The sequence below is a fragment of the Plectrocnemia conspersa genome, unplaced genomic scaffold (assembly GCF_051122295.1).
Source record: "Plectrocnemia conspersa isolate PC_06_02 unplaced genomic scaffold, ASM5112229v1 ptg000005l, whole genome shotgun sequence".
Lineage (NCBI taxonomy): Eukaryota > Metazoa > Arthropoda > Insecta > Trichoptera > Polycentropodidae > Plectrocnemia > Plectrocnemia conspersa.
This window is the reverse complement of record NW_028277169.1, coordinates 10,188,156-10,260,244: the sequence shown is the minus strand read 5'-3', so window position 1 is coordinate 10,260,244 and position 72,089 is coordinate 10,188,156. Positions and strand designations below refer to the sequence as shown.

Below are 72,089 nucleotides of genomic sequence, written 5' to 3'. Positions count from 1 at the left end.
TTAACATACATACATCTGAGCTAAGTTGGAAAGTTCAACGGACAATTAAAAATATATTATATAATCGAAGAAACCAGACATTGATGTCATTAATTAAATATTTGCAAAATTCAAAATCTTTCACTAGTCAAAAAAATAATGAAGTCTTTAGCTATTCTTCAAAAGCAAAAAGATATAAAATGGAGAAAGAAATTATTCGCAGATTGTTTATTGGCTCGATGACTCTATTAAAACAACCAACAACGTACGGATTAATGGAAAAATAATAATAATATTTTTATTCACGGGTAAGAGAACGAATAACTTACAGTATATATTTGAAGCCTTGATTTCAATTAACCCAAGAAATTTTGTTCTCTTAAAATTTCATTTATAAATAAAAAACAGTGGCACGAGTTAAGTGACCTACCCATGGGACAGTGGACATATCTGGGTTAAACCAATATCAACACAAAATTATTTAAAATAAATCACTAGAGAAGATCGAACTTCTGTGCCACACTGCACTTTAATGACGAATACCAGCGTTGACGAATCAGCGACTGTCCTTAAAAGTAAAAGCGAGACAACGAAGTACACGCTACATCGCTTCTCCTTCTCATATACATGTACACGCACACAATAATAAACCGGCATCCTTATCCCGAGCGTACTCTAATAAGTTGTTAACAATAATAATAAGCTGGTATTTTTTTTATATATTTAATTGCTTTTGCAGTAAATGTTTTTTTTGTAGTGTAATGCAGTGGATATTAGACAAAACGTAATAAATGAAGTTGGGATACTGTTTATTTATGGAAGGGACTTTTATGTACAATACATTTTTATGAAAATATTCTCATTTTAAGACAAAATAAACATCAAAGTTTTCTTCAAATAAAATAAGCAAATTAATAATAAAAAAAATGTTTTACATACAATCTAAGTATACAATAACACGTCTGAATTTATTAAAGAACAATCACAGCTTATTAGCAAAACATCCAAAATAAGAAATATAGCTTTTCAGTAAATTTAAATTAATATGTTATATTGCTTTGATAAAATACTAACATCATTATTAATTAATGTATTTTACGATAAATATATATATACAATGGAACTTCTATTTACAAGCCTAACTCATTCCGGAAACGTGCTCGTATTTCAAAACACTCGTATATCAAAGCAAATGTTCCTATAATAAATAATGGAAGCTTGAGTTGATTCGTTCTAAAATATAAAAATAATTAATATAAACTACACATATATTTTTTATATTTTCTATTATAACATAATTCAATTTATTAATTATTCATATCGGAATCACTGCTGTCTGCTCAATGAAATATTTTTCTTTTCATGGAATTTTAAATAGGAACAGTAAGAACCTATCCAATGATACTTGAAAACGTGACATTGCATCGTCATTGAATAGATTCATGACTCGCATTGCTCGTGTGTTGCTTTTCCAATAAATTTTACAGATATCCCTAAACTCAATGAGGGGTTTCTCAGCCTTCTCAAACGAGATCTCTGTGTCGAATAGAAATAAATCTGATATTCTTTTTTTATCAAATATGAGTAAAATAGTTTATTCTATAATATTATAAGTATTTATATATTATGAAAAAAAAACGTTACGCTAGGTTAACTCAGAACAAAGATGCATTAAAAATTAACTAAATACGAATTAATATGTAATACAATGTAGCGCATTAAAAAAACTGTAAATAAACTACAAATTAATTTCAAAATATAAAAACGCTATATGTATATGTAATCATAAATTACATAGCTACGTAAGATTTTATTATAGGCTTAGGGATACATGATACATTGTAAGCGAACTATGTTCTCCAACATAAATAAGATGAAATATGAAACACAATACGGCCAGACGGTGAGTTCCATAAATAATTTCATCGAATGCACGCGGATACGAGTAAGTGAATATTTATTGGTGACAAAATTGCGAGAACTTGAAGCTCGTAAAGAGAGCCATTGCGGTGTTATAACGGAAAACCTTTAAGCACGCAAAGGCAGTGGTCCGTGTCCGAATGGCTAAATGGAGCGAACAGGGAATTCGAGAACTTATGTCTTGACTGTTTATTGTACAATAAGAACATGCAAAGCAAGAAATAAACATAAATCATAATCAAATGTTAACAACATTGTCGTTTGTATTTTTTTAACAATTAAAATGGGTTAAGTTACGAGGTGATTAATTATAGTTCAAATAAAATTGATCTCTACACGTTCCACCATTTTATTAGTCGTTTTAATAAATTCGTTTTTATAACTATGCTTCAATGAGTCACTAGAATTGTATGTGTACAACTACTATCGATTTTTTCTCGTTTTTAATGTGATGTTTTATTGGACGAACGCAAAGGGTTTCGCTTGAGAACATTTTAATATTACACGCCGAGTTGTGCAGCTGGTTTACTGGTTTACTAAGCGCAAACATTCAATATTTACACAAAGAATCAAACACAAATACTATAAAACACTGTTTGTTAAATACGTAGTTACACTGTTAAATCAACTAAACTTGCTTGCTCAAGTTAATGAATGTGTATATTTATAATAAATCATGAATTGCATCATTGAATTGATTTTCGCATCGCTGCACTTTAGTAATTATCCAAACGCGTTCTTGTTATAATTAAATTTATTAAAATCGACAACGTTCTTAATTAGTTTTCTTGTAAAATTGGTCTTCTCTGACATCAGGTAACGAAGCGACCCATTTAATACAGTCCGGCGTCTATATACGTGTAAGTGTACGTGACGAGTTCGCAATAAGCCTCGGGTCAGAAATTGTGTTTGTTGTACGGCTATGTAATTTATTCATTCATAAATCATTTTCCTGTCCGTTTAATACAATGTTAAAGCCTTTTTAGAGACCGACATAGGCCGCAATGGCGGCCGTTAATTATGCTTTATTGCGCATTCAGTTTTTCTATGAAAACGTACGTATGTACCTGAAATTAGCGATCCCCTGTACATAACATGAAACAATTTATAAAAAATCATTTTATTTTTTATATGTATGTATATGTATAAAATCTGTATCGAAACAAAACGTAAAATAAAAGTCTTGCTTGGGTACAAATAAATGTTTACGTGATTTACGATATTCTTTCAAGTGATTTATCTAATATATGTAAATTATAAACGCACATCAGACCCGAATTCGTAAAAAATGTGTTTTTAAAGATATAAATTTATAGTCGTTTTAGCATAAATTCATCAAAGATGTTAAACATTGACAAGCGTTTATAATTGTCGCTGTCCCATTGTGATTTTAAAGATAAATTATTGTAAATGTTCGTGTCTTTGATATTTACCGATTTTTTAATAATTTACTTTAAATATAATATCGTGGGATATATCTCTAAAAATTATAATCAATATATATTATACTAAATAATTTAAATCAAGTACTAGTTTACATATTTTTTAAGTATGCATTGTATACTCTCGATTATCTGAACAGTTTAACACTTTAAACGCGGAAATCGACTAAAGTCGCCCAATTGATTTTTTTATCTCTTTGCGCAAAAATCCGTAAAAAAAATGCTTTTCAGGAAAAAACTTTTTTTTGTGAATAAACATAAAATATAATTTTAAATAAATAAAATTTTAAAAAATCAGAACATTTAAACACAGTATCAAGGTAAAATTTGCATTTTTCAAAAAAAAATAAAAATTTTTGATTAACACGTCCAAAGGGTTAATGTAAAGAAAAGTAATGATATTTTTGTAAGAATGGTGGTTTTATGATTTTTTTACATTAACGGAGATTATAAAGAATGGCAAGCACTATCCATTCTGACAATAAAACGAATTTCGAATTACATAAATTATTACTTTATCATATAAGGTCTTAATTTTATTTTGTAATCTCATCTTTACAAATTAATAAAAATAAAATTACTGATTATTTTCACCCTAAAAAAAGTGCAGAAACATCCACGAAGTTTCAGTCCAAATTTGAGACCACGTGCTTTCAATCATATGGATGAAAAAATTCCACTGCCTTCACAGTTTCATCGATTAAGTGGACACCTGGTAAAAATCAGATACGCATATTCGTAAAATCATTCGATATTCACCAGTTATTTATACCCTTAACCCAATTTATTGCACTCATTTGGACATTAAAATATATTTTGACATTATATTTTTTATGAATATTTTTACCACAAAAGCTAAGCGCTCAAAAACAATATAGACACTAAATTAATGATAAATCCAACGAAGTATTACGGATATATCTTAAATTGTTACGATTTTGAGTGGTACGTTTTATGTACGCTACTCTATAATACTGAAAAAATGTTAGGTATGTTCCATTGAAAATTTAACTGTAGCCATAACACTTTTCACGCAATTATTTCTCAATCGCGCCGAAACGATAATTTAATGGCTTCTATGGCCAAAACATCGTTCAACCATTGGTTCGACCATTAACAATGAGAAATGACCATTTTTTTAGTCGAGGGTTAAACATTCTCACAAGCGCCTCCCCAAGTATGCGCCGCCTAATATAACATGATATTAATCACCATAAATATGTCAACTGCACACATTTCCCCTTTGGGTATCCCATTTTTTTTAATTCAGGATCGCCGGGGGACCCCATACCAGTCCCATGGAAATCCAGCTTGAAAAAAGGCTTTCTATTTTTATGGAAAGCACACAACGACCATCGGTTACAATGGAAGCATAAATAGTGTTGCTAGACTTCTCCGCCCCGTCAGGTAACCTTTTTGTGATGCCGAACACTTTTCAAAGGTGCCTCTCTCTACAATAATATATCATCGGAACCAGTTTTCTGTTTTGTTCGCAAGCCAATGGAATAAATTAAGCGTTACAGATCGAAAATTATTTGTTTTTCCCAGAGTCGAGTGCCTAGCGGACACGGTCTGGTAGCCGACCGTGAAATTAAACTCTCCCGAAAATATATTATATACGTATCGGAAAAACTCCCCAGGACGACTTTTATTCTCCCTGTTGGGAATAATTTAATGGGAAAATATTGACTTCAATAAGCCAGCATCCCTTTTTTTGATCAACGAAACGCTAGGGCGTTTATTACGCACCCTAGTCGCGAAACAATTTCGAAAATTATAATTTATATTATATGCGCGCATACGTATGAGTATAAATAAATTTTCTGTTCTGGAAATTCGCTCTTGGAGGCGTTTTCGCCATGACCACCTTATCTGGAAAGGAAAAAACGGTTTGGGGGTGGAGAGATGACTACAATAGCCCAGTCGAAGGAGCGAACAGAAGGAAAAAAAAAGAAAGATAGGCCTCCTGGGGAGAAGGGAGAAGATTGGTAATTTAAGGGCAAACTAAAATTTATTAGACATTTCCTATAGTCTGCGGAGAATTAGAAAATGGCAGGTTCCCTCTGATATAATGCTAAAGAGGTCATAACTTAGCGTTTAGGTGCGCCTTTTTCAAGTCTCGGAAAAGCGGCGCACTTGATCGTATTGTTATATGGATATTAGGGAATGTTTTTTTTATATATATAATATAATTTAATATGTTCTTTAGATTAAGAATATAAACTAATATTTTTTCTAAGCTTTTCATTAAATGTAAATTAAAAAATTTACGTGTTTAGTTTAATGGACAAATCATAAAAAGTAAGTAATTTAATGTAACTTCTAAGCGGATATTTGTTAGCACGTAAATTGCATAATTGTACGTTATATTATTTTTAATATATGCTACGGTTTAAAATTGATTACATTGTTTTACCATCGATTTTATAATTGTTAACTATATATTTATTTATTTTTAATTTTTTTGAAAATAATTATTAAACTATTTTTGTGTTCCCGTTAGAGTCGTAGTTTTTGTAACAAGATAATTGCCGTAGTTTTCATCAGATTCAACTACAACTTTTTTGAAAAATTGCCCTTAAATATATCTAGGGTTAGTTTGTCTTATCTAGTCTGGTCCAACATTTTGTTTCAAAACGATAGCAAATAAAAAAAATACGGAAAAAAGTACTGAGGTTAAAAATGATCTATAAGAGAAATTGTACAAGATATAAAAATTTATATCAAAAATTATTTTTCGTTTCAAAACCCTACAGTAAAAAATTGAGAGAAAAATATTTTGTAATAAAAATAAACTTTTTATTTTTTTTAAATGTAGGATATACATAAATCAGAATTGTTTCAAAAATCATGCGTTTAAAAAATTCTACAAAAATTGTTCTATAATAGAAATTAAATTTAGTGGGTCTTGATAACTGAGGTAGTATTGTTTTTTTTATGAAAAATTAACCTTATAGCCAACTTGAACCTCTACCTCGTTTAAATATGGCGGTCATTCAATATACAAATAATAAAAACATAACCCACAGAAAAATAACTTTTCTTATTTTTTTTTAATATATAATATATTATCTGGAGATAATTTTATTATATTTTCAAAAAATATTTTTTAAAAATTTATCATTTTAATAAATCGTCTAAGTTTGTTAGCCAATTTTTTCCGCCACTTTGTTTCAAAATATCGGAAATTAAAAAAATTAAAATCACAACTAAAAAAATGTTTTATAATAGAAATTTAACAAAATAAAAATATTTACTTTTTTAAATGTAGGTCGGTGATAAATGCTGTAGTTTTAATAAGATGTCATTTATAAAATCTGAAAAATAAACTCATAAAAATATTGACTAAGTTCATTAACAAGCCTGATCCACCATATTTTATAAAAAAAAAATCGTAGCTTTGTTCAAAAAAAATCTTTGATGTGAAATTAAACTTTTGTGTGTATCTCGAATAAGCTCATTAGTTAACACAAAAAAAAATCTTAACTACGTTTAAAAAATTATACAAAATTCAAACAAAATATAAATACAAAACTTTTTTAAATTTACAATTTAATGATTTAATTTACTTAGTTTCAATAAAAAAAAATTGAATTTATAAATAATATGATGGATCAGGCCAATTATGTTTCTTAGTCAACCTTAGTCATCATTTTATTTAAAAATAATAGCTATTCATAAAATCAAATGACGAGGCATTAAATTTTTGTGAAAAATAAACCTTGTAAATATCACGATTAGGTTCATAAGTCAGCTTGATCCACCATTTTGTTTTAAAATATCGGTATTAAAAAATCAAAATAAAACTTTTTTTTATTGTTGAATCATTTAATTATATATTCATAAAAATCTGAAAAATTCAACTCAAATGTCTCGGTTAAATTCGTTAGCCTGCAGATTTACCATATTCTTTCAAAATGGCGGCCATTCAAAAATTTAAGAAATCATACAAAAAAACTAAAGCGGGCAAAAATATCCTACATTTTATTTATTAACAAAATACAAAAATCTGTCCGATTTTAGTGCCAGTTTTTGGGACATTTTTTATTAATTTAGATAACTAATATATTTATATTAGATAGCAAATATATCAAATAATAAGTAACTAATGCAGGAACCTTCGATTTATAAATCTTTTTTACTTTATGTTGATTTTTTCAATAGTACAAATTTTAAACAACTTTCGGAAACAGATCAGACAAGATTTCTACTCCTAAAATTTACAGATTTTTGCCTAAATCTTGCGGTCAATACCGGACCGATTTTTTTATAACCGTCATAGCTCTAAATTTAATTTTATTAATTTTATCGCTTGCCGCAAAACATATATGTTGCTGTTATCAGAATATATATTATTTATTGACGCATATTCGAGTCATCAGCTCTTAACCTTTAAATTGTTAATAAATACGCCAAATTACGCATCTTGACACTTTTCTTACCATTGTTTTATTTCATTAAAAAGTATGTACGTAAGGAGTGGGAAATAATAACAATAAGGAATGTTTTAAAAGTAGGTTTAACTTTTTAATGACTTTTTATTAAGACATTCTGTACATATTACATTTTCATAATATTGTTACATAAATTTTCATAGCTGTCATTTTACGTTTTTAATTCAATTATTAGGAAATCTATAATAATTAATGAAAACTCAATCGCTTTACCGACTTCTAATATAAAAATCGCGTACGTATATTTTTTACTTACATATAATAAAACAAAAACTAACGTACGCATACGATTGATCGCTTCAGGAAATAATTGCTCATTACAAATTATTTCTATTATAATATAATGTTGGAAAGGAAAATATTCGCTTTTATGTGTAAGATGAAATACTGTTTTTTATTACTTAAGATAAACAATAAAAAATCAATTAACTAGGCTTTGCTACTTCGAAAATACTAGAACAACATCGGCTTATTATTTACGTATGTAGTATTATATTGTATATAAATATTATTAGAATCCTAGCTATATAACTATATTTGTTGTAATTGTACGGAAACGAATAATAGACACGTTCACATGATGAAATAATATTTTTTGTATATATCATATAGAAGGATTTTAGGCAAGGATTATTTGTATTATATAAAAGCAGGCGTTAAAAGCTGATACTGATTTTATAAGAAATTAACAGAGCAATGAAAAACCAACAAAATAAAGCATCGATTTTCTTTATAATTTCAATATTACAAATAAGTACAGACAATTCTTCGATTACAACAACAGTAATGTAGTTATGATGTAACAGGCAAAATAATAATAATACGTACACATAATATAATACACAGAAAATGCTCAATATTTATTATATATTACAAGTAATTCGGATATGAGAAGTATTAGCGATTAAACGCATTATGTATTATGTATACGTGAGAGTCTATCTATGTATGGAAATAATACAAGTATTACGAACTAAAAAATATGATATACAACATTAAGTTTTTTTCTGCTTACACATGCACATATTTACATCAGTGAGAATTTAATTCCAATAAAAAAAAATAATATCAACTATAAAAAATTAAAATCTAACTTTTTGTCGTTTTAATAAATTGAAACGTAATAAAAATGTAACTATTCATAAGAAAATGCACCATCACTCATGTATACGTTCATTACTTTTTTGCTTAAAAAAACATATATACTAAATTTACACAACTTTATCTTAACATATTTTTACAACAATTAAAATGTTCGTTTAGAAAAAAATAAAACAGATAAAGTAAACTAAATAAAGAACTTGGAAGCTTTTCTTTTAATTTTGATTTATCACAGATCTGAAAAAAATAATCAATCACACACAACACAAGATGATTTAACAAGGAAAGAAGTGTTCTAATAATAATAATTAATAACATAACAAATAATTAAATAAGTGCGAAGCTTCCTGAAAGTATTTGTAAACGTAACAATACTTAGGAAATTTGTTCGTTTTGTTATATTATCTATTAAAATAATTAAAAAATACTAGATTAAATAAATCAATTTTCACATACTTATCACTGATGTATAGGAAATGTGTTAAATTGATAATATGGCAAGTAAAATCTTATAAAAAAAATATATGATAAACGTAAGTTACTAAAACATGAGATGTATGAAAGTTACTATTAAAAATGCAACAAAATAAAAATGTTTTTTTTTCGTTTCGTATTATTTTTCATTACTAGTTTTTGATAGCGAATATTTCAAACTTTCACTAGAAGCTATTATATCTAAAGAACCACACACTTCAACTAATACACCAAGCAAATTTATTACGAAGTAATAGTCGTAACGAATACTTTTTTAAGTAAATTTACACATTTTTTCTTGTTAACTATTTTACACATTAAACTTTTTCTCGTTTAAAAACTTACAATGCAGGCAATATTAGCATGGCATCATATTCTTTTTTGTGTACCGTATACGAATTTTTTTTAAAACAACAAAATCCTTCGGTGTTTTCCTCTTCACAACAATCATTACGGTTATAATTTTATACAGAAAATTTAAAGTAAAATCAGTCAATCGATCTTGGATTGCGGAACGGGCTCAGCAAAAACGTAAATGAAAATAACAATTTTATTTAGCAGCATTTATTATTCTAATATTATAAGTGATTTATTATTTTTAAAGCAATTGTGTATTTTTTAACTATTAGCCGACATTATTTAACAAATAATTTGTTTTTTTACTTTTTTTATTTTATGTTTCTTATTGGAAAGGATTGTGAAATGGATAAGTTATATAGCCTATTTAATTTCTACCCTGACATCAATTTACGTATAGATTGAATATTGTATTTTCACATCATAATAATTTCACTTTCATTTTTTTTTTGTACAAAATATGTCTTCAGCTGTAGTCAAGATTTTATTCAATTTTTGATCTAATTTTAACACTATTAAATAGAAAATAAATGTAAATAATCACACAGACTGGAATAACGATTTGTTTTGTTATTCCAAAGGATACAATGTTATTTAATTTTTATTATTTCACTGGCATTTTTAAATGATCTAAAAATATTTATTTTTACACGATGTTTTCAAACTGATTTATTATATAATATATTATATATATATTGCTTTAAGAATTTAATAAATGCTTTTTTTAATGTTTATAGAAAATGGAAACATCAATGATTAATAAATAAACTAAAATGTAATTGGTTTGAAAAATTGGTTAGCAGGAGACACACAGTTAACGATCACAACATGAAAACATGAACAGAACTAAATATAAATGCTTAACTACTTATTCCCTACGTATATAATAAGATCAATATTATATTTTAACTAATATATTTCAAATAACAGTCATCCACATTTTGTTTTTATTTATTCGGTATTTTTAAACCGGTAAAATAAAATTATAGAAAAATATAAAAAAAAAATAAAAATAATGAAACAACTTTTTTTTTCTTTCGCGAGAAAAGACATAACATTCACAACAAAATAACGCGTGAAAAAATGTGTAATAATTTTAAAAAATATATACGTTTATATAATTAAAAAAAAATAAGAAAAAATATAAAAAATAAACAAGAACGATAAATAATATAATTTTTAATATTTAAAAAAAAAATCTCACAACTATAAAAATCAAATTTGCACTTTTATATCTCCCCGTACCTAACATAATCGCAATATTTCGGATGTCATTTCGATTGGATATTTGATTTTCTCCTTTAATTTATCTCTAACAATACTTAGTTCCTACTTAATACTTATTATAACGTTTATAAACTTAGCAGCTAGTACGTATTTGAGACGATTCTTGTGTGTAATTTTAATTATTTTGTATTTATATTATACATATAATTAAGACTGTTATTCGTACCGCTAGTTAAAATGTAGAATTTATGTATATATTCTGAAGGTACATTCCATGACGGTTATCTAAAATTTATATAGAAATATATATATTATAATAAGAAAGATAATAAATAAATACCGGAATTCGTTATAAATAGCCGATACTAAATCGACACTCATATATCATTATAAAAAATTGTAAAAAATATACTCGTTTATAAACACAGTATGGCAACCCATTGTTTTACGTTCACGTTGCAAAGTTTTCGTAGAAAATATTAATTTTACATATATTTTTAAATCAAAAATGGCAACAAAACGATCTTATTCAGCTCTTTCGTGTTGTGAAGACATGTTCAAACTTTTTAAAACTAATTTTCTCTTTAATTTATATCAATTACATACTAATGGATACATAATTCTCTCATCTTGTTTTCACTCGTGAGACATTTTTGTTACTGTAAAAACACGGACGAATTAGGATTTTTTACAAACGTGTCGGTAATATCCGTCGCACAATTTTTTGCATTTTTAAATTATTATTATTAAATGTCCTTTGTCATTTTCACATAAGTCCTTTGAGGGATTATAACACGTTCGATTGCACATATTAATAATAAGACGATTCGACTCGAAGCCTTCTCGAAGAACGAGCTTACGTTGGAACTTTGTTGTTGACAGCTTTCAAGAGGTCGGCCGAATTCTTATCGAGACCCAGTTTGAGAGGGTCGTGGTGGTGTGAGGTATGATGGCCGTGATGCTGCTCCATCTTGGCCTGTTGCTTCTCCTGCTGCTGTTGCTTCATCCTGTCTTGTTCTTCCCTCTCCCTTCTGGCTTGCTCGTTGATCTCTTTGACGGCTCTGAGCTCCTTTTTGAGCTTCATCCGCCTATTTTGAAACCATATTTTAATCTGGCGCTCCGTCAGACACAGAGCATGAGCTATCTCTATTCTGCGTCTACGAGTCAGGTAATGGTTAAAATGGAACTCCTTTTCTAACTCCAACGTCTGAAATCGTGTGTAGGTCTGTCGACCTCGCCGTCTCGGACATCCGTTCGGTCCTGAAATATAATAAGATTTTTTAATATCAGAAGTAAAAGCCGGTCGACCAACTTACTTATAACTAATTACTTTATTCATACGAAAATGCGTTCGAATCGATGACTTTGCCATATATTTAATGAAAACCGCAACCTACACTTATATTTTTTTATCTCACAGAACAATGCTTCACTGCAAAGATTCAACCGCAACCTATTATAATAGAATGCATAAAATATGCATTTTAATCGTCTACACATTATCGAGTGTGACTAATATTTCCATTTGTGTTACATTACATAACGTAAAAAAAAAGAATCCGTCACCACACCAAATCAGACAAACGTCAAAAAATCATATCAAAAATATATATAAGCGCTCGTTAAAGATGTTTTATTAAGCATTTCCACCGAAGGTATACGACACAATAAAAACCCCATATATAGGGGTTGAGTATTGTATAAACGGTATCTATATACACATTTTAGAATCGTGCAAACATGCACGCCCTTTGCAGCTATATTTTCTTCAACATTACAAACATAATAATAATATATAATATATAAAATAAAGTTACGACTTAACCGCGTACCGAATAATACCAAAGTCTGAATAAAAGTTTGGCAGTAAAATCGCAAACTTCAAAATTGATTTTTCTTCCGAATTAACGAGCAAAAAACGAGAACCTCTTTTTTGTTTTGTAAAGGTAAAAGAAAACGATTCGATAACTTTTATTGCGCCGTATTAAAACGCTATAAAGAGGTCCTTTTGTAATGTAAACGAATCGTTTTATTGTGTAAATTATTGTATTGAGCGATTTGCATATATAAGAACGGCGACACGTTCGCAAACGGGACATATAAAAAATGTTATAGTACCGAATTTAATTATGAAAATATGGTATTTTATTGATTGAGTCTGGTTTGGAACAGCTGAACCCTGCTTTGGAAAATGAACACGTCGTCCGTAAGACGCGTATGATGATTGAACCAATTGTAATACAATAACATAATTTACAGAGACGCATTTGAAATATTTAATATCTTTAAACAATAACATATGTTTAACATTACTATATAAAAATACACAAATTGTGTAAATTTATTAAATCTACTTTTAGCCAGAAATGACTAAATAATGCTACTTTTTTCAACAACATTTCTGTAAATATTTGCAGATTGAATTGTGTACTGTATGCATATATAAAACACGTCATATATCTTGATTGCTAGAATCAAAACAAATTTTAATACTATTAAAAGCAATAGTATGATATTGTGCCATTGTGTGCACTGGTTACCGGCAAATTTGCTAATGAAAAAAATACAAAATCACACAGTCACACCCACGGTAGAATTTAATACCGAATGTGCCCGATTTAATAAATTAAAAAAAGTACATTTTTACATTTCATTTTAAAATGTAAAATTTCGCATTGAAAAGAAATGCGATTATAAAGAAAGTTTCAAAGCCATACAATGTATGGTACTCTGATTAAGTATATTCTGTAGTATTCTGATTTAAAATATTTTTACAATATGTATATTATTAAAATAAAACCTATTTACCTATACAAAAATCGAGTACGTTTTATAGTCATAAAATTATTTGCAACCAAAAAATGTTCTGCTTTTTATAACTGAATCAGGTTTGACATATTATTGTTGATTTATTGAATATTTATTTTACGCATTAGTTGATTTATCAATAGATTTGATTTCAGTAATATTAATAAATTGTCAATACTTATAATAAATTATGTATAGGTGTTTTAATTTAATGGTTCGTTATTTTTATTTAAAATAAAATGCATACAACAAAATTTATACTGAACTGAATCTCTAAATAAATATATTTATTTTGAAGTAATGTTTTAAAAAACAACGTTGAGTTTGTTGAGTTTTTTAGTTATGAGTTGATTGATGTATTTGTTAAAAAATGACTATTTATTTATTTATATTTAAAATAAGATACATCCAAATCAACGTAGAAGGTTTTAAAGATAAGTCTGTTTTTATAAAATACAACAATATTTAACAGTTTTTTTTAATTACAATTAGAACAACTAAATATAACTGTAAATTTATACTCCTTTTGTATATTCCATTGGTTTTTCAAATTATTTATGATAATAATAATGAACCAATTTAATTATTTATTTCAGATTTGATTCGTTGACAAGACACGCACAAACACCAATTCATTCAACTGCATCGACCGATGTAAAGTCACGTTCACACGATTCGTCGAGTGTGACTTCGCCCTAACCTCGGCACGCGTCCGCCGCTCCTGTCCACGTGAACAATGGCCGTGGCCCGCCATGCTGGGAGAGGAGAGACGGTTGCCATGGAGACGACGGGTCTCTCCCCTCCCGCCCGCTCCGCCTCCCCCAGCGCCCGTAGGGGTTCAAAGCCCAGCTGGACAATTTATCATTGGACCCTACACTTCACACCCTGCCCGGAGATAAACGGGAACCATTATTCGCCGGGCCCGCACAAGTAATCGCATACACACACGAGCAAAGATGTGTATCTATTGAAAAAAATATATAAACGTATAATAATTTTATGTGAAAATAAACGGTTATCGATTGTAAATGGTATATGTACATGATGGCGATGTCAATATATAGTTATTTATTACACTTTGTGTGACGTAGGCTTTCAGAGAATTTATATAAAAAGTAAATATAAAACTTGAATGACTCGGTATTAAATGAAGCAATGATCTTTAATTAGTATTTAGAGGTGTGTAAATATAAATGTGAAGAAATGTATTATTTAACAATTGTTACATTATAAAATAAACAAATTAAATAAATCAATAGCTTTTAAGTAAAACGGTCAGTAAATATATTTTTTTTAAACTACTGACCGTTTAAATAAAAAAGATTTTATATTATTGACCCAAAATCTAAATGTTTCAAATTTCATTTAATTTTACTTAAAGTGAAAGTTTAAAACTACAAAAAAAAGACAACTTTTACACAAATTATATTATACAAAATATGAACTGTTTTTTTGTGTTAAATACATACTATTTAAAGATTTGTGTAATTTTAAAAATACTTTATATTTATTTCTACCGATGCATTTTATCGTTCTCTATTAAAATAGCAACTTTCGTTTAAAATATAACTAATTATTTTAATTAAAAACAATCGATTATTTGTTATAAGTTACTGGCCGTTTAATTTAATTAATGACGCAATAAATACAGGTTATTTGCTTACTCAACAATATAAACCAAAAAGGCCTGTATTTTCAAAGTGAGCAATTTCATTAAACGGCCCGTAATTTTAATAAATGGGCAGTAACTTAAAAAAATCGTCAGTTTTTACTTATATTTTGAATGAATGTTAGTATTTTGGCAGAGAACGATAAAATTCGTTACTAGAAATAAAAGTTCCGTAAAAATACACTACATATGTATTATATATAATATTTTTACACCTATATCCCACGTAATTCTAAAGAAGTAACATTCAAAATATTTTAATAAAATTATCAAATGCATAAAATACACATTGTTTGTTCAAGTATATTAAAATTTAATAGTCAGTTACATTTTCACTGAATGTGAGTATTTTATTTGAATTAAGTAAGTAAATTAAATAAATTGTAAGGAACATAAAAAAATCGTCTGTTTTTATTTATATTTTAAACGAATGTTAGTATTTTGATAGAGAAGGATAATATTCATTGCTAGAAAGAAATGAAATAAAATGATTCCCTAAAAATATAATACATAATATTTTAATTAAATAATTAGATAAATTGTCAGTAACTTAATAAATTATCTAATTGGATACATTTTACACAAATGTTTGTATTTTGATAAAATAAATGTTTACACCGAAATCACGTGTAATAATAATATTAATTTTGTAATTTTAAAGAAGTTTTCCACAATTGAAAAAATAATCGTGATTATGATTATATTTATAAACCACTAAAAATATTTTAATAAAATTACGAAAAGCAGAAAATATACATTGTTTACTTAAGTAATTAAATAGTCGGTTAAATTTTGACAGAATATGGGTATTTTATGTGAATCTATTGGCAATTTAATTTAATGATTAGTTAAGAAAAAAATCAGTAACTATATTAAATTATCTGTTTTTGGATAATTTTGACCGAATGTGTTTTTAATATGGATCTATTAACGATTTAATTAAATGACTGGTAGTTGAAAAAAATGTCAGTATACTAAATATTTAATTGTCTGTTTTTGGATATATTTGGAATGAATGATAATGAAAGAAATAATAATGATTAAGATTACATTTTAAAACTATTTTAATAAAATCGCGGAATTTGAAAATATACACATGTATTTTATTTTAATTTAGTTTAGCAATTAAATACAAAAATAATAGTTAAATTAAATTGTCAGCAATTTATTAAAAATTCTGTTTTTTTATATCGAAAGTATTTAAATTAGAATAGTAAAATGTTTCTGTAAAAATAGAACATTTTTACATTTTTACACACAAATTGAATGTAATCTTCTGAATAGTATTGTATGTATGTAATATTATATTATTATAGACTAATTTAATTTAAACCTACTGATCATTTAATCTTTACTAAAAATTGTAAAGTTTTAATCTAAATATTTTTTTGAACATTTAATGTTATAAATATAAATCACAAATGTTTACACGTATTTAAAAAAAAAAAAATTATGCGTTTTAAAATTTGTAATCAATTTGTGAAAAATAGATGTATAAATAAATTAATTAAAAAATGTGTTTTATAGTTTTATTTGTCTCCGATTAAACCTAAAAATTAAATTCAGAATGCTGGACCAAACCACAAGTATCCGGTTATCCTGTCATGTCACTCTCTGTTGTGTTGTTAACGTATTATTTTTTCTTCTCGCACCGAGAAATAAAAGGAAAAAGAGTAAGTTACCCACACTGGTCACCGGAGTCGATCTCTCATAAATATACCGTCCCTTAACTCGAAATGCCATCAGGTTATTTATCACTGAATTCTGACCACGGCGCGGATGTGTGTAGATTCCTCCACCCTTTTTTATCCATTTTGGATTCGGGTGGATGTCCACCAATCAGGTACAAAGACGCACTTTGAATTTATAAGGGGATTTGAATAACAAAAAGGGTCGATTCCGACAGCGGTCCGCAACGAAATATGACTTTGGATGTATGCATGTATTCTATAATACAAAACTATAGGGCGCACAAAAAACTAATAACTATAAATTAAATAAATAATTAATATTAGAAGGAACAAGATGATTATCGCGTACTTTATAAGCACACAAAAAGTACGATTTAAACTCTTTTGTATGTAAATTTATTTATTAATTTAACCCGTGTTTACATATCTGACACTCTTATCGTTAACATGGTAAATTCCCTTTTCGGATTTATTAGACGGAGTAGCGGCAGGTATTTAAAAGTTCGTTGAAAATGAGTTCTCGTTATGTACGTGATATAGTATATAGGTGTGTGTATGTTTTTAGTTTGAAGGGAAACGAAAGTACCTCGTTTGTGTATTAGAATTATACGTAGAAGGAATTTTCGGTTTCCAATTTTGGCTCCTGGGAACCCTCTTCATACATTCCGCAAAACTAATTAGAGCATTACATATCTTTGAAGAACTTCCAGATAATATTTCCGACTCCAAATTATATTTGTGAGAAATAAAAAAAAAACAATGTACGCAATACAAACAATACGTTACGATGTAAATTTATAATTTACACGAAGTCAACTCATTTTGTAACAAAACAACACCGAGACATTCGTTTTACAACTGAATAATAATTGTTTAAAACAATTAGTCATTAGTAACAAAAATAGTAATACTATGACATATTTTTTATATGGAAAACTTTGCATGATTTTTCGATAGAATGGATATTTTATAGCAGTTTTAGTGGCATCATGCGATTTTAACCGCCTTTAAAAATCGATTTATTATTTCATAATGCCAAAAGTATCGAATATCCATTCAACGTGAAATGTTACTATAAATATAAAATATGCACATATAAAATAAACATCAATAACGTTACGCGTATCGATAAATAAGTAGATAATTTAATTTCACATCACATACCACACATATTTATGTTAAATTGGTTAGATTTTAAAGTAGCCCATAAGTTCAAATCTTACAATAAATCATCTATATTTTTATAGAGATTAAATTATAATTTCATAGAAGCGAGATAGATCAAGCACATTAATTAAACCGATACGCTTATTAAATAATAAATAATATATTTAAAATAAAAATCAGGTTTAGCGGCTTAGGAATGTTATGCATAATTTCGCTCATAGTGCTTCTCAGAAGCGTATGTCTAAATTTAGTTCATGTTCGAACTGTTCAAGACGAATTATACATCTGATTTTTATTTTACCCTCGTACTAAGAAACCATGAAATACAATAAGAGCAAAGCTTCATACAATTGTATGAGTCTGAAGTGTGACGCCATTTGTTTTATTTTGCCTCAACGAGTTCGTAACCGGTTCGCTTCGGCCTCCGCTAATAGAAACGTTTCCATAAATCAGGGCTTCTAAAACTTTTTCGATTTTATCGCTCAGATGGTCATAAACGTCGGATTAACCGGCGATCCGAGTCGGGGCGTTCACTTCATTGATTTCTTTTTTCGAGACACAAATATCGACAGGTGATGTTATTTCTAGACGGAAATTTTGTCGTCGATTGTTTCTATCTAGTCTTTGAAGAGCTTCCAAAGAGGCACCGGTAGTTTTATGACGTATATATTGAACGCAGCATCCGTGCTACAAAACGAAGATAAAGTCTTACGAGCGCCGATCTTCACAGACCTACCGCAGAGACCACTTTTATATATATTGTAAATAAGATTAAAGATTATTCTTACTGGGAAATCATGACCTAAGAACATCTGCAATAAAACACACCCCTTTGTGTCATAAAACTCAGCTGATTTCGGCGAAAGACCACCTGTCATTTTATGTAATCAGCTGCTCTCTATATGTATTACTATATAATACATTTTATGATTATTTTATGAAACTATAAAGAAACGATTGTATGAATGATTCGGCGATAAAACCGTTAATGCGATACTTTCAAAGTGTAATGAAATTTATATACACTGCGTTCGAATGAGCTATTTATAAATCAACGTAAATGGTAGACAAAATGCATTTGCAAGTCACGTACTTTTGCATCATTAGCCAAGTAAGAAAAAGCATGTACGTAGTACGCAATAATGAGTTAAAAAAATATACATTGAAATGCTATTTTAAGATCAGAAAAAAAGATTTGTGTTCCAATTTTTTTTATACTGTTCTCGATTTTCCGTATGCAATGAAAATTTTCGGGTGAAATCGCGAACAATGGTATAATTGCGGTCGAACTAATTTACGACGTCGTTAAACGTGAATTATGTATGGGAGTGGTTAATTTTTGAATAGACCGAAAAATAGTAACGTTATATGCGTGTAAAACGTACGCGTGGCTTTGTATAAAAACGATCAATATCACTATGTATTGTATTATATTATTTTATATAGAAAAATTATTACAGTCCTACATATAATGATATCTTTAAACATGATATTTTCTACGCACTTTGTAACATAGTTCGAACGCCATTTTAGAAACGCAGTAATGTAACAATGAATATTCATAAGAAGCGGTTTTACATACGCGCAATTAGTATGGAATTTATGTTAAAATTCAAACGCAAATGAAATAAAATTTCACTGATGTAGTAAAAAATATCTAGGCGCTTTTATGTTATTTTAGGAAACATAAATTTGTCACGAAAGAATTCAGAGCGATAACTTATGCATAGGTCGTGCAACAAACGGTTCGCGTTTCTTTGAAACAATTCAAACTTCCTGTCTGAAACTTTTGCTTTTAAGAAGGCGTAAACAGGATTTTAAAGGCTCAGTTTTGGGATCAGAATGAATATGGTAGCATATACCAAACATTTCTGGCTGCAGTAATCATATTATATGGACAACGAAACAGTAATATTTGCATAACGTAGCAATATGACGGTCACAGACATGGAAATTGCCATGGCAGAAGAGCCACCGAATGCAGGTAGATATACATAGACCATATAACCGTGGAAGTTGGCTGGGTTTACAGTTTTCGTGGAAAATTAATGCGAAACGGACCTGGCGAATGTTCCATGTTTTTGAGATTTGCTACTCTGATACAATTCGCTGGAGTAAAAATATATTTCATCTAGATAAGAATTGAACTTTCTGTATTTTTATGAAAATCTAGATTCAATAGACAATACAATTTTAATAAAATAAATACAAAGCGATAATAATGTGTTAAAAAAGACATATGGTTATGCTTCAAAACAAATCCATAAATTAAAACGTTAGACATTGACAATAAATTAAAAAATAACAATGTTGGATTGATTTAAAAAAATCTTTTTAAAACGTGTTACGTATGTCTATGTATGATATGATATATTGTTGCAAATGGATTGTTCGTCGCCACGATACCGTTTCGACTGCGATGTTACGGTTATGGTCACGACAGCGCCGCTGATATACGTGATCATAATAGATATTATATAACACGGTAGCATACGCTATAACGTAAGCAGTCAACTTACATCTCTTGTATGTTTATCTTATATTTAAAGGGACAAAAATTAAATCGTGAAATAAAAATATAAATATGTGACTAACAAGTTGTTAGTATATAACCCTAACACTAAAAATATAAAAAATCTCAATTTCCGCTCCGCGTTTCGCCACATCCGCAAATTTCGCACCGAGCGCCGCCATAGTATAAATTTTTAAAGGGGCGGTGTATTTCCATTCCGTTCCACAACATTTGTCCGCGTAGCATAGGTAGCCGTTTTACGGCCGTAGTGGACCGTTAACGTAGATAACGTTGCCGTAGATAGGAGTCCCATAATACCGGCATAATGTGCCGTGCACGGACAATGCACCCGAATGTATTCACCGAATGTATGGTAATGCCTCCGCCGGTGCAACATTAACCGAGACACACTCGGGATTATACACACACGTGCATAATACATACACGTGTATGTACCTGTGCATACATACGCAGAGAAACAAATTCATTCGGGATATGCGCGAGAGCGCGCATATGCACATGGGACACGGTGTACGTGGGCGTTTTTAATTATACGATTCCTATTTACATTCTGGATTCTGCGATGGTGGATTTGGATTTTATCATCGTGGAATAATCACAGAATTTCCACTAAGCGATTGTTAAAACTACGAATGAAAGTCAGTAATGTAAGGATGTTTTTGAATGAGACAATTGTGCGATTTTTCTGGGCAAAAATGTTAGGTAGTAGCAACAAGCCTGCCGAGAGAGGCGGGGGGAGAAGGGACAAATTCCCGAGTACTAACCCTGGAAAAAAATCATAGCAAGAATATATTTATAAAAAAAGTAAAAACCGACTAAACCACAGTTGTTTGAAATGTATTTAAGGTATAAGTTCCTTTAGCACTTTTGTACATTTTATAAAAGAAATAAAAGTAACGGAACATTGCCTTCAAAAGCACCCACTACAGATTTTTTGACGCGGGTCCATTTGTGTTAAAATTTGTTAGCAAATTATTGTTTTTAAAACTTTTAAAAAATATTAGAGAGAAAATATGCAACGAATGTAAATTAGTGGCAGTAAATTTATGTTTCCGATCTGAATATTCAGATCGAATACCTAAGAAAGAAGCAAAGAAATAACGAAAAATCAACCATAGCACCAACTGAATTATATAAACTTAATGTTTTTATATATTGCATTATCGGAAATTAGACAACTTGATGTAATGCGGCAATATAAATAAATAATACATTCAGTATCATGTGGTTATTCATAAAAGAAAATCTAGAAAAAAGTCTCAAATCTATTCAGAAAATATTTAAAAAAAATGTCATATCAGTAAAATCATATCGGAATACATTTTCACTAGTAGATATATATTTTTACCAGTGTAAATATAAATTATCTGGCAGGTGCTAGTAAAATGATATGAATTAAACTTTTCTATATGTAGGAATATACATATATTTACATGTATAAATGTTACAGTGAATGTGTATTTTTTGTTGAAGTTATATTTTTACTAGTAAAGTCCAAATAAATTTTCACCAGTAGATACATATTTCTATTAGCGAAAATATAATTTGACTGCGCTAATATGCTGCTCTAAAATGTATATGAAGCTAAATTTGACAGTTGCGAAACGCCCATTTGCTGTTCAAACCCAAACCTAACCTAATGAAAGTTTTAAAACTAAGTTTTAGAACTTTTATTAGGTCAAGTCCAAAATACAAACAAGGCCAACTCATCTCTCAGGGGAAAATAAGCGGAAGAATAAGTACAGACAGACATTGCATCTCACATATTGCTCATAGTTTGTCTACATTTCGATATTACACTATGTTTTAAAAATATGATAGCTCTCCTTACCGATATTACGATGAACTTATAATATAAGAGGGTTGATCAAAGTATTTTCAAACCGAATTTTGGTCAATAGGAGAGCGCAAAAACACTTCTCAGAAGGAAAAATTCACGTCAAAAGCAATAAAATCGTGTCAAAAATAATAAAAATTCACAATCATATCAATTTCATATATATTTAATAAGTAGTCAACCATAATTTCATCAACATAACGATTGAAAATTTAATCAGGTCAATCTATCTATTTTTTTAATTTTTGCTTAAAAAATAGGAATAAATTCGAATAAAAAAATACATTAAATCTAAGTGTATCTAAAAATGTGTGTCATAACTAGATGTGTATTATTCGACTTAAAAATCGGTCGACTATGTCCAAGTAAGTGGTCAAGTAGATTCCTGCTTTAAAAATGTACTGATCTCCCGCTTTTAACATTATTTTAATCTCTCGCATAAAAAGTGTTAAAATAATAAATTCATCTCTATCTCTATTATTATAATATTGTTATATCATATATATACACGACTACAATATTCAACCGTGAAATTAAAAATATTAGAAAACCTAATCTATGAGAATAGATCAAAATTATGATTAGATAGAAATTGAAAAAAAAACTAGGATTCAAATTACAAATATTTTAGGTATTATGATATTTTTCATAACGCCAGTTTCGCCGCCTTTTCGCACTGTATCAAGACAGCGATCGCAAACACGTGGCGTGTGAATTTGGCCAGGTAAAAATATATGTTTATATGTGGTAGAGGCTTACGTTAAAAAACTATATACATGTGAACAATCTCTACGGAGTATATTTATTTTTTAAGATATAATATACAATGCATGAGCATTTATGGATCTTTAATCTGTGAGATTAGAAAAATCTATAAAAATCTTATCTGTGATGATCGATGGGAATTATGAAATGGAAATTAAAAAACATTGATTCGAACGTAAATATGTGATTTACTGATTTTTCTAATATAAAATTGAAAATGTAAATATTATGTAAGAATACTAATATTATTCTTATTGTATCTAAAAATAATTATAAATATTACTTTCAAACGAAAATGTAAACTAAAAATAAGTTTATATTTTTTAACGAGTTTCTCAAAATAAAGTATTTAATTTTTTAAAATATCTATATAGTGATATTATGAAAAAATAGAATTATCTAAAAATAATTTAAAACATATTTTTTAAATTCTTGTTTTTAAAAATAAACTAATTATAATTACTTATTTTAATGATTTTTAATATGGGTATTGAATATAAAAAAATATTATATTTAAATATAAGCTTTTTCTCTAAAAATATTTAACTATTTAACCTAAAACATTTACATAAAATATATAGAATAGTTTAGTAATATAAATAAATTAAGAAAATAATTTTAAAAATATATAATTTTAAGTCGACGTTTCTGAATTTGTAAATCTGACTTTATTTATTAATAAGAGTGCAATAAGTATATATTGAGCAAACCGTTATTTCTAAATTTTTACATGCCGGTTCTATTATAATGTAAGTGCAACTTTAATAGTGATTAGAAAGATAAAGAAATTATATTTAAAAATTTCATAACAAAATAAAACCATAACAAATTACGCATTGTTGAATTTGAAACATTAACTAAAGATTAAGAGTGATTAATACGCAATTAGCGTTGTTATAATTAACAATAGCTCATTGTATTAGAATAATTGTATATTATACTCGCGTGCAATCATTATTTTTTTATAATATTGAAGATAAGAATCTATCAAAAGAGATTCATAAAATACATTGCAATCACGTCGTAAAATTATGCAGAACATGTTTTTTTATTATTCATAAAATTATCTATAATAATAAATCAAAAAAATAATACTAAATAAAAATGAAGACTTAATTGATGAAATTATATAATTATTATGTATGAATTATCATATATATTATAGTAAACATAAGTGAGTAATTTAAAATAAACTAATTGAGATTATCACCATTTTGCTCGATTGCATAAGACAGAGATGGCCAAACTGCGGCTCGTGAGCCGCATGCTGTTCTTTCATATCCTGAAATAGGACCCTCGACAAAATATCAATCAATAAATATTAATATAAATAATAAATATAAAAAACATACAACAAAATCTAAAATAATCGTCCTGGTGTAATTGGGACGACCGTATCGTTCGGATCGTATACGTTTGGTTAATCCATTGCTAAATTCCGAATACCCAATTTATCCAATCTAATTTACAGTTTATCCAATTTGCAGTTGTGCACGTCGAATTAGCTTTTACGGCACGAGTGGTGGCAAATCATGCGATTTTGTACAATAACATCAGCGGTTTTCAAACATTGTATGATAATTAAAAATTAATATAAAAATAGTGTATCTAATGAACGCTTATAAAGTAGCTTTGCGACATTTGCTTTAAATTATCGCACTGGGCTTATAATAAAATAACAATTATATCCACACAATGAAGACATAAAAGAGACAGATACGAGTCGCCTTCTTATTGTCAATTATTCGGTGTGTTCCAATGCAAAACGACGGATAATTCAAGCGTTTGTTGCAGCGGGCCGTAAACGTCACCTATTTGAATAAGGCTCAATTACTTTTATAGCGTTTTTATGTCTAGGTGTCCAAAAGTTTTACGATCGACACTTTTTTTCTCTCTACCGAAAGCTCCCTCGACGCGCGCGAGCTTTTGTCCTCATTCGCAATCGTTATACAACCGGGGATTGTAGTATTGGAAACATTAAAATCCTGATTGCACTCTTTCGACGGTTTGTTTGCCAAAATGCATTAAATTTCATTCATCCAATGCGATTTTATTGCTTTCGACTATTTTCGAGGCGGGAGTTGTGCAAGTTTTCTATACGTATAAACAGGATTATATAAATACAGAAACGTACAAAAATCGCATCATATATCAATATAACTAATTATATGATAAATTTTTAATATTTTTTTTTATAAAAAATAAAATAAAATCCATACTAAACAAATAAAATAAAATAAAAGTTAAAATCACATACGGTTAAATATTATTATTTCATTGCATTTCCTTGAACCTTCAATACAACTAAAGCCCGGAAAACCATAGAATTAATAAATGATTAATAATTCTTTTTGGCAAGTTTAACTGCTAAAAAACGGGTCCCGATTTTCAAAGATGGGATTATGAATCATTATTTCTATTGTGCAATTTTATTATTACCTACTATATTATAAAAAAAACGTGTATTTTTGAGCAAATGTTCTTGAAAAATATTGTTATTTTTTTTGTTGAATATTTATTACAGTATATACCAAATAAAAGAGAAAAAAAAAAGTTTTTTAACAACTTTTGAAAAATATTTCAGGAATGAAGTAGTTAAGTAATATTTTGTTTAAATTTTTTATTTTATCTTTACAGTATTGATCAAATTAATAAAAAAATACTGACTATTTTAACCCGATGCAATTTTATTTTAACTATATTATAAAAAACGTGTATTTTCGTGCAAATGTTCTTAAAAAATATTGTTATTATTTGTTCAATATTTATTATATTATTTACCTAAGAAAATAAAAAAAAAAAAAACATTTTTTTTGAAAAACTACTTTTGAAAAATATTTCAGTCATGAAGTGGTTAAGTTTTGTTTATTTCTTTTTATTTAATCTTTAGAGTATTGATCACATAAATAAAAAAAACTTTACTGGCCATTTTAACCCGATGCAATTTTATTGTAAGTATATTATAAAAAAACGTGTATTTTCAAGCAAATGTTCTAAAAAACTACTTTTATTTTAATATTTATTATAATATTTACCTAAGAAAGATTATTGATTTTTTTAGCACCTTTTCAAAAAGATTTCAGGCATGTAGTGGTTTAGAAATATTTTATTCTATTTTTCTATTTCATCTTTACAGTATTGAGAAAATTAATATAAAAAAACATTATTGACTATTTTAAGACGATGACAGTTTCTGTCCAAATTAGATGAAAAAATGAAAAAAAAAATCCACCACATTTTTATAATCCACTGCTTTCACTTTTCCGTCGATTAAGTGAATACCTTCCATTCCGGAATATAAGAAGCACCACCATATCATTTGGTTCTCTAGATTTTGCAGTTAATTGGAGACATTTTCGCCACATTGACGAAGAACGTAGTGCATGCTATCTGATCTGTATAAATTTATTTTACTATCAGCAAAGAGCGTCATTCTTACATAATCGAAAACAGTAGTAACTTTATATTGATTGATCTATTTCATGCGTGTTAGACGCATTTATTCTGTCAATAACGTTGCATACACTGCATTTTCTTAGCCACATCTGAGGGGTTTCCACCTTAGCATTTTAAAATGTTTTGGTAAAATTCACGGTAGATTTACGCTTATCATATAAGCACTGAAAGTAGTTATTTTTACACTTGAAACGATTTATTGCACAAAAATATTTGAACTAACGATTATAGCCTAAATGACTATTACACAATAAAATCGATTTTTTTACTCAAACTAAATTGGAGACGATTTGGTTTTATGATTTTTTAAATATTTTTAACACAAAAGTTTACGGTCAACTGGTTAGATAATCACTCAAAAATAATATAGACATACCCTTAAATGAGTGAAAAGTATTAAACTAAAGATTCCGAATATATCCTAAATTCTTTATGATTTCATGAAGTGGTGCGGTTTTTTTTTGGATGCTATTTTGATGCTAATTTAAATATGTAATATATACAATAATAAAGATATATTAAATATGTCTAAGCAATTTAGTTTATTTTATGTGATAGCAATCTATAACGGAAAATTTTTTTGTATAAAAAAAATCCATAAAATTGTTAATCATGTTGTCTAATGTTTCTCTATAATATTTATTAGATATTTGGTTAAAATGTAATATGATACAATTCATGTTTATTTATATGAAAATATATTATGGAGAATTTTCATTTATTTATTTAATAAAGGCCTCGGAAAACGCCTCGCCATAGTCGAATGCGTTATTATTTTTACAACGGCCGTAAAAGTGCGACGGGGCAATTCCCGAAAACGGGAAATTTTCCGCTGAAAAACTACGCCCGAGTTTTCTTCGTCTGCTAAGTACTCATCTATATTTATAAAACTTGATGCCCATAACGAGTATGTTAGAAGCGCACTTAACTTTCCATTCTTCTCTTCTACGCCCTGTGTTTTTCCTCCGAGCCGCACTTTGAAAACCTTGTTAAAAACTGGCGCCGTTTGCATGCAAATTTCACACGCAATTTTACACTCCATTTATAATTCAAGAGTCCAAGACAGAGTGCCTGCGTTTGTTGCTCGTAATAAATAAAATAAGCCAAGTTTGGAAAAATGTATTAATATTTTATCAACCACATAATTGAGCCAATTAGTTGATAATATTAGGTCTGCTATTCAGAATATTATCTACACAAGGAAGTAATATACAATAAAATATATACATATAATATAACGTCATGTAATAAACATTGCTATTTGACAATATTCGCTCTTTGAAGGACGAAAGCTTGTTGTTATATAATAAATTGATTCTATTCAGAAACACTGCTCAACTACATAAATAACAAACTGTTTACACACGATTGATCCGATAGGAAATCGTTATACAGATTTATTTTCTTACTAACCAATCGTAATGACGAGAAAATGTCGTAAAACTTTACGATCATTTGAATAACCACGAAACGCGTCTTTCTTCTTCTGATTAGACACGAACCTGATCGATTGGTTCCTCACACACAAAGGTATGCAAGACTCCGCCCAAATACAATTAATAAATTTATATGCTGCTATAAATTTTATTTTAATGATACAAACTAGTTTTATAAATTAGGTTTATTTCTTTCGGCTCGGCGGATAATACCCTGACGCAATCTCCCTCCATTAAACTTTAAAATGTGCAAAGCCATTCGAAATCCTTCTATAATCGCATAAAATTAGAGAGCACATCCCGTACAGGTTTTTCGTGCTCGCCCACAAATTTCCTCGGGAAAATTTACTGGGGAGCGAGCTCCGATATTAGAAACGGAGGGTTGAAGGTTCAAGGGTGTGGGGCTCGGTGTACATGTACACATTTACACGCACACTTGCAAGCTCCGCAGGAAGGAAACCTCCATAATTTATTTACCCCAGCGGCGGTCCCCGGATAAATGTAGCCAGGAAACTAATAATTTCCAACATACGTTGGCAGACCCCTGTCGGGGTTGTTCCATGTTAAGGGGTGGACACGGCTTCCGACTGGAAAATGCAAATTTCATCCCCCGACTGCAACCATGTGAGCCTCCCCGCCGAGGCGGAGTAATCTAAATTATGCCCGGGTATGTATACTATATAATAATTTATATCTTATGCATTCCTACGGCGCACATGGGGCGGGGGTGGAAATTTACAAAAGGGGCATTTTAATATTTTTCACGCGAAAGGGGCTAATGAAATTCGTATCTGGCGACTCGCCCCCTTCGGCAATCTTCGCGCGTAATAAAATATATCGAAATAATTCAATTTTTCAAAGCCTTTGCACCTTCAAATTGATAAATCAAAATATTCAACTTATTCTTCTTATTTAGGTATCATAAATAAGAACATTTTTTGTTTGAGTTAAAATCGGATGGATAAGTAGTATGGATACTAATAAGTAGTATGGATGATGAAATAGTGGTTCCAAAAAATTCGCTCTAAAGGGTTGAGAGCCTTTAAGATGAAGAAAGTCGTGAACGACTTTCTTCATTTGATATCGAGCAACTGAAGGCCGTTTAAAAATATTGCGTTAAATAATATAAAATCGCGGCATTTCTACCTGATTTCAAGTCGTTTTTTGTCTTCGTGAAATGCTGCAAACGTTGAAAATGGGACGGACCACTTCTACCTGAATTTTTGTAAGTGCTAGTAAACTAGGCAATGATTTTAGATAGGGTAGTTAAGTCAACGAAACTTAACAAATAGGTGCCACATGAACTGAACAAAAACCTAAACATGGTTACGAGCTTATTTTATACAAGATAAACGATCTATTTCTCGATCATATTATAACGAGCGACGAACCGCGATCATATTTTCAACAGATGTATCAATTTTTGTGACCGTTCACTGAATTATCGTTTTTTAAAACTTTTTTCTAGACATGGAAGCAAAGCTTTTCTATAACACATCAAGAAAATGTTCACTTTTTGTGAAAAAATTAAAAAGTTTACTCTTAAAAATTTTAATGCTCGCACAAAAGACATAAAATCTATTTTTTCCCTATAACTATTCAACCAAAAAATGCTACCAATAAAATGCTAGAGGGAAAATCGATTATAAATACTAAATTTAAATTCAATAAACAGATACATAATTATGAAATTAGATCTGACGATTAAGCATTTTCTGTAGCACAAAGTTTGGCACAAATTTATAACCTTGAATGATTTATTAAAATCAATTAGAAATAATTGCAAAAAAATTAAAAAATATCTTTTTAATGAATTCACGCAATTTAAATCAAATAAAATTAAGTCAATAAATAATACATATATCATATCCTTATATAATTGTTATTTTTGTTTTCTTTTTACTGTGCTTATTTTTTTTATTTGTTATTTTATCATTATTTTAACAATTAACTTTTCTTAGGAGAGTTTAAATCAAAACCTCTGGAGACCTCTGATGTTCCCTGAGAGTAAGGTGTAATGGGGATTCCAAAACGTGTAAAGAAGATAAAGGTCATATATGATATTCTATGGGCTGAAATAATTCACTATTACATAATTGTTTTTATGTATGTAATGTATGTAATACGACCTAACTCGTTTTGAATTAATCATCACAATATCCATCCGTGAGATTAGAAAAATCTAGGAAAACGTAATCTGTAATGATCGATCGAAATAATAATTAAATATTAATCATTAATTCCTTTTCGATGTTTTTTATTTCTCGAGAAATGATAATTCCTTATTTACACTTCTTGATTTTTTAGAGAATTTTAGAAACTTAAAAAAAAAAACAATAGTATGATGATTTGTTATAATGGTCTAAAACGGATTGATCTACGAAGGAATTTCGGGCTCTCGTATTTGTATCCGAATCGTAGAGAAATTTGTTAATAACAGCTACATTTTTCATATTTCGAACAAGATAAAGATAAAAAAACGAGATTTAAGTTCGCTGACAGGCAAATTTTTATGGCGTAAATCTTTGAGCCCGCCCCCTCATACATTTTTGCAATCTGCCGATTCCCACGCAAAGCGGCTTCTTCTTATTTGGTTATTAATGTTGTTCTTAGATTACCAAAGAAAAGATAAGGGCGATTAGAATAGTTAAAAAATATGAAAGAAGTTTTTGCCTTAAAATACTTCTGAACTGTATTAACCACTTCATGCCTGAAATATTTTTCAAAAGTGGTTACAAATATAGATATTATCTTCTCTTTTTTTTTAGGTAAATATAAATATAAAACAGAAAAAAAATTAAGACATTTACTCGAAAAAACACGTGAGCACATATACACATAAATGAGCAATATATAAAATAATTGTTCAATAAAACGAAATTTTTGTGCATTACAAAAAGCAACTCAAAACAGACTGTATGTGCAGTGGAAGAGGTTCCAGCTGTATGTCAAGTGCATTCCTTTTGGTTTATATTGTTTATTTTGTTGTAGGAATTTTCAGTATAAGACAAAAATTATATTTAACCCTTTGACCGCGGATGACACATATAGAAGTCATCAAGAAAATCGCCAGTATGCACTGGGCGCCTAAAAGTGTCATGAACCTTTGGGTCTTGTAATATGTTTTTTTTATGTATAATTTAAGGTAGAAAAATACTTCAATTCATTGAAATAATATTTAAATAACTTATGATATAAATAGGTGCTCCCCCACTTATTTGCGAATTTCGAAATAGCACGCTAAAATATCAGCCGCGGTGAAAGCGTTAAGAAACGATTTATTTCCTGATCCAATTGTAATGTAAAAAAAGTAAAAAAAAACAAATTGGTATCAACTAAAAAAATATGATTTTAAATGCACAAAGAACTGAGACGTCTTGTCTGCGAAAAGGTCAATTGAAATGGTCCAATTATTTCGCAGGACAATGCGTTATTTATCTTCAAAATATGAACGAGTTGGGATATTCACAATAATCACTAAATCAACCATACATGTCTATTAAATGCTTTACGAGCTCAGTTATGTTCTCATATATTAGAATTCTTCATTAAGTCTTTAAAAATTCGTTCTTCCATCATATTATAGCGTTCTAAAAGCACGTAATTCGTACATATCAAGATTGAAATTTCACATAAAACAAGCAGTATATAAGTTTATACTTTATGCCATCGTTTGTGTTTAACAACACTCCATTTTTTATTACAATAAATTACATAATCCGCAATAAATATAACGTGCGAAGGACGCATTTGAGAACCGCCGCCTTTGCTGTGTACATACGTATCGGATTTATGAATAATAACATCACACAATCACCGTACAACGTGCACGTTATTTACACGAGCAAACATTCACTAAAAAAAGTAACATTTTTTTAGTAAATAATTACGAGAGTCGGTGAAGCAGTTAGCGCCATTATCAGTGGACGTTGCACCTTTGCGGCAGAGTTAACTTTTTGACAGGCCCCTAAAGTGGGCCATAAACAGGTCAAATGTGTGTCAACATTATCTAAATAGCGTGTTTTACGTTCGAGTTGGCTTTTAAATTAACGTGGTGATTTTAAAAATATAATTCACTCTGTACAATGTTACGATATAATGCACTATTCGATGTAAAAAAGGCAATTATGGTAATTGGGTTTGATAAAAACATACACTCAGCGATTAATTAATTACTAAACAATGCATATCTTCAATGCACTAGGGACATGGATTATGTAAAATATGGCCATTGTCTTTTACATGTAAGTAATTACTTCATGTTCTTTCTGACTTTATTGAACTATGGTCTGATAAATCATCAAGTATCTTTAAAACCCACTCTAATGTTTAACAAAACCCACAGCCCGTAGTGTTCATTATTCGAAACGATAATGCATAATCGTGATTCTCAAATACCTAGACCTCAATACACAACAATAGTTACTACGAGCAAAAAAATGTTTTATTTATTAAATAAACGTAAATTGTTACGGCAATTAAGTGGAAAAAATATAGAATTTAATAGTTAAGAGGGGTTGGTTGGTTAGTTTTCTACGACAGGTTGAAGGGGCGCACGAGTGCCATTCCTTTACTAGGTACAAGGGCATATAATGTTTTAAAGCTACATAAACATGCGTAAAGTAGTAATTCAGTATAACTTTATCACCATTTCGTGTAGCTTTTAGTTGCAATTTCATACGACCGTCGCCCTCGCGCCAGCGCTGAGGCCTCGTACCTTCCTTCTCTTTCGCGCTAGTTAGTAGTGCGACTGGGGCGTGCGAGAGAGAAAGATGGCGTGTCGATAAAACGTCAATTATTTCGCTTAAGTAAACTCGGAGGAATTAGGTGAATGTGAAGGTACAAGATAATCGCGTTGATATCTTAGAGCCGTGTCTTGAACGCCGAAGCACCTTTATATATCCGAAGAGCCGATACGCATCAAACTGCTGAGCAACTTCATTATGCGGCAGTAAACCGATTACGAGTTGTATTTAAAAAAATATTTAACAGTATTATATATTTTTACTATACACCAGGGATCGCCAAACTACGGCCCACGATACATTTTCGAACTCTTTAAAATTTAAAAGTATGCGCTACAACGGAAGTTGAGGAATTACGAAATATTATCGTATGTGGTGCTCCTATTGCTTCGCATTCCACTGTGACGCTACGCTGGTATAATTCCCGTGTAACGCTTATTTCAATATTTTGTTCCCATTTTATCATTGTTGAAGCCAGAAAAAAGTGGATTTTGAATGTCGTGCTTTTACAGCAGAGTGACACATAAATAATTTTGTTATTGAATTAGACGGCAAAGTATTATGTTCATGTTTATGTGTCATAACGCATTTTTTCGCGAAAATAAAATAAGGTGAATGGGTTCATAGCTAACTAAAGTAAAGTAAATAAAATAATTATGATTTTTACAGCCTTATTTTAATCTGTCAGTCTTTTAGTGGGTTGCTAGAAGCGTTAAGCACATTGTGAGTAACATCAATAGGCAATTTCATAGCAAAGCAAATGATTTTAATATGTTTATATAATTCCTAAAATTTTCGTCTCTCAATGCCTATGCTAAATCCAGGTTTTCTCAAGGCGCGCTATGTTGAATTATATTTTTTTATTGTTTTTTTCTAAGTACATGTATTATTTTATTGTGTACTGAAATATGTATTATTTTTCGAACATCGCGACGCATTGGGGTAACCTATTAGGTCAAGATGGTCTTAATTTAATTTAAATAAATAAAATAAATAACAAGTGCACTTTGCGAAATAGCGAATATTTCGTGTAATTTAAAGGATTTGGTAAAAATAGTAACAATAAGTATCAATTATGCAAGCAATCTGAAGTGAAATCGATTTAAATGTGTCACATCTGATGGTGGTAAAAATATGGGCTTGGTTGAAAAAAATATAAGACTTGTGAAAATGCAAGGTGTTAAAAGTATTATATACAAGCAGGTAGAACGTTGTGGGAAATATTTTTATCTATCATGTGATATTGAACCAGTTCTGTCAGCGGTGAATTTAACTGTCTTAACTAATGAAGTATAATAGAAATATGGTTAAAAATAAAATAATAATAAAAATAATAAATTTATTAATTATAAATATATGTTACATAATAATATAAAACATTTATGAGTTATGTAAATAAAAAATGTAATTTGAACATTGTAATTACATAATTAAAAATTATGTATATTATCTAGGATGAGAAATATAAAAAATAGTATATTATATATGCTTAATAAATTAGATTTAAATAAAACTAGATTTACTAGTTATAGAAGTACTGGAATAGTTAAGTATTCAAAATATATTGAAGTTGAATGTTTTAATATTTATATATATTATAAATAAATAAAAAACATGTTACCAGAGTATTCTGATAAGAAATAAAAATGATAATTTAAGAAGAGATATGTATATGAAAATGAGTACTGCCAGGGGAATATTGTACGGAAGTGTGAATTTGTATATTAATATTCCTATGAAAATTCGCAAAAATAAGAGTGTAGCAAGTTTCCTTAAAGGAATAAAGAAACACATTTGTGCATTAAAAATAAATTATAATATTGAAGTATTTTTTATATATTCTCTTAGTGTTTATATTACATTTTATATATGCTTTGAATGTAATAGTTTGAAACAATTAGCTGTACTACTTATATTAATCAATAAAATAAATAATACAGCAGTTTGATGGCTCAGTCATGGTAATGTTTTATTGATATTTTTGAGCTATTGAAATTTGCTGTTCTCAACGAAAAACCTGTCCTTAGTTATCTTAGTTATATTATCGAATACTAAATCTTGAGATTTCTTAACGAATGGAACTTTTAAGACTACAAAGCAAAACGGTGCTCATAATGTACATACATATTCCTATGGGATCAAAAATTTTAAAATAAAATAAATCTCTATTCTCAAAAGAAATTGCCATAAGTTTTCGAATCTCGATGCAAGTACAGAATACATTTAGATTTATAAAAATCTATTTGACTTTACAATAGAGAAATGTTTACTTTACCCTTGATTAGAAATGATTAATCTACCAATTGATGACATGCTAAAAGGCAAATTTCTAGAAAAAAAAAACAGAATTCTTTAAATGTGTCTTTCATGTGACGAATATGGTTAATTAAGATCATATGCTTGGGGATTTATATTTGTATTTGGCAACAACTCCATGAAAATAAATATTCATTTCAAGATGAGGTACATAAAATAACAATTTCAAATCTGTATTAAGAGATGATTATTTGCAATAAAATTTGACGATAGAAAATGATGATCTTCAAACCCTATTTTTCTGGCCTGCTAATCCAAAAATATTTCCGAACCGGCTGCTTATAAAAAAGTTTGCCGACCGCTGTTATACACTAAACTTAAATTTTGCATAAAAGAGTTTAATTGATTTTTTGGAGCATATTTTTATGCTCATAAGGGTCGTAAAGCAGTACAAACAATTTAATTCTCTGCACATAATACGCGCAAGCGTAAAAGTCATTCCAACAGCGCGGCCCCTCCATAATCGGTTACTTCGGACCCCCGAAATCTTGGGGTACGATTGCAAATTTGCGGTAGAATTTATGATCATGCTAGTCTCATATTATTTTGGGTACACGAGATGGTCTTAAATGGCCCTATTGGCGTTTTGGCTAACTCGCCCCGGCGCCATCGGAAAACTCGTGAAAAAGGGCCAAAGTGCCGGGGATCTCGTGCGGGAAAATCTGAGCCCTAATCCTTTGTATCGAAGGATTACGTTCCGACTCCGTGCATGTCTGGTGGGGTTGGTTCTGGCGCAGGGGTGGATCGCTCTTGTAAAGGATGTTTTCACACCCACTGAGGTAATATACATACATTACCGATGAAATGGGGGTAGAGGTTGTATCTGGACAGTGCGACCTTAGGCGCTGCTGGAAGCGATTCGATTATTTGTAAAGGGGGTTTTTGTCCTTAAAGCCAATGGTTATCTGGACTTATTGAAAATTATGTTCATGGACTTCAATACAAAGAAATGGCGGAGAATAAAAAAACGAAGGCGCAGTGAGTGTATTTACATGGATATTGCTTCTGCGCAATCAGGGAAGTACGGTTTAAATTTAAAATTTATATATATGACGAACTAGATTAAATCCAACAACCGGGGAATGTATACCCACGATGGTTATTGTCTTAGGGACCGAACGGTCCAAACGGTCTAAAACTGCTCATCGGGGAGTCCTGTAGTAAATTGTGTACTGCAACTACCCACCGGGGGTGCAAGTAGGTATATATAGACGCGCTAATTCCGAATAACAGAAAAATATTACATCAAATGCAGACGGGGGTTTTATCATCAATATTTATTACAATAAGTATAAAAAAAAATCTTTGGAAAGGAAATTGTTGTATGTAGTATTTTAAAATAACATTTTGATACTTAAAGTGTCAGCTAAAATAACGATAGTAATAAAAAAATTGGCAATGGTTGTCTTCACGACTATTACGAACAAAATACAAAGTGTTATATACAAAATATATAAATTTATTTTATATACAATAAATTGTAATCTAAATATACGTTTTTTTGCGATTTCTGATACATTGGAATGACGTTTGCAACGATGTTCTATATAAACATTCGCAAAATGATACATGTTTCTATGTTTTATAACAGATATACATTTTTTATGGTGTGGATGTTTTTTAATGGTCGGTGAAGGCATTTAATCATTTTCTTACAGGTAGTCTTCAAGTATAAATTAATTATTTCATCAAAGGATGCCATTGATAATAGGTAATGCACACGGAAAGAATTTTATCATTGTCATCAGTGTTTTTAACAGGGCTGTGGAGTCGTTAAAAAAAACACGACTCCGACTCCGACTCCGATTCTGATATTTACCAACAACACGACTCCACTCCGACTCCGACTCCGACTTCGACTCAAAAAAGTTTAATTTTACAGGTATTTTTGGTGTTCTTTTACACGTTTAATATTCATAAGCTATACACATTCATTATTACGCAATTAAAATTTCATAAATTTCATAATTTAAAAAAATGGTCGGAGTCGCTCATTTTTCACGACTCCGACTCCGACTCCAACTCCGGCCAAAACACCACGACTCCACGACTCCAACTCCGACTCCGACTCCACAGCCCTGGTTTTTAAACTATTTTTTAATCAATTCAACCTATTTTAAATTTATAAACAGTGGTTATCTATTTGACTATCTATACTATTTTGAAGAATCAAGAGCGTATTTTTCATCTACAAAATTTCTAATCATCATCTATAAAATTTTAGGTTAGATTCACGAAATATTAGTGATTAGAAAAAAAAATATGACCATAAAAAGCGCATATTTTGGAAGACATAACCTAATTCGTGGTTCGTTAGATTACAAAGCTGCTGTAGATCAAAAAACAAGTTTAATGATGCAACTCATTTTATTTTCGCAGAACAGGTTCTAAAAATTGTGACTAAAAAGCTCTGACTTTTAGGAATATATCGCATTTCAGTGCCAATTTTTACTCTTTAAGTAAGGAAAAGCAACTGATTTTTATGGCCATTATTTCCATGATTATGCAGTCATAATCCTTTCTCTAAATGTGCGAAAAATACTGTACACTCCTGTGATGTACACTTAGTGTACAAGTAAAAATTAGTTCAATACGGGCACCCAAAATAATACTAATGGACAAATTTTTGTTATGTTTTCAGCGGAACAAATTATAAAAGCACTATTAAAAATGTATCTTGCTGCCTTTGATAGAAATTTATACTAATATTTTCTTTATTTTGATATTAGGTTTTGCTAATTCCAAGCTAAGCTCTTGTGTTTGACTTTTCATGTTTTATTCTAGTCTGGATATTTTTAGTCCATGGCAAATACGCATATAGCGATGCTATATTATATGCGTATTTGCTATGAACATAATTCATCATCTCCATAAATCTTCTTGTCGACCTTACACAAGAATATTAATGCTTCATTTTATTGTTTGTGCCGACCGCACCTTTTGATTGATTGTTAGAATTTAAATCAACTTTGGATCATAATAAAAATCAAACCTCAGTCAGAATTTTATAAACAACTTGGTCCTTCCTAATTATTTTATTTAGGCAGAATAAATATCAAATGGTTAGAAAATAAATAATAGATGGTCATAATTATATTATTCAGGGTCAGAATAAATATCGAATGGTAGAATAAAAATAGCATACAGTCAGAATAAAAATACAGGACGATCATGTAAATTAAAAAAAAATATTACAACATTTTAAAATATATTTAGGCAATAAATTATATATTTTAGAAATATTTTATAAAATATATAGCTCGCACCGAAACTACTGGGAGCGTTGGTCAGAACATTGAACACCCCATGAATAACTATCAAAGAATTTATTTAACTGTTTGTAGCACGCGAAAGTATTCAGAGCAACGAACGAAGCGGCAATGTAAGTTGGCCCTAAAACACATTGATAATGACCATGTATTATTATGCTGACCATCTGTCGTCATAAAATGGACTTAGAGGTTAAAATATAAATCATATAATATGAATATTGGCTTTATTTATAAATATTGAGAAAAAGATTGTTATAAAATAATGGCTGAAAAAATGATTCTGACCATCTGTCAAAATACTTCTTACCATTTAATATAAATTCCGATTCTGACCATCTAATATTTATTTTGACCGTTTTATATTTTCATAATGTTCGATAATTACGAAAAAATACTAAAATATGAATAAAATATTCATCACATTTATAGAGATATTCATACAATAAGATCGTGTACATTCGGTGTACATCACAGGAAACAAATGACTTGGGGGACGAATTAGACGTAAAAATCTCTAATTGAACTTCTCACAAAGAAAACATACCTTTAAATATTTTTACAATACTGATAAAATTAAATATTGTCTTATTGAAATTTAATTGATTTAATATTTCTGTGATGTCTCAGAAAAAAGCAAGATCAAGCAGTCACATTAGGTAAAATATTTCAGAATCTTCTTTTAAAGTTAATCTCTAAATCTTTCTAAATACTAAGTCATTCGCATCTGCATGTAATAAGAATTTCCTTGTTCAGATTCACACTTATTTAAAAAATTCCGTGTTTATGTATATTATAAAATTATTAAGAAATGATAGTTAGAAAGTTTTGCTTTTTCTTGAAAAGAAACACCAAATGTTCTTATGCTGATATACAGCTTATCTTTAAAAATGTTATTTATTTCTTCTTATGAAAACAGTATACGAATTTAGAAGAGCTTCTTGAAAAATGTCTTTTTGTGTACGAAAAGACTACGCGAGTCGCGAATACAAACATACGCACATAAAAATATACTGAAAATAAAGTCTTTCACACATATACGCACACTCAGGACAAAGTTGTATTTGTAAAGATTTGTATGAACGAAGGGAAGTGGTTGAGCAGTCACGTATAGCCAGTTAGAGGAACGGACGGGAAAAAGGGCTGATCGCCTTGTCTGAATAATGCCCGGGAAAACTTTCTCCGACGCTTTTCGTATCTTAATGGCGTTTCGGGAAAATATGCCGTCAATAATTTTCGATTGAAATTCATCGGGGGTAGTCGCGCAAGGGTTGGGGGTGGGCGATTTTGCGCCATTTTGTCGGTGTGCGACAGCGTCGACGGCATACTAACAAGATAGAAAAGAGAAAGAAAGGGTCTGCGACTGTAGACGAATTCGATTTATCTACGAGACGAGAAACGACACTCTGCTGAGATCTAGAATAATAATCTATTTTTTTGACTGAGCCCCAAAAAGCAATAATAATTCAATGTCTTTGAAAGCAAGATCTTTGCATGAAATCGATATTTCTAATGCATGATTTTGATATTCTACAAAACATTTTAAATCTGAATAGATCATGAGCGAACCCCTGGTTTTCAAACGTCAAAGCTTCTTACACGGCGCACGGTGTTTAGACACGAAATATTCAACCCTCGTCCCACGGTTATGTGTACCCCTATTTATTCGGCTGTTATTGGCACTTCTTCAATGTCAGACGCACCCTGCTCGTTGTTGGCCATTTTGGCCACCCCGCACCCCAGTGGAGGTTCTCAAACTACGCACAAAACCCTAATAAATAATAACCAACCGCTTTATACGAAAGCTTTCCCCGCCCACCCTCCCCTTATTTCGACCACCATTTTTTCAGATATTAAAAAATTATAAATTTTTAACAAGTCACGTGGCTTGGAGAGGAGTGAATGGTATATGTATACTGCTGGTTGGGTTTGACGATGTCATAAAAGGACCCTTCGAGGACCTCTTGAAAATACTCCGACGACAGCACATCCCACCGTTGGATATGGCACTTGAAGAAGGACGTGTGCGAATAATGGTAATCGCTTATGCTCTTGGTAAGAATGTAAATAGAAACTTCTGTAATAAATTTACAACCGTAAAAAAGTGGGTTCAGTTTTAAAAAGAAAAAATACAATCTACCGAAACGATACAATCTTTTGCATATCCGAGCGAGTTGTGAGTTAATGAAATACTGTTTCCTGTGAGGATGCGAATGTCTAATAAAATACCAAAATATTATACGAAAATAAACCGTTTAAACATCAATTAACAAAAAATGTTAATATCTTTTTTTCTAATAAAAGTTACGTAAATACTCACTATTCTTTTAGATAAGAGTGAGTTTTTTTCATATAGCTTAAAATCGAAGTTGAAATTAAGAAACTTGTATAAAAAGATAATAAAATTAATTATTTTCTGATAACTAAGATAAGGGAGGAATAAATAAAGTAAAAAACTTTCTCCTTTAGCCAACTTGAATTTAAAATAAAATCAGCTATATTAAAATGATATTTAAGTACATTTGAAAGTTTTTGATCCATTATTAATGAAAATTTATTGTATTTATTTCACTAATATTTTTTTAAAGATATAAATAATGCTACAATGATTTTAATAAATGATAACTGATAGATCCAGAAGTTTACATCCTAATCCGTTATTTTTTCATACGAGGTCTTGCATGATCATGTTGCAAAAATATCATGTTACGATTCACAATATCAAGACTTTCTGTTTTTAATGATTGATGCAATTGATCCAGCTGTTCAGAGTACTCATATATTGTTATTATATTGCCTTGTGTGAGCAATTCAATGTTAATTATGCTACAAATGGACAGTGACCTGTTTTGAAGTAATGTCAGGTTTAGGGCTTATTTTACTAACCGCTTCTTTGATAACCATTGCATTTGATTTTTTTCTGAAATTTACCATACAGTATAGTGTCACACATTCGTATGATTAATGCGTGCGGTACCCACATCAGTGTTTTTTTTTCAGAATTGTGAAGTCGGATTCAGGGCCGTAAAAAAAACGACTTGGACTCCTTTTTATAATTTTTATAAGTAGTTGAGTGCTCTAAAGAGCGTTTATTTTCCAAGCTTAAAATAATTAAATCTGATTTAAGAGCTTTCATAAATGCTGACTAATTAGAAGCAATTTTTTAAGATCTAGTTCAGTTTAAATCATGGATGGAACATATTAAATTTAGATTTAGTATTATTAGAGATGTAAGATTAGATTTAGTCAACCTGCCAAAATAAAACCAATAAAACAAGCTTTTTCCCTTGCGAGTATATTTGTTAAATTTGTTAAAATCGGAGTCTGTAAAATTTTAAACGACTCCACAGCCCTGGTTTCTTTACAAGAATTCGCATTTCTCTAGAAATTTGCTGATTTATTGATTATTTTCATTGAGCCTTTTTTATTAAAAATTAAATTTGTATGATTATTTTTTAATTTTTTACAACCACTGCAAAAATCGCGAAGTGACAATGAAAAATTCTTATTTTTCGAGAAATGAAAAAGATCAAAAAAATAGAATGCCTACTCATACACCATGTTTCCAAACCTCCCACGAAAATCCGTTCTTTTCAGTATCCATTTTTCGTCCCTTATTACCATATGATCAAAAAGGCGTTTCACAGTATTTTTCATGGTTCGTTTAAAACTTCATCGTAGATGTACAGAAGTCATTTTAATCCATAAGAAGGGTGATAAATGGTGCATCGAAACCTTCAGAGGGGACACCTGCTAAGTCCATAATCATGGTCGGCAAGCGCTAGTAGACCAACAACGCGGGTTTCGTCCGCGTCGTTCCACGGTCATTAACATTTTGTGGATATCGACGGCAGTGACAAAATACCTCGATCATAAAATCAAAGTCGATGTAGTCTACACCGACTTTCAAAAAGTTTGTCGTAAGCTAATTCGATTTTAAAAAAAAATAGTTATTTAAGATATCCCAATATATATATATATATATATATAAAAACATACGACAGCAGTAGTATGATTTTAACAACAGCTGATCGAAGACTGAATTTTCAAGAGCAAAGCCAAGACCGGAAACAGTTCAAATCTCATCCAGGTGTCCGTGACCTTTACAGCGGCACTTAACTGTCGACCGCCCATTAAAACTCCATTACACTGATTCACGACCACATTTTCACATTTGCGCAAACGTTCGCAGTTCACAATATAATCCAATTCAGAGTCGAAAGTGTACACAAACCGTAAAAATGACAGCTTATCGCCCCGCGAAGCAATCAGCTGACCGAGTCTCAGTCTCATTGCCAAGCATGACACATGCCCTGTACATCGCAAAAAAATAAGCGGAACATTTTTATCGCTCGCGAAAAAAATAAACCGACGCATTATTAAGCACACCGCACACACGCGTCAAGTGTCGAAGCTGTTAATAACGTTTTGTTTGTTGTGCCGTTTCGATTCAGAGTGACACTAATATGGTCTTTTATGGCATCACGCGTCAAATTTTACGATCGGCTGTACATCACGGCGGCGAAATCGGCATTCGAGGAACAAGAGGACATTTTTTTGGCCATGGAGTTGGGACGTCTGGTCGCGGGGGAAGACCTATTCCTAGATGCCTTTGATGGAATAGTGTATGTCGATACGGCGCGGCGTTTGGACAAAAATTTTGAGGACTTTATATGTAAGAATTAAATTAATATTACATGTATATTTTTAAACCGAAATAACGATGAACTTGAATGTTGATTAGGGTTAAAAGTAAACTTATTTGAACGCTGTTCTGGTTTTAAAATAGGATTTCTATTTTTTAACCAATTTTATGTCTTCATGAAATGCTACGAATATTGAGAGTAAAACGAACCATTTCTAGCAGAATTTTACAATTTGTAGAAAAGCGTTTTGTATGAAATATATAAACGAAGCGGTCCTTTAATTTAATATTATGTTAAGCTAATCTCAAAAACAGATATGCTAAAATTTGTGATCATGACAAGATTGTGGCGTAAAGTTGGTTATTTATTTTATAATATCAAATCTGGTTTTATTCTCTGTACGTAAATTATTTTATATAATTGCGTTCAGGTATGTTATCAATTGAAAATTTGAAAAAATCATTTTATTCTTCAAAATGGGTTTCAAAAAAATGTTGTAAAAAATACTAAAAATTAAAACAATGCATTTTTCTAATATTTTGATACTACTTTATTTTGATTTGAAGAGAAATGGATTTTTTGCTTTCATGTAGAATTTAATTTTTGTGACATATCTTGCTTTTAAAAATAAGTCTTTAAATAAAAATACTTAATAACGCAACCTTTATTTCTTTATTTTGATATATGCTTGTGATGGAAATTCAAGATGAACTGATCAACATTTTGTCTGTGGAGTTATCAAAAAACAGGAGTTATTATAGAAGTTAGCGGAACATTGCCTTCAAAAGCACCCACTCTAGATAGTACTTTCACAATAAACATTATTATTTAAAGAGAGACAGATTGTAGTTTTTTGACGCGACTCGATTTATGTTAAATTTTTTTGCAAATTATTGACTTGATTGCTTAACTTGACCGTTAAAAAAATATTAGACATGAGAGGAATTATTTAACGAATGTAAATTAGTAGCAGTAAATTTAGGTATTCCTAATATACCTAAGACAGGAGAAAGGAAATAACGAAAAATCAACAACAGCACCAGCTGAATTATATAAATTTAATTTAATGTTAAAATAAATAAACAATACATTCAGTTTCATGTTCTAATTCCTAAAAAAGTCTCGAATCTATCCCGAAAATATTTTTTAAAATATTTAATTTCAATAAAATCATATCGGAATACATTTTCACCAGTAGATATATATTTTTAACAGTGAAAATATTAATTTTCTAGTAGGTGCTAGTAAAATTATATGATTTAAACTTTTCTATATGTAGTAATATACATATATATTTACATCCGATGTATAAATGTTACAGCGAATGAGTATTTTTGGTAAAGGTATATTTTCACTAGTAAAGTCCAAATACATTTTGACCAGTAGATATATATTTCTACTAGCGAAGTAATAGGCGCTAATATGCTGCTCTGAAATGTCTATGAAACTAAATTTGACAGTTGCGAAACGTCCATTTGCCGTTCAAACCCAAGCCTAACCCAATGAAAGTTCTAAAACTAATTATAGTCAAGTCCAAAATACGAACTAAGCCAACTCTCAGGGGAAAATAAGCGGTGGAATGAATACAGACAGACATGGCATCTCAGATGTTGCTCCACAGTTTGTCTGCATTTCGATATTACACTATTTTTAAAAATATGATAGCTCTCCTTACCGATATTACGATGGACTTATAATATAAAAGGGCTTATCAAAGTATTTTCAAACCGAACTTTGGTCAATCGGAGAGCGCAAAAACAATTATCACTTCTCAAGGCAAAAATTCACGTCAAAAGTAATAAAAGCAATAAAAAGAAAATCACAATATGGCAACACTGAGCAGCAAATAAAACACGAATAATTATTTTTGTCATGATATTAGGAATTATTGTTTTCCTGGGGCTTAGGTGACACAAAACATTCTGCAATAAATAGTATATCACTATAGTAAAAAATGTATTTTTAATGTTATTGACATATTTTAATGTTTTATATTTTAAGCAATTTTCAGAATAGCATTATGCAATTTAAGATTTATTTATTTATATATGTCTATCTGTATATTGTATTTATTTATATAAAAACGCGATCAATGCCTACATAACGTAGTTTTATTTTACACGATACACAAAAATAGTAGAACTACAATCGAGAATGAAAATCGAGTACGGGACAGTTAACGCAATAGCTAGGGCCTTTGTAGAGCTTCAAAGAGACCGAAAGCGAGCGAAAAACGCCGGCGAATTCGGTCGTAATTTTTATTTGACCTAAAGGCCTTTATGGCTTGGCCAGGACTCGCACTTTATGTCCTTCTGGATCCATCCGCCGGGGCATAATATTGATCCGGAAAGCCAGCCGTAGTTCACAGCAGACATGACGCGAAATGCGCATGAACCGAAAGCCAAACGCCGACACTACTACAACTTCGGACGAGTTTTAACGCCAGTCTATCTATTATTTGGATGAAAAGAATGCACCGATAAAAAGTACACATAGTCAGAGGTCCGAATCAATCGCTCCTGGGTTATAGTGTTATGGGCAATTTGTCGAAATTATGATCCCCCCGAAGAGTTGCGAAAGCTCGCCGCGAACGGTCGTCTTGTTTTAACGCGCTCGTAAAATTTACATTTCATATAAAAGCCATTATGTGCCGTTATGTGCGTTACATTAACTTGATAAACGATGTTGTGAGAACGGATGCTGTTGTGGTCGGAGTGAAAAACGCAAAGAAAGAGATTAGGGTTCCCAAAAATAAATATATTTAAATTATTATTTATTTTACATAAACTTAAATCTCTACATGAAAATAAATTTGCACAATTAACTTGATACACACCCAACCCATAGATTTACGAACAATAAATAAATATATCAAGACAACAATACGTTATTATAAATCTCCATTTGCAAAAAGGCAAGGCATGTCACACGTGAATGTGTGTGTTCACCCGCGTCTTGGAGCATTGGAACACGTACATAAAATGTGAGTACGTAGAGGTCATATGTGCCAAGGTTCCATTTATAAATCCCCATCTCGGGACCTTCGCATTCCCACATTTTGCCCTCATACATACACACATACGGCTCGACCGTTCAGGATTTATACGCGAGATCCGCCGGCAGACAGTTCTGGAGATTGAATTTTTCGAAATCGAACGGACCTTACAAGTTTGCCTGCGTGGTATGTTTGTGTTAGTAAGAACCAGCAGTTTTTACCAGAGTTGCTCAAAATATTTTTTGCAAGGTGATCATTTTATTTAGTACCTATATTAGGTTATGTATATATTGGGTAACAGTGTTATTTTTTATAACAATTAAATTCTAATATAGTAAAAAATATAATAATACAAAAGAACACAAACATAAAAAGACTTGTTAGTTTAAGAAACTAACTTTCTATTTAACGCTAACAACCCGTTCTATGAAAGGATGACAATTGAAAGTAGACCTATTGCAATTTTACGCATTCTTCGCTAACTTTCACAATCTTACGTTTGCCAATTGTTCGCTAAATTGTATTCATGGCTATAAATCTACCAAAAAATTAGTGTCCATAAATCTCCAGATTTTCAAGAATTGGTTGGTTATATAAATAAGACAATGAACACCTATATGAATATTATTTTTAATTTAAAAAATCATTAAATGGATCTTTTATATTCTTATTTAAAAAAATAAATATTGTAATTCCAAATTTAAGAATATTTGATTATAACTTCAAATATATTTTTGAGATAGATACAAATTAAATACATAAATAATTTTACAAATTTAATTTGTAGATCTTTGTTTCTTTCTCAATTATATTACGGTTTATATATATGTATTCTACAAATTGTAATGAAACTAAACTTTAAAATAAGTTGTATTTTATCACAATTCTGAATAATACTTTATAATTGAATACTTATATGTGTTTAATTGTTTTAATCATGAGATTGATAAATGTGGAAATAATGATAATAGAATATAATATGATACAAAAACCTTTTATAATAGCAAAAAATTGAGAAAATATGTAAAAAATAGAAAAGGCCAGTATTTATTGGATCAGTAATTTTATTAAACGGTCACTAGTCTAAATAAATAGACAGTAATTATTAATGGTTTTGTTATTTATAAAAACATGTTATGTTTATTAGGTATATGGCACGTTAAATGTTGATATTTTTATAACAGAGAATGATAACATGTGTTAATAAGCGCTACAATTTTCAGTTACTCAAATCACAAATAAATTTGCAAATGATATTATGAATTTAAGTATAAATGTAACGAGCAAGTTACTTACTTTTCACGACAAAGTTACAGAACATTAACTTTTTGATCAGTAATTTATTTAATTTAAATGAATAGTTATTACAAAATGATCTGAAAAATGCTCTAGTATTTATTAACTAGAATCACATAATCATTCAAATGATATTATAAATTTTAGTACAAATGTAACAATTTATTGACATTTTTATTTTGCTTATGATCAGTAATTTAATTTAATTGAAATGGACAATAATTATTAATGGGTCTGTTATTATAAAATGTTATGTTTTTTAATTACATTGTAGTATATTTTTCCTGAATATTGATATTTTAACAGAGCATGATATGTGTTACTAAATATTAAACATTTTGCATCATCTGTAAAAATATATATTTATAAACCTTGTAATAATATTAAGAATTTAAGTATAAATGTAACGAACAAGTTTTTTACTGTTCACGAAAAAGTTAAACTTTATTTGATCAGTAATTTATTTCATTTAAATAGATAGTGATTATAAAATGTTCTGGTTTTTTAATTAAATTGTAGTTATATTTTACCTGAATATTAATATTGTAACAAAGCATGATAATGTGTTATTAAGCATTATGCATTTTGAAACTGATCTGTAAAAATGGATGCTAAAGTATTTATATACTAAAAACACACAAACCCTTAAATGATCTGACTGTTCATGGCAAAGTAGTTCTAACTGATCATTTAATTTATTTAATGGGTCAGATTTCTTGCTTTTGATCAGTAATTTAATTTTATTGAAATGGACTGTTATTATAAAATGTTGTTTTTAAATTACATTATAGTTATATTTTGCCCGAATGTTGATAACTTAACAGAGGATGATATGTGTTACTAAACATTATAGATTTTGTAACTGATCCGTAAAAATGAACTATAAAATATGTATTTATTGAAATAAATGTAAATTATTCAGTGATTAGCTTATATGTTACACATAAACTAATCATTGAATATGTAAGAGATATTTGCTATTTATTAAAAAACAAGATTTTATTTTGATTGTTGTTTTTAAACAGTAATTTAATTAAATACTAGACATTATTTTTTGTAAAACTGCATGTAAAAATATTCATATACTGAAATCAAATATTATTAACTTTTTTTGACAAAGTTACTGACAATAAGTCAATTATTTTACGAACCGTTATATATAATATAAAAGTAATTTATTAAAAATGCATATATTAAATTTTTTATCAGTTTTTTTAATACCTGCCAATAAATGATCAGTAACTGCTATAAAGGGTCAGTTGTTAAAAGGTATTATTTGATATTTTACATTAAATTAAATGTTAACGATAATGTGAAATGATACGTAATAAAATATTTTTTATATTAAAATCACATAATTCTTAGAATAATTATAATGAAAAAATAAAATATGACTGGTTATTAGTGACAATCGTAGATTTACTGAGCATGTATCAATAATATTACTGACGGATTCATTTAATCGGTACTGACCATTTATTCTAAAAAAAAAAAACTTTATTGTATAATTTAAATTTTTTTATTTACATTAAAGTTTAATGGGTAAAAATAGTCCCGTACAAAATCAACTATGAAGTTTAAAAGATAAAATAGTGTTATATTTTATTTTACGCTTTATTTTAAATGACTATTAGAAATAATTAAAAATGTAACTCCACATTTCTATCAGACTTAGAGCCGCAATAGCGGCAAGCTCTTTAGACATGATGTTTTAATGCATGTGCTTATTAGTCAATACATTTTAAATTCCTTGTTCACTTTTTATATATATTTTTTATTTATATTTTTATAATTAAAAATATACTATGAAATTTAAAGGATTTATATTGAATGATTAAAAATATTATATCACACTAATTAACTTTTTCTGTTATGTATCGGTCTTAGAAACGCAATAGCGGCAAGCTCGTTAGAACTGAGTTCAGTAATATGTTTAGTAAATTTTATATAAATTTCTTGTTTACTTTGAAAATGTAGAGAAAAAATAAATGTTAAATTATATAAATTTTGAAGACCCTAATAACTATTAAAATTGGCTGTGTCGTCATCCTACATTGATCAATTTTAAAATATTATTCATTTATATAACTAAAATCGTAACATAAGCATAAATTCTATCAGGTGATCAAAACTGGAAACTTCCAAGTTTATTTTTTTTATTCTAAATTTTCAAAGGCGCAAAACGAGCGCCAAACACGGAAGCGCATAACTGCGACGCTCAGCGCCAAATAAATTGCCAAATAAAAATTTGTTCGAACATTTCACTGAACAAAGTTGATGCGAGAAAACATTTTCGACACTGAATCACTCAGGCGCTGATATTACTACTACGCTTTATATTTAGTAATAACTACGGGGCGCTGAAGTGTTTTGGAACCGAACCAACCGTTTGTCGGATTGGATAGGATCGCAAATCGCGCGAGAGCTGCGAATTTCATGAATGAGAAACTAAAAAATATAAAATCGAAATACGGAGGGAGCAAAACTCTCGTGTCCGTCAACATTATCCGAATGGGCTATTTTCGCTCAGGAAGTTCCGTCAGCCATTCGACAAGGGAATAAAGGGCGATAATAGAACTGAGAGTTGCAAAAAATCGCGTTACACACGCGCTATTGGCACATGGATGAATATTGCCCGGGTCATTTCCATATACTGCTTGTTGTTCAACCGTTGGAGCAAAAGGGTTTATTTGGCCCAAGTGGCGATACGACATTGTCGTTACGCATACGTACGAGCGCCTTTGGAGGAAAATATGCTGAGAAAATTGATAACGTAGATAACGCACTATATTAACTTTTATGTGGTCGCTGGGAAAGGTTCAAGTTAATTATGTAAATTTAACAATAATTAAATATATATCATGTTATACATATTTTATGACAATATATTGTCTATTGAACTTTATTCAATAATGTACATTATATATAGAACATATTCTATATATACAATAGTATGAAAATGTCTAAAAAATATTTTTTTTTAATTCGTATTCTTCCCCTTTTAGTGCAAAATTTAAAAAAATGCATCCAAATACACTTGTCGCTGCGTCCAAATTATATTTGCAAAAACAATATTACACAATAGCAGAGTAGAGCTACAAATATCTGCAGGTAAAAAATCACAATAGACATTGTTTTTTTGTATCGAAGAGAAATTCAACCATAAACTCTTTACAAAAAATATTTTTGTAACATCTGTAGTTTGAAAAGCAATATCTACTATATAGACAAATTTATGAATCATATTGAGACTGAATCAAAAAATGTATCACTCGGAAATTACATAATATTAATTTGCTTCAGTCAAGGAAAAGTCATTTTAAATTATCATTTTTTTAAAAACATTTTAAAAATTCAACAGAATAGTCTACTAGTTTATGATCTGTAAATTTTCACTATTGCCAATAAAATCATTCACAGTTATGTCAACACATTCAGATCTCGAATTCTTGGTATGCCTTATCGCTGATAAGGCGCACAAGACTAGTGGAAATGACTCAGCTTTCACGGAGATTAGTCTCGGTAATTGTTTATGAAATTATTTATATGAGTTTCATTACTTATATATATTTATAAACGTGACCGAGCGTCGCAGTCTCGCCATTAATATGCAGTCGCATCGCACAAATCCACCAGACGAGACAAATAATTGAAGTTCAACGATCCTCGCTCGGCGGGGAAGTGATTCATTCATGTATGTAAATATAATATAAAATGGTAGACCAAAGTGTTCCAAAACGATCGTGACGTTAGCGACCATCTGATGAGATTTAAAATGACGCAAATATGTACGAAAATTTTGGCGAAGGATCGATCAAAATGTCAAAGAAGAAGGAAAAGAAAAACATCAATGTGGTCAATTCATTGAAATTTTTGAAACACAAGCTTTGCAATGTGACACTACCAATTTAATACAAAATACCTTACCTTTCATAATGTAAATATTTACAGAAGCTTTGCAATGTGACACTATTAATTTAAAACAAAATACCTATAACGTGATTATTTATCACTGTTTTTGAAGTATAGAAGAGAAAATTGTTTATTATTTTACGTTAAAATTAAAATTTTAACATCTAAAAGGGCGACTAACGTTCACAGGAATCTGTCGCCATTTTAGATTCTAAACATTCTAGTCACGTTCACCATTCCCCCATAATGCACTTGACAAGCATCACAAGTGGTAATTTTTTTAAATTATGAATAGCTATGTAGATGTTTTTAATATAAAATTCGTTGAATATGAGAAGAAATAAAGCTAAATTATAATATATATTTATATACTAAATATCCAGACACAACCCATAAAATATGATTAAATGGCAATTTCATTGAGTTTATATTGCACTTAAATTATGTAAAATCATCTGTGTCATATTTTGAGATAGTTTAATGTTTACAAAAAAACGACGAGAGAACTTATTATTTTATTTTAAATTAACAAAGCTTTATGTATTTGATGTTATACTATATATTATATTCTAAAATCTAAATTATAAAAATTATGTTTTATAAAAGTTCTTTTTTTTAATTCTTCAAAAATGAAAAAAAATATTTTAGTGACAGGAAGATTATTATAAAACCACTATAATTTGATGATTGGATTACTGCGCAAACAAAAATAGATGATTGTTTGATTGTCAAATATATTTTACTTTTAATTTCAACTGATTTATATTTAAGTAAAAAATTGGGTAATGATAGGAAATGTAAGTGTATATACGTCAATATATATAATATATTCTTCAATATAGTACGTATATTTGTATATTGATCATTTATGATCAGAATTTTTGCGCAATATTAATCGAACCCTACAATTTATGCAATAAATTTGAAAGGTAATAAAGATGAACGTCTCCATTTTTTTCAACTACAAAATTTAGTTATATTTTAAACATTACTTATAAACTATTTCTACATCTATTATGTGCAAAGATGTATACAAAATATGAAATACAATAAAATGTTATACATATATCGCTCCTTCGATTTTGTGCAAAAAAAACGAAGGAGCGATATATCGCTTATTTTTAAAAAAAAGCAAACAAATATGCAGAATATTTAGGCAGGCGGCCCTCGACTTTCGCACAATTCGCTATTTCGCACATTAAAAAAAAACATTTTTTAATTTTTTTTTTAAATAAACATGAGTGAGAAACGGAAAAACTTCAGTGTTGATGCGAACAAAAAGAAATCAAGGACTCATAAACTTCACACGATTCGAGACAAAGATGGAAATTATTAGACGTTCTGACCAACATCAAAAAGATGTTGAGTATTTCAATTATTCAAGCAAAAGCTCTTAGCTTGCACAAAGATTGGAAGGTTAAATTAAAAAAAAGATTTTATCACGGTTTTTCAAGCAAGTAACGGTTGGTTATACAATTTTAAAATGAGGTATTCTTTTCATAACATTAAATTTACTGGAGAATCGGCTGATGCGGATAAAGATGCTGCAAAAGAATTTATTTCCTAATTATCCAAAATTATTGAAGATGGAGAATATACCTCTAGCCAAATATTTAATGTAGATGAGACAGGTTTATTTTGGAAAACTCTTTAACAATGAAAAATATGAATGAAGCCTTCACGCACCTTGACAATTTTTTAAATATTATGGAAGATTGTGATCCCAATGGAGAGCGCATATCTCAAGTGCGTAGGGCGATCAATAAAGATATAGCATGTTATAAAATACTATATGAAGAAAAAAATAATATTGGAAAACATTTAACTATTGATAACTTTTTGAAGGAAACACCCGCAAACCCCACTTAAACATGTATCTTAAACGCCTCTTAAACATTTTTTATTTACTTGATAAATAAATATTATAAAATACACAAAATTTCAATTTTTTTACTTCCCTCTACTTTCGTACGTTCAATATTCGCACACATTTTCAGGAACCAATTATGTGCGAAAGTCGAGGGCCGCCTGTATATAGAAATATCAATAGTTCTACTTGATATATAATATATTGATCCACAAATTTATTTTAAAAATAGACATAGTGGCGATAAATCGCATCTCCGTGTTTTTCGCACATGATCATCATCGTAATATAGGGTTAATAAGTATGATAAGGGTGATGTAAGCTTCATTATACATTATAATATTATATGTATCGGTAAGAAACATCCTTCACTAGGTAGATAGATAGACACATGTTAGTGTCTGTATAGTAAAAAAAAACATGGCAATCAAAGGGTTGGAATGTTGGATGGTTAAATATTCTAAAATACACTTACATCATTGGGGACACGGCAGTTTTTGATATAAATAAACGCGTGTGTATGACCCATAAATCCCAAACATACACACTCGCTCATAAAACTATGTAGTGTGTGATTGTGTTGAGCCGGCACCACGTCACGCGGCTCGTTTATAATTCAGTTCGCATCTCGCGCTGTTATGGCGGCAGTTAAAAGTTTTATTGCCGTCAAGGTCGCGGTTTTACGGCCATTTTTGGGACAGTTAAATTTCTATACGCCGTTTGTGCGATGCACTTCTGTCCTGTGGCCGGTTGTGTGCAGCGCGCATGGGCGTGTCACGGTGTTACGCCACGCCACGTGATTTTACGACGTAGAGCTACCAAAACGGTGATGAGCTTGTGACGTGGTCTACTATATACTATACAGTGGTATAAATCTGTATAGTTGTTTACGCACGTGTGTGTTTTCTCGCATACTATGACATTAAAATAGATGTGGATATTTTTAATGTGAAGTTTAGTGAACAGACCCGGATTAGCGGCTTAATCGATGATCATGTTTGTTTCTTTATGAAATAAAAATATTTTCATTACAGCTATTGACATTCTAGCGTCAGAAGATTAATCTAAAACAACATGTATTTCAATATAAATATTCAATGCAAAATTATAATTAAAAAAAAAATGTTTATATAACTTTCATTCATTATTATATGACTGCGGCGGTCTCAATGGTGGGCCAGACGATTTTTGGCAATACGCAAAACGTTATGGGCAATCAAGGCGACAAAACGGTACAATATTGCCAATTTTCATATGCAAACAGACCCATTTTCATATCTTACATATGCAATGAAACCGTTAATACACGCCGTTTATTTTACGGTTTTATTACAGTTTCTAAAATTATAAGATATATAAATAGACGCACATGGTAGGACCATTATTGAGAACGTGATACCAATTGTCATCAATTAAAAAATAACTGGAACGAGATCAGCAACATATTGTCTCCAAAGGCATTTTAGAGACAATTGAGGCCCTATCAGGATGTCAAAACGTCATAATTATGGCTTTTAGAGTCGATTATGAGCGGCGTGTGGAGTTAATCGAGTGCGGAACAAGATATGTAATGGGTTTACGGTTTCATCAATGTACGAAGTGTCCAATGCGGAATTTCCCAAACATCATAATATTGAACTTATGTGTTGGTTATTGTTTTGTCTGAGAGTCATGCGAGACATATGCCTTTTGAATTATTTCTTGTACACCTGACGCGAGACAACCGTGACGCGCAAATAAATGTTGAAATTTTAGACTACCGAGAAGAATGTCTAGATGTCTAGAAATATGTATGAACGTATAAGGTGGTCTGGTGCGTGAGCGTATTCAGAAAGGATGCGCTTGCATGTGTGATAATGTGGAGGGAACTTTTTCTCCGTATTTCTAATGCTTTAAGAAATAAAAAAATCTAGGCATATGAAGTACAACAATAAACAAGTTCATAAGCATATTCATGATATACTTATATATGTTTTAAAATAAGATTGATCTCCTCTTGCATAAATCAATTAATAGTTATTGATTATGAACAGATCATCCATTAATTTAATTTTAATTGCGTACATTACATACATTTAATAATGTTGTAACATTAACTACGAATTACATAATTTATATTTATAAGAAAATAATGATTTTTCTGTTGGTTCAATAAAAATTAATTCAAGTAGAGTTTCGATGTTTCAAGTTTCAAAAATTGAGGAAGAAATATAAATAGGTATAACTTTACTGTTTCTAAGCTTATATAAATAATTTTTCTAAATTATGAACTGATTCGACGAAGTTTAAATTAAATACTTAATAATAGACTGCACAAAATAATATAGCAAAGCTTTTTGTTGTAAATGTATAGTTTCTTAAAAAAATGTAAATAAGTCTTATATTATTATATAAGGTATTAATAATTTTGTTCCTAATAAAATTTTAAATGCTTCTAATTTTTAATGTTGATTTACTAAAGTATATGATTTCAATTTAAGTTGAGTTTAATTTGTTACTCAAATTACTCGTATGTCAACCATTGAAATTAATTAAAACGCCATTAATCCATTTCAATGGGAAAAATTAAAATGGATTAATGACAATTGAAACGGTAAATACATATATTTTTAGTTATTAACTGACTATATATCTATAATATTACTGACCGTTTAAACCCAGATATGCCCAAGAAATTTTGCTATTTTCAAATTAAAAAAAAACCGCACAGCTTCACCAGACGACAAATAACACTAGACTTAACAATATTCCGGTTTTTATTGTTTAGGAGTTATTACTAAACCCTTTTAATGAGTTCATTCACGTTTTGACTCATGTAAAAGTAATAAAAACGTCACAATTGTAAAAAACAGTGGCACGATTTTAGTGTCCTACCCATAGGACAGTGGGCATATCTGGGTTTTAATTAAAAAAAAACTGACTATTTAATTTGTAGTCTAAATATATTTTTAGAAAACCTGTTTAAAAAAAAAAGTATCTTTTAAAAATGTAAGGATTTTTTTAGGAATAAAATCTTAAGCTTTCTTAAAAAGCACTACATTACTAACCCAATCTTTGATCAATTATTCAAGAATATAAATTAATGGTGAATCAAAAACTTGAAAGAACCAAATAAATTAAATAAAAAGTACTGATAAATTTTTCACCTTTATAATAATATTACGAAGGTAAGAAATTAATATAATAATATTTCTAAATATCGAATTATAATTCTCTTAAGAATTAAGAAGACATACGTATTATGTTTTGCTAATAATATTGTTACATTAAAAATATGATAGCAAACCATATGAAGAAGTAAATTTGAGTGTATCTTATATATCATTTATAGCAATTAAATTTTAAAAAGTTGACATTTGAAAGTGAACTATTAAATCTTGGTTTTATATAAAAAAATATATATATATATATATATATATATAAAATGTTAATAATTTGCACCTCTTTTAAAAAACTTTAAACTGCGATATTTCAATATATAATTGATAATACTGTAAATAATAATAAATATTGATATTATTACTGTTCCAGTTATCAGTTATCTTGTAAAGCTGTTTTATTGCTATTGATATTATATAATGAATTACAAATATTATGCTTATTAAACTATAATTGATATTAGTCATTTTCATTATAAGGTCAACTGTATTACTGTTTTAATAATAATCTATACTATATATTAATTTTAATGTTTACTTCTCAATTCATAGTACTGAATGTTTTTTAATAAGCACTATTAGTAATATTCAATACTTTGTCACGTGACAGAAAAACCTATGCACATTTCAATGCAGATATAAATAAGAAATGCAATAAAATAAACGTTTTAATACACACCCATAACAAAATTGCTGACTATTGCTACAATCATCGCTGTAACTGGATAACGACGTTATTACCAACACTAGCGGGCAATAAAATAGGCATAATTTACTATTTGTATAGTATACATACACATATGTATTATATATATATATATGTAAAAGAAAAAACTATATATGTATATCCATAGTTTGTACCTTATAGACCCTTTTATCGGCAGTTCAAAAACGCACCAGAGGCGGTTTTTGGGCAAATTGCCCTTGCGGTAAATTATAAATATGTGCGACATACAAGGACCCGGTCAGGACAAACATGGCCGCCGTGGTCCTATACAAACAGATGCAATATGTATGAGAATTAACCGGGCGGACGCCATTTGCCCGCGGGACGCAAAAAAGGGCCACGCCGCCATGATCGTGATCAACGCACACACACAAATATTTTATAATGCGCTAATTAGAAGGTGAAACGTAGGGTGAGAAGTAGGGGGCGTTGGTTTACTTGAAATTTTTCTCGAGGCTATTCGATAGCGTATTGGACACTTAAAGTACTTAAAATACCGTTAAACCATTAACCAGCGCATGCATGGAAATGTTTCAGATTATTCGGTCGTAAAAATTGAGTGTTTTATATTATATTTTATATATTCAATTAAAATGTATTGAAATTTCATTTATATTCCATCAATATAGTCCTTATTTTATTATGTTTGAACATCGGATTTTTTCTCAAATGACAAAACGAGTTAAATGAATTATAATCACAATATAAGTCTCTTGAATAAATAAATAGATTTAAGTATCATTGAAACTATTAATTATTAAGATTTTAAATTTATAAAAATGTCGTTATATTATATTTCATACATTTAATTAAATTATATCGAAATAAATTTAATTTATATTTTATCAATTTAATAATTTATCTAAAATGAGAAAATGAGTTAAATAAATTATTATCACTCTAATTTTGGTGAACGGACTATTGTTCACATGGCAACTGGTTACACGAATCACGCTGGTTATTATTGCTCACACGAAAATTGGTCACAAATCAAGAGAATTATGACGTAAGTTAAAAAACATATTTCCTATATAATAATTAAATACATTGCATTAATCTTTTTTTTTTAAATGATCAGCTATTATATAATTATACTTATACCTATCACCTTTCATTGATATATTTAGTTAACCAAATCAGCAACTTTTATAACGTTTTCGTAATTAAAATTATTCATATTCTTTTGATTTTTAAATCAAAAATACCTAATTACCACAGTATTATTTATCCCAGATATTTTTTGTAAAAACAGATTATTTAAGAAATATTGTATAAATATTAATTGATATTTTTCACTTTGTATCCCGTTAATATTAAAATGAAATAACTTACTATGTATATTATTGAGGATATAATAGAATTATTTTAAAAATAGTGTATGAATATTTATTCATTTCTAATTGATATTTTTCACTCGATTTTTAAGCAATTTTCGTTGTGAAAAGTTGACCAATAATCTGCGTGATCAATGTTCGTGTTTAATTTTCTGTAAATAATAAACTAATGAGAGATTAAAATTTCATTGAAAAATGTTGAATAATATTTAGAGATATTTCAACAGAAATATGTTTAATAAAAATATATATTATTGAAATTACAATTTTATAAAAATGTCTATTTTTATTTTATATTTTACATATATCAATATAATTTTGACTTCACTAGGTTTGAACATATACTTGAAGCACAAAAACGAGCTATATAAACTATTATCACAATGTAATTCTCTGAAATAAATATACTATTCAGAGATTTATATTTCATTGAAAAATAAATGTTTAATATTATTTAGACATTTTAATAAAAAATGTTTATAGTCCATAAGAAATTTTTATCATTTGAGATTTAAATTTTATAAAAATGTTTATTTTTATTTTATATTTTACATATTCAATTAAAATGTATTGAAATCAATTTTATTCATGTTCCATTAAATTATGATTTTATTAAATTTGATCACAATTTTTTTTCTCAAGCACTAAAAACAATTTAAATGAATTATTATTACAATGTAATTCTCTGTAATAAATATATCATTAAGATATGTATATATATATTTTTTTTAAATAAACGTTTTTTCAATAAAAATATGTTTTACATACTCGATTAGTGTATTGAAATCAATTTTATTTATGTTCCATTAATATAATTACGATTTTATACATATTTTTTGAACATATATTTTTTTCTAAAGCACTAAAACAATTTTAATGAATTATTATCAAAATGTAATTTTCTGGAATATATGTATTTTATAGAGATACGTAACTTTCATTGCAGAATAAATGTTAAATAATCGATAAGATAATGTTATTATTGAGATATTTAAATTCATAAAAAATGTCTATTTGTTTTATATTAAATTTTACATATTCAATTAAAATTCATTGAAATAAATTCCATTTATATTTCATCAATATAATTGTATTTTAATTTTGTCTGAACATTGGGCATTTTTTATCAAATGTCAAAAGTAGTTAATTATTATCAAAATGTGTTTCTCTATAATAAACATATATTGGAAGATTTAATTTACATTGAAAAATAAATGTTTAATATAATAAACTAATAAAGATAAATATATAATTGAGAGATTTCAATTTCATAAAAAATATGTTATTATATTTGTTTTATAATGTATGTATTTTATATATTCAATTAAAATGTATTAAAATAAATTTCAATTATATTCCATTTATATATAATTTTTTTTTTAACCCCAAAAGGATTTATAATCAAAATGCAATTCTCTGGAATAAATATATAATTGAGCAAGAATTAAATTTTATTAAGAAATGTATGTACTGAGACATTTAATGTAAATATAATTTATTAATATTAAAATCAAAACACTAAAATTAAGATAAATATACTATTCAAAAAAAAAAAAATTTACTAAGGAAATATCTATTTGTATTTTATGATATTTCATTAAAATGCTATAAATTAGATAAATAAATATAATTATTTACATCAATTTACATCATTGAAAAATTATAATTGAGATAAATTATTTATATTTAAATATTATATAATTAGTGTATTTTAATATATTAATAGTAAATAAGAACATAATTTAATAAATTATATAAATTTAGTTATTTTCTATATAATTATGTAGCAGTGTATTTAATTATTTTAATAGTAAATTATGATATGATTGTTATACCAAAATAGCATTTAATACAACATTAATTTTGTGAAATGAATAAATATATTTTATATGAGCAATTATTGCATCAAATATGCCATAAACTATTATTATCATTAGTCATAATAATACAATAAGTTTTATTGCACTATTAAATTACATTGAATTTATTTATATATAATAAAATTATTTATATGCATTTTATTATTATTACTATTACTAATATAATGTTTATTATGATATGTATATATATTATTTATTATAATATATAATTATTATAAGCTCACTTATAGATTTATGTGTCGATAACCTTTTTATGGACACAAAATTCTGAGTCGAGCAACCCACGCGTGTTTGGAGAAAAAAAGGGGCGACGATTTATCATCTCAGATTACCCTATCATAATTTCTGTGTTTATCCCTCTACATACATACTAGAGAGGACTATCGGCCATTTTGACGCTTGTCACTCTCAAGATCTCTTGATTTATGTAGAACCTAAACTCCCTAAAACAGTCTGTGATCCTTTCGTATGGGCTATTGTTCCTTTCATCACCCGAAACCGCAAATATCGCATTCGTATACGAAAACGGCTTGCGCTTTGATTATATTTTAACAAATATTTAATTGCTGAACAAATATTAGCTTTAACAAATAAACAACGGTAATCTCTCGTATATCATCGCTCTCAAATCTCAAAGGAGAACGAGGCGTTCTGGCAATGAATACTGTTTTTAATGCCCGAGAATCAATTAGACGAGAATGCGAAACGCTCACCTCTGAAAAATCAACGATAAATCGCTAACAATATATTCCATTGTTGTTTAAACGTTTGCGATACAATCAGATAATCGAAACAATAAGAGCGCAAAAAACTTGTGAAAGTTGTGCAATATTTACAACCCTTTTGTGACAAAGGATAACTGGACCCTTTTGTGACGCGATTGCACAATGGATTAGAAAATAAGTTTACGAGAAAAGGGATCTTTGCAACCCTTCGATTCGCACTTTTAAAACACCTTAGCAGGCGAAAGTTGCGAATACAATGGCAGTGTTTAGAAAGTGTCTGTTCGAAACGCATTTTCGTGACGCGTACTTAAACAAATAAACCTTAAAGACTAAAAGTAATAAATAAATGTTCATAAGTACCGTTGAACTCACCGCACACCACGCGGTCGAACGGGCTCATCCAGTCTGAAAAGTGGAAATCTGTTATCAATTAAAATATTTCTTACGTAGCTAGTAAACGATCCGGTAATTTTGGAAGAGTTCTTTCTGCCGATGCTTTTGGGGGAGCCGACGCAAATCGTTTTATTTCGAATTTGGGTAAAGCACAACACTAAAACCTAATTTTGTCCAATAGGAGAGCGTTAAAAAAATGATTATCACTCCTCACAAGTCAAAATCTATGTCAAAGGCAATAAAATCGCACCGTCGCCGGAACCGAGCGTTCCCACTACGACGGCGACGGCGCGATTTTATTACTTTTGACGTGAATTTTTGACTTCTGAGGAGTGATAATCGTTTTTATAACGCTCTACTAACCAAAATTTGGTTTTAATGTATTTCTTTTCAATAGAATTATTATAAATTGTCTCCATAAGATGTTATGCGTAAAGCGCATTTTAATTGATCTTCTGAAAAATAGTATATAGAGCTAAATTCGGTGTTAAAATATTTACTTTTTAATGTCGTAATTTTTTTCATCATTCGAATTACAAGTGACACTATTTTATTGCGTTTAACATCAATAAAAATATTTTTTAGCGCTTTTCTATAGATCAAAATTGTATTTTAAAGTATTTATGCGCATAGCGTATTTTAACCGAATGTTTAAATTACAACGGTGATTTTATTGCTTTTGACAGCAATTTTTGACTTTGGTGAAGTGATATTTTTTAGCGCGCTCTTATTAGACAAAATTCCGTCGTAGTACAGAAAAGTTTATAGATCTTCTACAACTTCATAAAGCCGATCATTCAAACTACGACGGCACACATTAAAATTAACAAGTATTTTTCGCGTTTTAAATTAATATATATATATACATCTGTTTTTAATAAAATAAATATGACGAAATTTCATTGTTTCATCAAAAATATTTATGCTTAAATAGCACTCAAACCGATCGTTCACACTACGACGGCATGAATTCATATTAAAATAAATTAAAATTAGAGCAATAATTCGCGCCTAATTTAATAAAACAAATCTGTAAAATTGAATCAAAAACGTTTTTAAAAATCGATCGTTTTTACATTACGACGGCATACAAATATAATAAATAAATTAAAAATATTTTTTATCTAATGGTAGAGCAATAATTATCATTAATGACAAACTTATATATGTCCTATAATTTAATTAAGGAGCACTCTAATCGATCATTCATAATCTAACGGCATGAATTTTATATTAAAAACAATTTGTATATAATGTTAATAAAAAGATCGGAAAACGGGATAAGCTAATATCTGTACAATATTTCCGTTAAGTTGTATAGTGTGTTTAATCAAAAGTTTTTACTTGCACCGATAGTTCACAATACATTAAAAATAATTTATAATATAAGGTTAAAACAATAATTCGCGCTTAATGCAATGAAATAGTGTCATAAATATAAAAAAACGATCGTTCACAATACAACAGAGCAAGAATTTGCAAAAAAAGTAATATAATTATCAGTAAATAGGCTATAGTTGTTCATCAGTGTACTACGACATAAATGTACAATAAAACAAATTTTGTAATAATTGTGTCAAAAGCAATAAAATGATCTGTGAATGGGTTATATATGTACGTCGTAAAATTACGTTAATGTTTCATCAAAAGTAGCATAACATATTAAAAATAATATAATTCCATTAACGTTGTAGTATAATAAGTTCAATAAGAAAAGTGAGTACCCTAATCGGTCGTTCTGCCTATAACGACATGATTTTGTAATAAAATACATTAAAAACAAATCTTGCTATCGTAGTGTGAACGATCGGTAAATTTTTAAGTTTATCCCGGCTTTAGAATATAGTAAGATAAATGTTCCGACGGTATAAATTTAAATATGCTATTAATAAATACAAAGATAGTTAATTTAATGTAATGGGAATAATAAGGGGTTGTCCGTCGGATTTGCGTCGGCGCTCGTGCGCATGCGCATCGGCAGATTGCGCGTGCGCCCTAGGGATTGGTTCTGCGCGCGCGGGCGATTCAAACTCTCGAGGGTGAGTACTGACCGGTGATGGACATCCAGGGGTAGCGAGGGATGTCTGGCAGCGGCTGAGGCTGCGGTTGAGACTGGGAGCACGAGCCGAGAGGGTCGGCTGCCGAAGCAGCCGAAGCCGCTGCTGCTTGGTGGTAGAACTGAGCGGCGGCGGCCATCGAAGCGGAGGCTGCGGACGCTGCGGAGACGGAGGCCGATACTCCAGAGGTCGGAACTCCATTCTGGTGGTGACCCAAGTAGTTGACTACGGCGTCGGGCACGGGCGCCGGGTAGCGGCAGGACTTGTCGGCGTCAGCGACGGCCGCGGCCAGGGAGCCGGGGAAGGCCGAGGACATGCCTCCGACTCCGACCCCGACTCCGCCGAACTGCTGAGGGTGCACATAAGGGTAGACCCGCGCGGGCGAACCGGCACCCGCGCGAGGCGGACTCGCGCCCAACTCGAGGGCCCCGCCGAACAGCGGTTGTTGGTACTTGGGCAGCATGGTGTCGATTATGAACTTGGAGCTCATCGCGGGGACGAGCGGCCCATGCCGCCGCAAACACCACACCGACGCCCGGAGCGAGTCGTCGTCGGAGCCGGGAGAGGGGCCCGACACGCCCCCCGACCGCGTCGTCCAATCGCACGCAAGCAGCGTGCCCCTCTCCTACCGCCCGACAACCGTGCGCGCATTCGCGGCCCGAGGCGAACCCGCGCTGACGTTCGCTTGCGTACCATCAATATGAACAAACTAATGCATTTATTTAATCACATCAAACAAATGAAAATTTAAAAGAATACTTATAGAGCCACTCGGTATCGGCGATTCAAAATAGACGTAAAATGATCAACATATAATTAAACCATTTTGTTGTATTAGCAATATTATAAATTAACAATTCGCACGTTTTACGAAGGCATACATATAAAAGGCGCTATCGTGCATAGATAAACATGTCGGAGTATGCTCCTACAGGTGGGGAAGACGTCAACCTGCCGCAGCTTCAGGGCGCAGACCGAAGAAGACCACGTGACCGACGGGTTTATTGCACCGGGTTTATAGTTTACGAAGCACTTTGTGTTTTTATCAGGCCAGCGTAGTAGCTTTTTATGTTATTGTCATGTTTTCATACAACGTGTATTATTGGTCGATAATAATTCTGAGCTATGCGAACTGCTGCAAATAATATATTTGTCCCGACAAATTCTTGATTTAGTACTCGCATTTTTAGTAACATAAAATAAATACATATAAGCAGAATCCAGAGTAATAAGCATATTTGTGAAGTTTCTTATTACCCAATTTTATTGAGCAGTACAATTATTTTCAATAAATATTGATGGATCAGGATAACGATATATTTACAATATAATACAAATTACTGTTTTAACCGGTTACGTTAACGTACTCTGCTTTTAAAGGTTTTCAAAAATTAGTTGATAGAAATAATTTTATAAACTAGCAGAACTTTCGCTTCAAAATATTCAATAAAAAAACCTGATTGTATTAAAAAAAATTGCTTAAACTATAGAGAAAGGTTATAAATAACTTATTCACTGTTAAAATTAAACTGATTTTTATTACACACATATACAATAATTTTACTTAAATATTCGTTTTTTAAAAAATTATTAAATTTGAAAAACCGGTTTTAAATTTGAATAACTGGTTTTGGATATTAGAACTTTTATATCAATTGAACATATCCGAATTCAATATTTATTAATGAAAAGGGGACAGTTTTACAGGATAGTAATTAAAAAATACTTTATCTGTAAAGAACGATTAATATTTATTTAAAAAAAAATTATATAATTTGAAATTTGAACATCCGGTTTTAGATATTAGAATTTTTATTAACAAATTATTAACTGTTAAAATTCAACTGATTTTTAATTTACATGTATTAATTTAAGGTTTGTCAATTTTATTTAAAAAAAAAATTTTAGAAAAAATTATAATATTTAAAAATACAGTTTTAAATTTGAATAAGCGGTTTTTGATACCAGAATTTTTATATCAATTGCACATGTCGGAAATCAATATTCATTAATGAAAAAGGGCTAGTTTTACAGAATAGTAATAAAAAAATACCTAATCTGTAAAAAAAGGCTAATTTTTATTTTAATTAAGGCAAAACCATCGTGATGGTCTAAATATAAATGTTATTAACAACTTGATCCACTATAAGAAATTAATTTATAAAAATCTGAATTCACATTTATACACTAATTTAACCTAAATAGGATTGTGAGTTTTTTTTTAAAAACGTATTTTTTCCGTTTATATAAATTTTAATAACCGGTTTTAAATACTAGACTTGATACTAAATATTTACTATTGTAAAATATTCAAAAATTCATTTTCGAAAGAAAATTGGATACTTGTTAGTTAGCAAGGCCACGTTTAAAAACCACCAGTTGTTACTCGTCACTGCGTTTTCCGCGCTGTTCAAACCCAAACCTAACAAAAAAAATCCATTATATTCGTTCAGAGGTTTGGGTTTAAACAGCAAATGGACGTTTCGCAACTGTTAACTTTGATAACTATAAAATATTTATATATTGATTTTCATTCAATATCATAAGTTCATAACCACGCGAATGCTAATTGGCTAACGGGCGCATGCGCAAATACAGTGGGAGTAACAACTGTGGTTTTTGAGCGTGGCGCCGATCCAACTAGCATATACCAGAAGTTGCTTCAATTGAGCATGTACTAATTCATTTGGAAATATATTTTAAACTATCAAGCGATATGGCCGTACCAGTACGTCAGTCGATTTCTCAGTACTGACTAACAATAATATTAAACAAAAACATTAAATAATATTTTTATTTTAAAATGTTGAGAATCACTGAATTTGATTTAATATATACTATATTATACGCAAAGAAAATAATACCAATAAATGTTAGAGTACGAAATATTTAAACAAAATAAAAAATCTGTAAAATTCATATTATAAAAAACTTAATTTAAAAATAATATGAGAGATAAATATTTATATACAATAATTAAAATAAATTCAATGATCAGATAATCTAAAAAAATATTTTAGATATTTGGATAATTAAAAAAATACGTCCAGTATTTCTGATGTTAGACATATTTTCGGTTTTAAACACTCCAGGAACAATCAAAACAATGATAAGAACCTATTTAAAATACAAAACGTTCAATGCGTTGCGATTTCTTAAAATAAATATTTTAATAAATTAAAATAAATAAGCTGTTTATGATTATTTTATTCAAAAAAATAGTTTTAATATTCGATCTTTAAATCATTTATGATGTCCTATAATTGCAATCTCCAGATGTAACTCAATTAGTATATAAAATTATAAGACGAAATCTACCCGATTCTAGCGGTCAGACTATCTTTGTTACAAAAGTAATTTCATATAACAAATATTATGCACAATCCTACTTTAATAGTCGACTTAAAATTGATGAAAAAATATGTAATTAAAAATATTATACATTTTTTTGGGGGAAACTACTGGTGTAACTGAATTAAGTTTGAAGCAATTTTTTTTGTGGCAAAAATGTAAGTCTGTATATTTAAATATATAGCTGATTTGAAATTCGCTAAGCTAAATTAACTTTATAATTATCAATTCAATTGCCACTCAACTTTTGCGTAGATGAAACAATTTTTTTAAAACTATACAAATCAAAAATAGATTATACAAGAAATAATAATAATATAATGAAATATTATATTAATTAAAAACCGCATAAAAATATAATTATTTTTCTCTTGTAGAATTTAATTAATTTAAATAATTGTTTAAACTTATAATTTCACATAAGCATTACAAATGAAGATCTTATTATTGTGGAAGAAAATATTGCAAAAATGTTCTTTAGTAATTTGTCTATAATTTACAGTAATAAATCACTTAGCAATCAAAACTGAGCGAAAGTGACTTTTACACTATACATTCGATTGCTACTCAACTTTTGCACACTTCAATCAATATTTTTTTTGTGAAAAAAAATTGTACGAGTACATTTTTTTTTTTATAAAAATAAATAATTTTAGGAATCTAAAAGAATATTTATTTTTATCCTTTTCTCATCTACTACAAATGAGGTTAGATATCATTGTTTTCTATCTTTAGAACGGCATATAGTGCAGCGTCTCAAAATATTTTAGCTAATGCTACAATTTTGAATATAACTCCTATTTTTATTTACACATATTTTGCTTGAGGTGTGCTGCGGAATTATGTGAAGAGCTTTAGTGTTCCGTGAGTGAGAAAATGTTGCAGAGCATTAATGTAGGCTCTCAAATCAGATTTAATGATTTAAGAGCGGAATATAAACTCTCTACTGAAACTTAGGTTGGAGATAACGCTTTTGAGGTAAATTTTGAATCTTAAGTGATTTATGCATAGCGCAGTATTGCCATCAAAATTTGTATTTCATATATTCATTCGATATTGATGTTTCATTTCGTCTCAGGTGCTATAGGTATACATGGCATATACATTATAATTAATTAAAACAGAAAATAATAAAAAATGAGTCAGAATCAGACTCCGATCTTACAATCCTGATTTTTCTTTAAAATTGCTATTTTGCGTAAAAGAAATCTTGAGATACATTTACACAAATAGCTCGAAACATTAGAATATGGATGGCCTGGCTTACTTTAGATTTATTTAGTTTGGTTACTTTGGAATATATCTGGATTTCATGTTTTTCACACAGGATGTTTTTTTATCACACTAAAGTTTAATAGGGATAATATTATTTTAATTATTTTTATATTGCGCAAAATTTCCTTTTACATTTATTTTTCACTAAGTATTTACAATTTCAAACCACTTTTTATTAAATGAAAAACCTAAAATTTCCCGCTGCACGATTTAATAAATTATTTAATTTTCTTAAATTTTTTGAATTAAAAACTGTAAATATCTTACTACACGGCCAAATTACTCATGACAGTATTGGAAGGTAAATCTTGCCAGATATTTTATATTTCAATATGCTTATTGATTTTGGCAATCAAGAACAATGATCTTGATTGATATTACGTATTTGTGAAATTAAGACATAATCATTTATTTAATTAAAATTACTTGAAATTTTTTTTTAATAATCTTTTTTTTAAAACAATGGGTTCGGGATTGAAACTTTAAAAATCTAGTAACTTTAATTTGGTAGAATTGTATTAACTCCTACTTTACATCATCATTATGTTTCCACTAGCACTAATTTTTACGGCACAAGTAAATGAAAAGTTTTGCATTCTGAAATCTAGTAACATTAATTTGTACTACAGAGCAGATTTGATAGAATTCTACACAACTCTGACTCTATATATTAATATATGTATATATAACCTTAACGACATAAATAATTATTGAATCTGAAAAGTAGAATATGGTTAATTAATAGGTATTAAATAATAACTAAGTGTACTTATTAATATACATATTAGTTAATATCTACAGTTGTTTGTACAATACAATTATGAATTTGTGATTAAATATACTCATTATATAACGCATGAGAATAATTTTGACATTTGACCTTTTCTGGATGTCTTTAATAAATTGAGAGCTATTAAATTTCACAAGAATCCGTGTAACTTGTGTCCAGGTCCTACTATATATACATATGTATATCTTTAGCAATTTGTACACATTGATGACCCGTCGTGTTACGGAACTAAATATTCTTAAGTGCACTAAAGCTAGACATGCAATAACCATTAGCGACAAACACTGGTTGTATAAAACTGGAAAGAAAACGCGGAAGACCCTTCCCTTTTTATTGTTTTCTATTTTTGTGGCTGCGTATAACACTTTACAATCGAAGAAGAATTTTATTTAGTTCTACACGCAGTATAAATTGGACATAAAATTAATAGAGACATGCATCATGCAAAGTAGACTCGAACAATCGTCCAAGTTTGAATACAAACGCATGCAACTCACCTCATAGCGTTGTAAAGATTTTAACCTAAAAAAATAAAACAGTATTATTAAGAAGTTCAAAAATATACTAAATTACTATTAGGATCTTATACGTATGTATACGTAAAATATGTAGTGGAAAACATTCGTCTGAGCAGTTTTTCTGGATATAGGTACTCAGACGAAAGAGTCGAGTTGCGGGGTTGAAAACGACGCGATAATAATTTAGGGAATCGCGCGTGAAATTCCCTATTGTGGAAAAAAAAATCTTGGAGGACGTTCTATATTATTATTTAAACTTTCAGATTTTCTATAGAATGTGTAAAACGTGACACTCGAGGGCATTGAGTGTACAAAAAGAATTGTTTTGCACAAACCAATGAATAATATTGTCTAATCTGTAAATTAATAGGATCAATTACATATATATATTTTATTTTCTGTTTATGTTACGTATTATATATACATGTTTAGATAAAAAAAATTGATGTAAAAATTAGCTATAAAGCTAAATAAATTAATAGTTAAATAATATACTAAAAGAGTATTTTAATTGGTATTTAATAAGAAATAAAGATGTACATTTATTTAATACTGGAAATAAAGACAATTTAAGGATAGTTAAGTATATGAAAACGAGTACGGCCAAGGGAATTGCGCAAATTGTTTAGTGTAAAAATTAGCTATAATAGCTAAATAAATTATTAAAATAAATAATAATATCAAAATATGAGAATTATTGCCAATTAAAAGGTGACACAAACTTCTAATCTTTTTTTGCCCGCACGAATACGTCTCAAATTCTCTCGCGTGGCGCACGAATTTTGAATAGTTTGACATGCCTGCTTTAGTGTAAAATACGAAATTGGAAAGAAACAACATTTTGGATGTTCGCAATGTTATACGAAACTTCCATCTAACGATTATAATACTTTTGACTGAAAATTCGCACGATGCGTTTGTGATTTCCACGGCCTATTTTTCCTAGTCTCACAGAAAGAACGCCGCTCTTCTCGAAAGTTGATACACAAACATATTTATAATTAATATAAATATTTGTTTAATTAATCAAAAACCGAAAACACAATGGCGTCAACGCGTTCCCATATGATATATGTATGTGAATTGCGAAAATTACGATCTTGCAGCAGTCTGGCCTTGTATTTTCGCCACGGGCGTTCTAGATTAATTAACTCCAAAATGTTAATCTAGAGCCCCCCACGTGGAAAAAATACAAAATTAGCGTATACGATAAAAATCTTTCGATTGCGATTCACGTGAATTTATTCGAGTTTACGTGCCGTTAGTGCGCGCAATCCAAACGCGTACATATTTTAAAGGTAATTAACACGCATAGAGTGCCATTTATAAGAACGTAAATTTAACGTAAATGAAGGCACGAAAGATAAAAATTAAACACAATATAAAAATTGCACGTAATTTACTTTTTTTTATGAATTAAATTTTGCAGAACGAGTTATTTATTCTCCAGTGTATTTGAAGCTGAGTAAAGTGAGCTTATATAGCATAAACATATTTTTATTGAGTTTATTATAATTTTATTCCTACTAGGAAGCAGAAGAAACCGCTCGTAAACTAAATGAAGCTTTTGATTTGAATACTGTTAAGAAACCAACCTTCAGTTGACTACAACCAAATTAAGGCGTTAGATGAATTATAACCACACACAATTTAAGAGTTTAATTACTACTTAAACAACTAAAAAAATGAAAAAAGCTTAGCAAATGGGTTCTGTATGAGTTGAATGAAACCCATAATAATTTCTGTTGTTTCAAAAAAATTTCAAAAAAATTTAAATTGAAACAAACAGGCAGTCGTTTTTTCTCTCAATATACCCGAGTGACTAGTGCCGCTCCAAAATCTAGGATCCGGAAAATTTATCACCCCCAATTCACCGCCAGCAATTAATCGCTAGTACTGCACTTAAGCAATTTATAACCTACACATGTGATAAAGATGTGACGTTTAGTCAAATCACCACACAAACTCTTGGACTGACGAGCACTCGATAGACTCTCAAGATTCGCCAATTAACTAACAGACGAGAAACTGCAAGACTCTACGACTCTTTTTCATTCGACACCGCCGCCCGATACTGACACCGGCATTTTTTGTACAATAATAAATATAAATTATGTACTTTGTACAATAAACTATTCCATCGTCTAATTATCACACCAATCTGCCACCAATTCCGAAAACGTAAGTTTGTAAATTTGTGACATTTGAGGAATTGTATGAAATAAACTTATCCTTTATTTTTAAACACATATTTGCTTTTCAATAGAAATATTTGTTACTACCGATGTAACATTGGTTTACCACTATCCACCTGAATCAAAGCAATAGTCGAAACGGTCGAACATGAACAATGGTCAAACGCCATTTTATAATATATAAAAGCCAAAGCTACAGGAAGCTAAAATTATTGATTTCTTATTAGCAGTATATCTGCCTATCACAAAACCAGTTTGTTAATCTAGTATTTGACTATTTTAATGGCATTAATAGTGCATGCTAATTCTCACATTTTTTAAAGA

At 29.4% G+C, this 72,089-nt stretch overlaps 1 protein-coding gene across 4 annotated transcripts; it reads right to left on the bottom strand.

Moving 5' to 3' along the window:
* Positions 1-11,542: 11,542 nt before the first annotated feature.
* LOC148234829 (homeobox protein abdominal-A homolog) lies at positions 11,543-64,177 on the bottom strand. 4 transcript variants are annotated; one of them, XM_088185465.1, is made up of 4 exons: positions 63,631-64,177; positions 61,547-61,606; positions 24,635-24,706; positions 11,543-12,214 (listed from the first exon to the last, which is right to left on the bottom strand). In XM_088185465.1, the coding sequence occupies exons 1-4, from the start codon at positions 64,124-64,126 to the stop codon at positions 11,811-11,813; spliced, it is 1,032 nt and encodes a 343-aa protein (XP_088041591.1). In that variant the 5' UTR covers positions 64,127-64,177; the 3' UTR covers positions 11,543-11,810. The 4 variants fall into 4 exon arrangements, with proteins under 4 accessions (XP_088041591.1, XP_088041592.1, XP_088041593.1 ...); XM_088185466.1 differs by having other exon boundaries at positions 61,547-61,591; XM_088185467.1 differs by lacking the exon at positions 24,635-24,706.
* Positions 64,178-72,089: the final 7,912 nt, after the last annotated feature.

What these genes read in the sequence shown, in the direction of transcription:
- LOC148234829 (XM_088185465.1), bottom strand. Translation starts at nt 64,126, where the DNA reads ATGAGCTCCAAGTTCATAATCGACACCATGCTGCCCAAGTACCAACAA. An exon ending in GGTGTGCGGTGAGTTCAACG is followed by an intron (nt 24,707 to 61,546) that starts GTACTTATGAAC and finishes GTCCTATTTCAG; the next exon opens with GATATGAAAGAACAGCATGC. An exon ending in TTATGCAATCGAGCAAAATG is followed by an intron (nt 12,215 to 24,634) that starts GTGATAATCTCA and finishes ATTATATTTCAG; the next exon opens with GACCGAACGGATGTCCGAGA.